The sequence below is a fragment of the Euprymna scolopes genome, chromosome 3 (genome assembly GCF_053919585.1).
Source record: "Euprymna scolopes isolate OS-2025 chromosome 3, ASM5391958v1, whole genome shotgun sequence".
Taxonomy (NCBI): Eukaryota; Metazoa; Mollusca; class Cephalopoda; order Sepiida; family Sepiolidae; genus Euprymna; species Euprymna scolopes.
The window spans coordinates 36,865,900-36,937,988 of NC_136484.1; positions in this window are offsets into that span (position 1 = coordinate 36,865,900).

Sequence of the window (72,089 nt, forward strand, 5' to 3'; positions counted from 1 at the left end):
AAATCTATCCGTTGCCCATGTGTTTCAAATATAAAACAAAAAAATATTGATAGAAACTCAGTCCATGAAAATTGTGTTTTGTTTATTTACACAGAAAATTTAAATAATCTTATTGGAAATTGTGAAAATAATACAATTTGTTGCTGTTTTTTTTTTCTTAAAAGATCGTTTATAACTATACACACAAACACATACACACGTACAACGACACACACCACACACAGGTACAAACACACACACGCAGATAAACATACAAACACACAAACACACACACACACACACACACACACACACATATATATATATATATATATATATATATATATATATATATATATATATATATATATATATATACCAACGGTTATACATTCGTTGGTGTACGAGTACGAACCATATAAAACCAGAATCACATATAATTTTCATTGAGATTTAAAAATTGGACCCTTTTTGCGCACTCAGTAAGATCTACTAGAGGATAGCTTGCTAAGGTTTATTCACGGGCTATTCTAGAGAAGTCTATTGCAAACCAAACACTGTTTCTCATTTTTATTAATCAGAGCGTTATTCAAAAGATAAAAAAATGTCTGCTGATTACAGCACTCTCTATTCTTGTGTTGCTGCTTACCTATCTCCTTTGGACCTGTAGAAATATGTAGGTGATCAAAAAGTTAACTTGCGTTCGGTTGAAGGACCCGGTTCTTTTAAGGATATAAAAACTGAGCTTCTGTGTTTTCATAATCGGTGTGTCTTTTTAATCTCTAGATTCTCAGTGATTTCCTGAGGAGAATTCGACCCTTAACGGTCTTGGCCGTTCTTCAATACCAAATCATTATTTGAGTTTATATGTTACATTTTTCTGTCTGCTTCACTTAATGCTTGCTTCCACATCACCCAAAATAATTTGCCACATTCGGGATTATTCTCTATATCTAAAAATCTACTATCATAACATGTACGGAATACTGTTCCCATAGTTTAGCTGTTAAATCTCTGTTATATTTAAATATTTCTTCATAAGAAGAGATGTACCTCTGCAATAGGTCGCACTTTTCTTTTACTCTCTAACCCCTGTTTCACAGACGGGATATGGCTAGATTCAGATTTGTAGACAGTATCAGGACATGTAACCTTCAGAATAACCTATTATATTCTCAGCTTTTTTTCCCAGCTCGTTAGGTTCCTTGTTCTAGCGGGCTCTAATATGCCGTGTTTCTACTTTATTAGTACACTTATATTGCAGTAGCTTGTTTTCAAAAACTGTAGATTTGTAGAGCTTTTTTCTGGTTAAGTGTTTTCCCTTACGTATGACATTGCTTGTTTCAAGACTAAAGACAATAGGAACATTATGACTTTAGGATTATTATATTTCCTTCTTGTTAGCTCTTCAAATTAATTTAAATCCACCCCTTTTTTGTGGCGATTACATGAAATAAAAGATGCTAAACTGAATATTCGAGATTGATGTCTCTATTATTAATCATAACATCGTAATTTGGTCGGAGGTAAAATAAGAAGAATTCACGTAATATAAGACTACGTTACATTCAGAAAATAGTGCGTAAATTGGGATTACACATCTCGGGTTTTAGTATAAGGTAGCATTTAATTTTGGCGGTAATCTCTATGACCATTATTATATTATTATATAATAAAATCAATCGAATTGTATCGCTATTTTTAAGGCAAGCGCTCGTCGTTTGAGCTCCAATCTAAGCCACCCTTCTCCATACTTTGACGAGAAACACCAGTGTAACTGAAACCAACAACCAATAATTTCCCCCACTCTTTATCTGCGCTTAAACCTAAACGTGGATTTCTTAGAACTGCACACCTGTGGAACTCTCTCTCTGGTTTGCTTCTTTGCAGCTGACTACAATTTGGTCGTCTTCAAGTCCAACGTAAACAAATTCTTGATGTACCCTCCTCTTAAGTAATCTAATTTGCAAAATGCCCACTATTAACGATAACTACGATATTGTCACTTTGATTGTAGTTCACTTATTAACCCTTATGCTTGAGTGGCCTCCGGGGCTTGATAAATGGTGACCCCTATGTAAAAAGAAAATGCTGTGGAATTTATTTTACGTCCTATTTAAATCACAGCCTTATTTAATTGTTCATTTGTAAACACGCATAATAAAAAAAACATAATTATTAACACTCATGATAATCTCCATAGAAAGCATTATCTAGTATTTTAACGTGGATCTTGTCAGCTCATCATAATTCATCATTCTTTTTTTGGGGGTAAACATCTTGTATGTTAAAGATAACTACTCTGCACCCTCATTATTATTGATTCTGTTTTGATCATTAACTTCTGTGTTAATTCTTGAAGTTTGTTAGCCTAAAATTATGGAATATCATGAGATAAAAAGAACACAAAGACAAAAATATAGGGTAGATTAGTTACAAAAATGAACAGCTAACAACTGTTACTTTGTGTATACATATGTGCTAATCAGAAGGTAAGACTTTCTTAAATTATCTTCAAGGCTATATATATTGAATGAGAGAGTTGTACGGCCGCCCACACTCACTTCTAGAATTCCCAAATGGCTATAAATCAGGTACTGGATAATCTCAACGTCGTTGTACATGAGAGTTTACAAGATCTCGTGCATCAAGAGCTTTATGCCCATATTTAAAATTTACTTTAACTTGGAACAAACAATAATCATATATATATTAAGCACATGCTTTTTCAGTCGGTGACAGACTATGGATACCAAAGAAGGGCTGCCTCCGCGTAACATTTTTGTGGCAGGATGTATGCAATCTCGAGCCACACCTCGCTTGGATCGACATTGTTTAATACCAATGGCAAGCGAAGTGTATGTACGGCACCACTGCCAACAAATGCCGGCATAAGCGGAGAACAAATACATCGCCTAGAATTGCCAAATGATCACGCATCTGTTACTAACTAGCCACAACGTTGCTTAATTTCGGTTACCTGGCGAGAACCAGTGTGTCAACGCAGTTATACCGTATATATTAACACATCTTCTACTGTACACTATATTTGCATATTGTAGATTATTATCTAGACCAGCATTTCTTAACGTTTAATACTAAGTAACCCCCGTAACCTAGTATCTCAACACTCTCGCCCCCGGCACTACAACAAAATATGTACATTTTTGTTTTATCTCAATTATTTGGTAATCCTAAAATGATAAATCAAATTGAAAATTTTGCTGAAAATGACACTTGTTATCGACCCTGTGTAACACAACCTCTTGTGTTTGGCTCCATCTTACACACATCAATGGAAATACCATTTCTAACATCTAGATCGTTTCTGGATATCATTTTAATAGTTGTCCGGTCAGCAATTCCACAATCACAAAGATATTTAGTAGTGAATGCTGTGAGCATTATAGATGCATACTTATTTAGTAAGGTTTTGCATCCTGAACAAACAAACATGTGGTGGAGAGGTCTACCCCGTTACTGAAACCATACACATTGCTTTTGAAACCTTGAACTCAACCAGCTCTTCTGTTTCACTTCCGTTAGGTTAAATATCAGTATCGAAATATTATCTGTGGTATTTAACACCCAGTGGTGCTTCTTCGAAATAAGATTTTAATTCAGCGGTGGGGATTTCCAGATGTCCTGGGAAGCAACATTGGAGGCTGAGTTCGTGACTCCCAAATGAAACGCCACTGGTTTAGACACGCTGCTGTAAATTGTGGACGTTAGGTACCAGGTTACTTTTGACTATTCCACCAATATAGCAATGTAGAGAATGATAAAGATTCGATTACAATTAAAATTATATACACTAAAAGGCACATAACAAGTAACTACGAATCCAAATGAGTAAATGCTAAACTTCTATAATATTTTTTAAATGTACCAACAAACGTAAATAATAGTCAATTGAAATACATAGAAAAGATACTGGAGAGGCAAATAATTATTAATAAATAAAATGACACCTTCAAGAAACTAACCTGTTTCAGGAAGTATCATCGGATGTCTTGGTGGCTGAAAGAAGGCTCAAAGTGTTTCTACGAATAGCGGCGATGCAAATACACTCATAAAATCAAGGCAATTGTATCCACAGTGGTGCCTCATTTACAGTCCCAGTCGTTTACGAGGTTGAACAAGGTGTAGTCTATCACTCCACAATCTCCACGCTGATCCATGGAAAAACAAACATGTCAGGAAGTTCAGCATATGTTGAATATGGTTATGTCGTCTATTTAGCAATAAATATGGGTGGAAAGAAGGGCATTGTGTAAAGGAGGTATTACTTTCTAAACATTTCTTACTTTGACTTATAATTAGGTTCTCCCACTGATTTCTGTCTATCAGTGTATGCCATAATTTAATTGGATTATGATTATTTACTGAGTTTCTGTCAGAATTGAACTCAAAACATTAACTTCGGAAATCTTCTTTGTTCCAAACACGGCAGCAGGGCGAAGCTCTCTCTCGATCGATTTTTTTGTGTTTATATTACGTGTCAAAATCTAGTCTCACCTGGCAATTTTCAAATATTTTCGGACAGAGATGGAGAAAAAGATACGTATAAAAGAGGACGGGAAAGATCCGTATAAAAGAGGACGAATCACGACTTTACTAACTATGCTAACGTGAAACTCTGTAAATAGCGGGAGCTGACGTAGAAAGGATCGAAAGAATTAAAGTAAGAGCTACAGTCCCTGAGAGAGATTCAGAAGAGGTGAGAAATGAATGAGACTAGATAGAATTAGAAAGAGACAAAGAGTACGTTTATGTGTGAAAGAAGGCTAGAGCGAAGAAGACAAAATTAGGGAGAAAGAGATACGGACAACAAATCATTATATAAAGGCAAAATGAACAAAAAAAACTTCATCAATCAAAAATCAGCGTAAGAAATAATGGGGAAAGCATAACCGGCCGGCAGTAATATCATTAAAGCAACGGGATGTGTGCCAACGTCTTAAATAGTTGAATTATGACTTGCTTGTTTCTATGAACACAGTCCGACGCTATAACAGTTTGGAAAAATTCTCTGCCGCTGATCTCTAAGTTTCTCTTGGAATAACAGATCATATTGAAAATTACTTCAAAAGAAAGCCGGACATTTTATAAATCATAATCGAAGTAAATTTTATAGAGAAGCTAATTGGGTAGTTTGAAAGTCACCATAGAGGTACGAACTTCTTCGATATCAAAACTAAAAAAATGGTGATTATTAATGATGTAATATAATAAAGATTTCACACTTCTAGTAATTTTATACACAGGTATTTCGAGCGTACTCGTGAAGGAGTCAAAAGTTGCCTTTATTATCCATTAATGAAAGTTGAAGCGCCGATCGCTCTTTCTAGCTATGTGCACACTCTTGATCCTCACATACCATTGATCTATATACGCGTGGTTTTAATCCCGTACTATTCTGAATATTACAGTGAGGCATTTTTTTTTAGCCTTGGCGTGAATTAATCCAGGATGGTTTCGCGGTTTTATCGTTCGTTGAAATAGAGCGAATCATACCTAAATGAACAGTAAAAGATATATTTAAATTTAATATATATATTAAGACACTATATTATTTATAAGACAAGATATCAAGACACTATATAATTTATAAGACACTATATTATTTACAAGACAAGATATAAAGAAACTATATCATTTATAAGAATTTTATATGAGGCATATGTTCATGTATGTTTTCCGAAAATGCTTTTACTTGGTTTCTTTATACTAAGAATGAGTCAAATCTGTACGGTTTCGAAGTGCTATCAACTTCCTGTTTTTATTTTATTTTTTTTAGTTTTCTGTTGGATATGCGCGTCTGCATTTTGAAAGGTTCACTTATCATAATGGTAAGCATGTGAACGTATTAGTTGGAAGACCGGAGTTCAAGATGTAAATAATAGTACTTAATTAGGAAAGAGAACGGCCATGTTAAGTAATAATAAGATCAAAGTAGCACCCTCTGTTACATTCTCGTGAAACTGCCAGTGAAGAGATAGAATATTCCTATAGTCGATCACATAGCTTAGCTGTTTACGTGCCTCTTAATACATTTTACATAGCTGTTGATCGTTTGGAGGTGATGTGACTCGTTTATATGTTCTTTGGGTTTATTTTCGTTTTTATTACTTTCATCTTTCAATTTGCACTTTCCTCATATCTGTGTAATCCCAGCTCTACTTGGTGCTTAGCTTTTTTATAATATATTTTTATTTTTGTGTCGTTTGTATACAGAATGCGTAACTGAAAAGACGTTACAACTATCATGCCGCCCATAAACGATAAAAAACAAAATATATCTATATTTCATCATCATTAAAGGGAAAGCAACAATCCGTTCAATAGCTATGCTGCATATACACCTCACCCTGAATACAACCAAAATTTGCTTCAACTTAAATAATAAAGGGGGGAAACCTCTAGGTTTTCCCCCTTTATTATTTATTTCACTTCATTGTTACGTACTAAAGTTTTGCAATAATGTCGATGTGGTAGATATATCGGGATGTTGAAACTGGGTTTCTAAAGTATTTAAGTAACATCCGGAGATCCAGCATATTGCTTCGGTGCTTAAAACAATAAATCTATATAGTTATACATAAAATATAATAGTATATTTTAGTCAAAAGGTTGCAAGAAAAACGTGGATTTAAAGAGAGCAAAGAGCGCAGTGGGATTAATACAAGTTTTTTCTCTCTTTCTCTCTCTCTCTCTTTCTTTCTTTCTTTCTCAAGAAATTCGTAGCAATAACATTATTGTATATATCAATTTGGGGTACAACAAATAGCAGCATTTTCGACATCTGAAGTCTACAATTAGAAATGTAACGGTGGCTAAGCCGTTGACGAAAAATGTTGATCATATGGATGTATCCAGTTGCAATCCAGTTCATTTCTCAGAAAAAAACTTTCACGTAAAAATGTTGGCAACCTTCATACTGACCCCATGTCTTACTGGAAATGATTCTAACCAGAACATATCGGGAATACGAATGACGGCAATAATAATCTGATTTATACAAAATAAAAGAAAGTAGAACAACAATGAGAAGCTACAACAAAAATGTTCATTCCGGGATTTCGCCTACGCATTCAAAGAAGTTACACGTCGTATGAAACTGAGATTCATTAGTTCGGAAACAGGTGTATTTTTTGTGTGTTTGTGTGTAATATTTGTAGTAATTAGTAAGTGTGGTTTAAAAAAATTCCAGGATATTTACTTTCGATTTCATCCAACGGGATTTTCTTATGCCCATACAGATTCATATCTGTAAACACCAATGTTTTTTGTTTTTTCGCAGAAGTGCTATGTTCAAAAAGCGATCATGATGACTCGGTTCATTAACGGATTACACACCATCACAATTTACCAGAGAATATAAAGATCATATTATTAAGAACATAACTTTGTTCCTCATAACAACGCAGAAGAAAGTGCAATTTAATTTACACACGAAATACGAACAGCGTAACTCCCTTAATTCAGAGTTGGGAGTAATGTACCATTGTACATGTTAGTTTTTAAATCGAATCTGCAGTTAAAATAAAATATTTTAATTAGGACGTGTATATAAATATTAAACATTCGGATGGGTTTCGAATATATCACGCGTTTAAAATTGCCGTGCTCGTTTATATCACAAGAAAAAATTACAAGTGCAAACAATAAACTAAATAGGACACATCTTACTAGAAGAGTCGTTTTTTTATTCTATTTGAAAATTATGTACCATTTGTCTCACTAAACAAGGTATTTTGATATAGGAACGCAAAGAGGTACTATTGGTGATGGTGTCAAACAGGGGTTTCTGATGAGTTGTGCAGCGAAATATCTGTTCACATTACTTAGAAAATTCAACACGTTAGTGCAGTCAAGAATCAGGAAGATAATTACAAAATCTATCAGTTCGAGGAAATAATTTCTTAGACTAGAAGGCTGTATCAGAAGTATTCGTCTAACGCAAAGCAGCACAACTTTTTGGTTAAAACGTCAGGCAGAGGTTCGCTAGTCACAAGTTGAATCGAGTAGAGTTCGTTGTTCACAACAGGAGATACACGTCGACGTTCTCTATTTGTATGGCTTATTCGCTTCTCCAACTCCTACCAGCGACTCGCCTTTTATAGTGTTTCGGGCACCCCAAATTTGCATATACTACACGAGACTGCTCGAGATCTCCGCTTGACCGGAGGCTTTAAAGACAACAGCAGGACTCTGGGGAAAGTGAAATAAAAACTATAAAACCCATTCATCGTCTTGGAGCGATAAATCTTCGTCAAACAGGTATCAAGTCTCCCTCCAGGATGAGAAATTCCCAGATGGTCCAACATCGAAGAAGCAGAGGTAGGTTCTGAAAATACATGTCACACACACGATTCCCTTTATGATGATCAAACACACAACCTTTATATTAGAGACAATCATACGCACACGGAATCCTTTTTATGATATGTAACAAACGTCAATTTGGCGCCCCTCTATGATAACGCTCGATGATAACCAATATATAACAGTAGGTCCTCTCTATGTCTATCACAAAGGCTTTGCAGCATCTACTTACCTTAATGTCCCTAAAATATTAAGTTATCAACGCGATAAACACATTTTAGATGTATTTTTTTAGATCTCTGACCAGCATGTGAGATTAATCAAGAAAACCATAAATCACACATGTACGAATTTTATTATTTCTTGTGGGATAATTATTCTGTATATATAAACGCAATTTTCAATTGATGCATTTTTTTACATAAATAATAACATCATACAGTAATTATAATTATGTGATGAGATGGAGTGAAAAACTCCAGTTCGATAAAATAAGATGAAAAGAAACATAGGAATACCGTAGTAATTATGAATCAGTGTTCGATGACTATGAATTTAACAAAATACGATATATATATATATTTGCTTATTTCATTGGTATTGATCGATTTTCAAGCCGTGATATTTGGATGAATTTCAATTAGATAAGATTTATATCATTCCGAATAAAAACAAAACTTCGTATAGCCAATAATAAATGTAAGCTAATTTAATACGACTAATATGCCTTCCCACAGTGAAAAAATCCATAATACATTGGTGTCTGCATTCTACTATTGGGCAGCCCGCGTAAAAATAGCCCGATCCTTCTAATCTTTCTCCAACCAAGTTCTTTTTTCAGATTAAGCGACCCATTAACACGTATCCCGATCTCTTTAATCGTTTTCTTCGCGATCAACTGGTACCACAAGACAAAATACTATTCTTTTTCAAACAAGATAGCGCTACATGCCACACATCTCACAGAATTCATGCCATGTTTACAGAAGAGAGAACAATAATCAAAGTGTTATGAGCACCACGTTCCCTGGACTTGGTATCATGTGACTTTTATTTTTGACGGACTTTAAGACAAAAAGTTCATGCACGTACTCCTCACAATCTGGAGCAAACAAAGAAGAACATTACAAATGCTATCAGGAGAATCGCCACCGATTATCTATGTGCAAACGTTGGTAAACGTGTCCAGAAATGTATAGATGTAAACGGGGAGTACTTCCAGCATCTTTTATAACACTACAGATAATTTCAAAACTGCTACAGGCAATTTACACGATAAAGAATGTTTCTGCTTTATACTATATTTTCTGGGCTATTATTAAGTTGTCCACCCTGTATAGCAGAGAAACTACTGTTGAATTCATAAAAATAATGTTAGACAATTCCTTGAGTTAAAGTTTAAAATGCAAAAGTCAACTATCATGGTGCAATTTTGTGCTAAACAGAAACATTATTTTCGATCGCGCCTTTGTCTTATCAAAGCACTTTCTGTTGATTTTATACGCAAGACAATTCCCCTCTTGTGCGGTGAGGAAACGCCTCAGATTCATGTGCGATGTAAGGATTTATAAGTTGTTAACATTGTTCCAAATCGGACTGTTCCTTCTGTAATCTTATTTTTTGATTATGAATTAACAATTTTCGATACTTATCTAGGCTATTTCGATATGAAACATTTCTAAGAACACTCACACACTCATGAAGTATATTTGTGTGACATATCAGCAATGTCTGCCTATGTTATGTTGTGACCCTTTGCCTGTGACAATATCATAATATCTGTGTTTACTGTGGTAGGCAGGGCTAAGTGTCAAATCATATAATTATTATTATTATTATTATTATTATTATTATTATTATTATTATTATTATTATTATTATTATTAATTTATTTGAGCTACGGCGTGTAGCTGGATCGATTATTATAATTACAAAAATAAACAATTAGATTGGGAAAAAGTGATTGACAGCTGAAATAATACACAACTACAAGAAGAATGTGATTTTAGAAAATATAGGAAAACAAAATTTTTGGTTTGGATAACGAAATAATAAGATTTGTGTTACGTCAGCGGTTGAGGTATTAGACGCGTAATGAAATGTATATTTGGAGAGACTCTAGAATCGTTAGCTGAATATCAGAGAGAACGAACGACTCCAGAGGAAGTTACTCTCTCCATGACGCAGGTAGCGGCGTTTTCACAGGCAGCCAATATGTGAAGACTTTGGAATATCTGAAGATGCTGACCGGAAAAAAGAAAATAAATGATCGTATATAATTCAGGTGTGTGTGTCATTTACGGCTGTTAAAAAGAACTGTTAGCCTACAACTGTTTCGATACGTCTACGCCAATCCTTCCTTGTTAGAACTGTTGCATAAATGTAAAAATATACACACTAGCAGATCAACTAAATGATACGAGTATATACATACACACATTCACACGTGCATGAATATATATGAAGATATCTCACTACTGATGCAATTCTGTATCTATATAAAAGCCAAGTACGTCCAAGGATGGAATACTGTTGCCATATCTGGGCAGGAGCTGCAAAAAAAACAGCCTATCCTTCCTTGACAGAGTACAAAATAGACTTCCTGGCTTAGTGGGTGATGCCCTTTTCTCTACCCTGCAACCTCTCTCCCACAGAAGAGACGTTGCGAGCCTATCCTTGTTTTATCGTTATTTCCATGGCAGGTGCTCGTCTGAACTCCAATCTCTGGTCCCCCCTCGCCAATCCTTCACGAAAAACACCCGTCTAGCCGAATCCACTGTGAAAAATTTCCCCCACTCTTTATTTGTGCCTAATCAAAACGTGGATTCCATGAACAAAGCTTCTTTCTTAGAACTGCACGCCTGTGGAACTCTGTTCCGTCTGCCTGCTTCCCACCGGACTACAGCTTGGATGTGTTCAAGTCTAATGTTAACAAATTCCTAATGAACCAACCCTTTAAGTAAACACTTCATCAAGTCTCCACACTAACGTAATGTACTTACAATAACCCTTATCCCTGAGTGGCTTTCGGGCCTTGATAAGTGGTGATCACTGTGTAAAATATATATATATATATATACAGATAAAATATAAACCCACTATTCAACATGTACGTCGTTTTGCAACATATTCATATACACACAATATATAACACTTAGTAGTTCCTGCAGACAATCTATCTTTTATGTATAAGTTTATGCCATTTTGTAAAATTAAATTCATATAAAGCAGGATTGCAGGGCATATTTCAGTTCTTTTTCATTGGTAGGTATAAACTTAATAAGGATCACAAGTGATTTCATCAATACCCACTTCAATGTTCACGATATGCATTGAAAAAGTGATGCAATGGATCTGAGTAGGTTCCAAGTTGACACGACCACGTGGCCAGTCAAAATTGATCGAGATCACCGAGGCACATTGAGTAAGTGTTGTGGTGGCACCCGCTCATTTACATATGTGGATAATATTACACATAAATAGCAAGACTCGGTTAGTCTGAGGGTGTGTTAACCAGAAGCCACCGAAGGCCGAGCCGAGAGCAGATATCTCCTCTAGCCAAGACTCTCTTACTTGACAACGATTATGTGAATATACTGTAAATATACTTTTTCTAATACACTTCTTATTGATCTACCTTTGTTTGTTGATTCTTCATTTGTATTGCCTTATACGTTATTTGGTTCAACTTGTAAGCATAACAGTTGGCGACGAAGATGAATGTCAAACATGACAATAAGTTTACGGACTTTTTTGTACATGCATTTATAATTGACGTAGACTCTTGAAAATTAATTGTTACTGTTTTACATCTTTTGAGATGACTGACCAGTCATATCATTTCTATCTCATTTATCTCCAGGATTTCCACTTGCAAAATGTGTTTTATAATGAGTAAAATATTTTTTATCACGAGTTAATACCGAGGAACAATAAAAAACAATCTGCTATGACGGGTACTTCAGCTAATATATTATCGCTGAAACCGAACCTTTAGCAGAATTTACCAACTACAATCAAAGAGCGGTGTGAGGTATTATTAATTGTCAAACCTGTAAAGTTATTACCTGTTTCAACTAAAAGATTGCCTATTTCTCCGGCACGTTGCCAGCGAGAAGAAAATTTCCTGCTCCACTATGGTTTCATGAAGAGGTATATTTGCACGTTAAGTCTCCTTGCGACCGTTTTCAATTTTCGCACGCATTTCTTACCCCCTCCATAGACCGCCGTCTAAGAATGAGACATTTGTTACTGAAAGTGCCTCGTCTCGTATTTTCAGGCTATTTACTTTCTGCGTATATTCTTATTCAATATTGTTGTCTTCATATAATTGAAACACGGGGACAAGCATGAACATGATCGTATCGGTATTTTCTCGTTTTCAGAACAGAATTTAGTTCCTCGTCAAGACAATTACGTCTGCCTAGGAAGTTATGTTTTATCCGTATTTGTATCTATATCATTCTTTTGTTTTTTTTTTTCTATATTTACTGTGGCATCGTAATGTATTGAAATTATTTTTTCTGATTTCTTTCCGACTGTTTATTTTTCACGTATACTCTCCGTTTATTACAATTCAGTCGTTCTTCTCCAGAACCTTCCTATGAGACGTTTTTTTTTATACCATTTGAGAATTATAAACTGCATTGTTTACATAGTTGATTCGGAAACATTTGTCTTTAAAGTGAATATTTTATATATTTAACAGAGGCGCTTGCGCTGTAAGCAGCAGCAAACTATCAAAGTTAACACATAAAAATGACCAATGATGTGACGTCACGACAGAGAGAAAAGGATACACATGGACGAAGAAGAGTGTTTGAAAAATCACGTGTTCAAGATACGTGGGTAACGTCACAATAGAGACGAACGTTCACACGCGGTCGTAGAAAGATACAAAGCTTTTGTAAAAACTAAAGCAGCGAGTTAAATGTCTTCCTTTTCCATTTCTTCTATTTCCTTGAGACAGCGTCTACATGTTAAGGACAACGGTGCATATAATTCATTTGAAAATATTTATCTAATTCAAAGTTGCGTGCAATTTTAAGCTACATGTGCGCTCACTTAAAGATAATATTTAATACGAGCTTCCTTCAATAATTTCCAGACTTTTTGGTATGACTATTTTTATTGATAGTATATACATGAAACTAGTCCCTTTCCAAATAATCTCCTCCGGCTACAATTCACTTGTACCGTTCCAACAACTTTGGAAAGTTCCCGTGGAAGTCCTCTCATCTGAGCGTGCCAATGACACTTGTTACAGCCACACTAGTCTAATAAAAACCTAGTCTAAGGTTTTCCTTGGTATAAGAAAATAACCAAGAGTCACAGGGAGCAAATTCTATAGGCAGAGTGAGGAACTTTTTTGATGCCAATCTTGATCAAATAGTCTCTAACAAGTTGTGGGGTGATGCATTCGCGCACATCTTCTGCCTCTTCAATTCGTCGCGAATGATAGTGTGTACATTTCGTACACTAGCATAAAAAGTGCACTTTTTGCCTCTGTAGATACACGATTATGCTAATAATATGAACAGAACAAGACTAAAACTATTAAAACCCAACGCAATATTGTGTTTTTGTATTCTATAAAAGAATAGAGACATATCTGACGTCAATAAACAGATATTACCATGTAGAAAAACAAGACGCCTGCGTAACATATAGAGTGCCGGGTCATTTTTAACATGAGGAAGTCTCGTCTGCTGTCTTACAATAAATGTATGATTTACTAAAATCTTTTACATTATATCGGCATCTTGTGAATGATTAAGTACTGAAACCAAATACTTGCTATTAATGATTTAGTGTAGCAAGTTATTTGCTTAACATGGTTCGCTATTTCGCGTAAAGCAAGTTATGGGTCTATATCTTCCGTCACCAATTAAATTACTGAGATTCGAATTAAGCGTGGTCTACTCTATAGTCCACATCTTGACCACATCAAGACAGTCATATCCCTTTAGAACAGGATCTTATACCTCAGCCAGTCTCTAAACACAATATATACTCACTGTAAGAGATAATACGCCTGTAATTGTGAGACATGAGTTGCGCGATTGTCAACTACACCTCTCGACACTGCTTGTGTTCAGTGTCAAGGAGGCCCATATCGACTAGAAACAATGCCAAGATATGCGGACAGCACATAAAGCATCAGGAATTCCCAAATGGTCAACCATTCTTATTCTGAACAGATTCAAACTTGCTTAACGGGAACTGGTGCGCCAACGTGATTATGCCATATATAAGATCAAGAAGATCAATCTTGTATCGATAATCGTTTATTAGTAGTATTATTTTCTGTCCTCTCCTATTTTATTTGTACATGATACTAATTAGCCAATGAAAGTGGGGAACATAATAACACAAATAACTTATATTGCGTTTAATGATACCAAATACCGTTTCCTTTTGGAATTTATACTTATCCATGAAATTCTTTATTTGGACAATCAACACCAGTGTTCTAACTTCCTCACTCGCCCATACCTATGTGAGGGTTAATAAGAGGTGGGGGTTCATTGAATCTCGTATATGTCACTCGAAAACTAAATCCTGCAAGATGGTTCAAAAGCAGTATGTAGCATTCCACAAGTTTCCAAGTTTAAAAAAGAATTTTATTGCATATCGTTTTTTTTTAAATGCCCTCCTATCTAGATTGCATATATGAAATACCCCAAATGTGAACATCAGGCTTTCATAGCTTGTTGAAACTTAAATCATGAATATAGGTCAGTTATTTCATAAGATAAAGAGCAATAATATAGAGAGTTTTCTAGAATTTGGGACAATTTTAAATACTTATAAAAAACTGTCTAGACACTTTTGGAAGGCACCTCTTAATATTGCAAATACTGTGAGAAATAATGACACCGGAGAATTTAAATTTGAATAAAATAAAAAGAATGTGCTTTTTTGAGACTAATCAACAAGAATGTGTTGTTGATAGATTAACAATAAAAAAGTTTTTAATCTATTTATAATTTTAACCATGCCTTAATCTGCCTTTAACATAGAAATTCCTAAAAAAAAAAAACATAAATTATTTTATTTAGTTTGTATGTTTTAAATTATTAATACGGAAATCAGAAATTATACCGCTTCAATTAAATAAAATAAGGAAGTATTAAAATCAAATCCCACATTTTGCTATTAAGGCAAATCTTCCGTCCGTCCCTCTTACTATTTTTATACATTCTTCGACTCTTTCCATGTAAGGGAAGTGTGAGGAGGCATACGACATTCGTTTGTTCAGTTAAACCCATAAAGCATAAAATACTTGAATATAGTTCTTTAGTTCCGATCTCCATTTATTACTTTTTTATTTGTTAATCATCACCATTTATGAAAATCAAAAATATCGAAAGCGACTCGAGGATAAACATTAAGGGTTGATAGTTGTAAGGTTCTAGTGTAATCATCACTTATGGTTTTAATTGGGAAGAATTTGATTATTTATGAAGCAGCTTAACAGGAACTTGTTTACATTGAAATTGAAGACTAACATGTTGAACTAAACCGTGAAGCAGGCTAGTGAAACAGTGTCTTAAAAGCCAGAAAATTCTAAGAAAGAATTTTTGTTCGTGGAATCTGCGTTTTTATTTAGGCACATATAGAGAGTATTGAAATTCATATATAGTGGCTGTAGGTACTTGGGTGTTTCTTTTTGTGAAAGTTATGCAAGAGGGGTACTGCGGAACTAGGACTTTAACTGATATCTAAGTTATGTGACCCATTAATAAAACATGACCTTATTTCTTGAGGATCTTCAAATTGTTGACATTGTTCTTCGATTTTTAACGGCAAAATATTGTTATGGCAATTCGAACGCATTATGGTACGTAAAACGTTTCGGATCCATATCGTTTATTATATATCCTTTGGAGGAGAAGGTATTGGTGAATAGAACTGGATAGTATTATCGTTTGTAAAAATAAGAACAATTTATTCGTCTGAAGCAACACAATGCACAAATAATCAGCTGTTAATTGTACACATTTAAAAATAATATGGACTAAACTTAAACAAAAATATAAAGCAAGTTATATCAATTAACGATCGATGTACCATTACGTATTTGATGGGAGTTTAGTTATTACCAATAGATAATATTAAACTATAGGATCAAAATCACAAGAATCTGATTGTTAATTGACTAAACTAAATAGAATGTGGTATATAAATAATGAATAACCAATAACAAATCATTTGAGAACTTAGTCTCAGGTTTTCCTGCTGAGGTTAAACACGTATGTAATTTGTGTATATTTATTGCCATAAATATATTTCCATATTATTATTATTATTATTATTATTATTATTATTATTATTATTATTATTATTATTATTAATAATTATCTCTAATAATATATTGTGCATTGCTGAATACGCACTCAAATTCTATGCACAATATATTATATAATCTGATAATAGGTATGCATATCATAAAATAATAACCTGAAATATTACTATTTTTTATTCAAAAGTATAAAAATAACGTACTAAAAAATTATTAATAATTTTTCATAATTTCTCTGAGTGCCTCAAAAGTTAAGTAATTCTCCCTTTGAAGATTTCATTTTTCCTTTCAGATTTGCAATATAATGAATTCATAATCATTCCAGGATACCAGATTTTGTGCAACAGGATAGAACCTTATTACTTTAAGCTTTTCCTGTTACGCTTAGTCTTGCGTAGAATAAATATCAATTGTTTACGTCTTTCCTGTAAACGTTCGTTTAACATCTCAGCTACCTTTTCGCGTTCCTATTCTTTTCTCCCGCTTTTTACTTGTCCATTTATTTTCCTTCGCGTGATTATGATTCGACAAAGACTAGAAAGTGTTCGTGATACATTTGAAACATACATGATTTTTATTGATTTTGCACAAAAATATCATTTAAAACTGAACAAATAAGAAAAACATAAATAAGAAGAATGATTCTGTTATTTAAAAAAAATACTGCCTAAATATACGATTTAAGAGAAGCGCTGTAAATAGAGATAAAACCTACCGAGAAAGACAGCGGGTTGAAAAGAAAAAGTGAAAACGTATATGGCTGTATATATATTTGTGGTGTGAGTGTGTGCGCATCAGGATCTTATTGCGATATCTACCATATTCTGAAAACCATATGTTACGGAAAATAAACAAAATTTAGGTTGATAATGGTCAGAAAGAAAACACATTTTCTTCGTCTCGTCTCTAAAGAATGACGATCTGTAACCACTCAGTTTGAATAGAAAAATGAAATTAAGATGAATTAGTTTTCTCATGAAATGAGCCATTAGATCTTTCTGCAATGCCTTTTCAAGATAAAATCTTTCAGGTTAAACGACGATCTCTTCGGCCGGAAGTTGAAAATGCATTGACTGGAATCCATCTTTTCATTTTACGATAGATCGACTTAAAACAACAAACAGAAGGGCTATGTTAACGAAGATTGGCAAATACCGTATCAGAAAACAGGCACACATGTATGTGTAATTGAAATAAAAGTTTGATTACATGTGTAGTGTTGTAAGTAAATGAAGATGTAAAACAAAACCTTTTTCCAAGGCTTTATTTAACAAAATTCACGGCTACTAAAGCAAGTGAGAAAGAACTCAGTCTTTTAAAGAAATAGGAACACGTGCAAAATCACGTGGCAAGAAACGGAACATCCATATATATTTGTAATAATTAGAACAATTTAAATGAGAATATTTTAAACAATAAGAACAAAACAATTTGAATGAAAATATTGCAACATGCATCTTTGAAAAGGACAGCAGATCAAAAAACAAATTAAAAAAAGCTATAAAGTTAACAGTTGAATTTCTACTTCATGTACTGGGTCTCGTAAAGAATGGAAAACAATATATATGCTGTATTAAAGAAACACATTGGTATCTAATGCTTAAGTGACGCACTAAATCTCAAGAAAATCATAACAATCATTGTTATTTGGGGTTTATCACAAGACACAGAATCCACCCTTGCCATATACCTAAAAATACACGTCATTAATGTGTCGTCTTCTTGGTATTTATATTTGAGACTCCATCCTAAATCTCAATTTCCTGATTTACCGGAACAAACATTGATAAACTCAGCTTCAGCAGAATAGTAGAGAGTTGTTTATGAAGAGTACTTGAAACAACGACTCAAAAACAAGTCAACTTTGGTTATAATCGAACTGTAGTAATAACTTGATTAAACGCCATAGTAACATTTAATTCTACAAGGACTAACATTCTTACTATTAACAATTAAAAAATGTGCACAATTACTGATTTCTAAAACCAATAGCACAATGCCCGGGAGTTAACCTTTAACATTTTGGCTTAGCATTCAGACTATATAATTTAGAAAAATATATTAACGACAATGACTAAGTAACATCCATATATCTGTTCATAATATTGCCACATTCACCAAGAAACATGATGCCGCCAAGGAAACTGCACATTCCAATATTCCAGATATACTAGTGAGAACGCTGAAACCGAAACTAGCACTCAGTCCAGTGAAGCTGTTAAATCGATGCATAAAAGTAAGATGATTCCCAACACCTTGGAAAACCGCATCAATTAATTAATTATTTAATGATTTAAGATAATATAGATCGGTCTTCTGCATCTCAGTACAGACCAAATGATCGTTTGTGTATCATGAGTAAGTTATTTGAAATAACTAAATAGAGAAATTGTAAACAACCTACGCAAAACTAACCTACTCAGTGACAAGCAATATAGTCTCAAATCGGCGAGATCTACAGCTGGCGTACTGACTGTAGAATTCACATAGAATTAGTGAAATTATTAACGGGAGTTTGCACTCAAGAGCAAAACTTCTTTACAAATCAAATGCATTGGATAGGGTTTGGCATAAAGGTCTACTTCGCAAAATTTCCAGTCATGAAATCTCTAGAATATCTTCTCAACCATCAAATTCTTTTATACAATATGTAGTCGTCTATGGGCAAAAGTCTGAATTTCAAAGCATCAATGCTGACATGCCTCAAGAATCTATCTGATGCTCAATTCCCTTCCTTGTATTTATCAATGAACTCTCAAATTACATTCTAAGTTCATTCATCGATATATACACAGATTACACTACGATCTATGACCACAGTTCTAGGGCAATCACGGCCAAAATCTATGCACCATAATATTCTAGCTTCTACTAAGCCCTAATTACTATGAATAGTTCTCGTTTCAAAGCGGCTCACATTTTTGACTAACTTCTGGTCTTGCAATTTACTCCTGTTCTGAAATAAAAGATTTATATCAAATATGTTGCCAAGGTCGCCAGAAAAAACGGCTGCGTTATTTTATCGCTGGGGTATTGTTTTTATATATTTGCGGGAGCTGCTCGGTAAACCATACAATCCTACCATGACACTGTTGAAAACCAGATTCAGCGTGTGTATGAGTTCGTTCCCTACGGACTGTAAAACAGCTGATTATAATTTCTTTTAATTTCACACAAATGTAATTCATGTGCCTGAGAGTCTTCTTTGAAAGGATTTGTATCGTAATACCATTGAAAGTATTTGTAATCGATAATCGAAAAAAAATCCCATAGAATGATCATGCGATTTTGAATAAAGATACGCGTTGTATATCCTTATATTACACGTGCATTTTAGAAGTTTAATTACCGCGCAAGTAGAAAGCCCGGCATATACTATCCACAGTAGTTTCTATATATAGAACAAATGGCTCATGATACTTGTCTTTTGTATTTTAAACTTTAATAAAAGCCATTATATAAAAATAATTTTATAAAATCAACAGTAGATTCTTTACACTGCAATGTAAACTACAATCAATTGTGGACTTGGTCACAGTGGGAGAGGCATATGAGGACTCCATTCACTGCACCGTGGCGTGTCGCCAACTTGAGCACGCAATTAATCGAATATATTAAAACATGGGTGTTGCTCTCTTTCTATATCTTCGATTCACTTAGCCAACATTATCTGTCGTATCAACAAGTGTTAGCACTACAGCCTGTTTGTTTTTAGATAGAGGGACATTTTATTAAATAATGGATTTCTCATGAGTGTACAATTTACAGCGTTTGTTTCCAATTATGTTTAAAAGATTTCGATGACTAAACTATTGGAGGGTGAAACATTCATTGATTCTCATTCAATGTCGGGTAACGCCAGGTCTACCTACCTATATATATATATATATATATATATATATATATATATATATTGTTTTTATTTCGACGGTAATGTATTCAATGTTGTATTATTTGACGTAAGTTCCTGGTTTGCTTTACTTTAGCTAACGCCATCTTTTTTATCTGCGCCATCTCCATGTCTGTGTTTACTCTCTTTTCACACAAACTGATGTCCCTCACTTATTTTGATAACGATTTTAACAAATAAAAATATAAATAGATAAATAGTATTGTGATTGGGTCATTTAAGGCAAGTCGTTCTGACTTAAGCACTTATTTCAACGCATCAATATCACCAGCCTCGTTTTCATTTCTGTCCCATCCTCCATCTTTCGTTGATATATATCGCGACCACTTCCGCCTCCGATGCCATCCTTTTTGTCGTCATTGCTGCCAAAAGACACAGCAATTAATCAGCAAACCTTTTTTTTTATTTCCATTCCTGTTATATATACTCGAAATTTAAATATATTTTGAGAATTTTTTTCTATGGTTTTATTTTTCCGGTTTTATTTCTATACATTAGTATTATTTTTTTTTCTTTTATCTACTATGGCGTTTTCAGCTTTTTATATCGTATTCTTGACTGCTTGTTTTCTCTGTAATTGCTGTTTTGATAGAACCGCCCACAGGGCACCATTGTTCCACTATTGACATTAATCTCGCTGTCTCTTCCTATCTGTCGTTGAGTCTCCGTCTGTCTTTTTTTATTCTACGTATAACTAGCTCTCTCAGAGACACACAAGTATATAATTTGATTTAGGCATCTTTCCTTCGTAAACTAGCTGAGGTAGCAATACACAGAGGGTAACAAGAAACAAATTCTAGCAGTACATAAGGCGTTTGCAAAAGAATCTTGCATGTTATATATATATATATATATATATATATATATATATATATATATATATATATATATATATAAAATATAATGGGCGGAAGTCTTTAGAGAGTTTTTTTCAGCTATCATCTCATCAGGAGAAAATCGATAGCGTAAAAATAATAATACTCGAGAGATTTCCACCCATTATATTTAAAACTTTATTTAAATTCTGTACCTCTAACCATTGATATATATATATATATATATATATATATATATATATATATATATCAGTATAAATATTAATATATATATGCGCATGTGTTAATGTGTTATATATATATATACATGTATATATTAATATAAATATATATATGAATGTATACATTAAGACATGCGCATATATATATATATATATATATATATATATATATATTTATATAAAATGGGTTAAGAAATTCCAACGAAAGAAAGATAGTCACCAACAATGTGTATTTTTTAACATTATTTTATTATTCCGTGTCTTGGTTTTTCATTGAAAATTATGTTTGGATCATTGTAATAATGTTTTTAAGTCATTGAAATCGTTTTTTACGCGCGTTTCAGACATTCTGTGAAGCGTCCGCGTCAGAAATCATTTCAGAACAGCTGTTTCCCTCCTCACACATACACATTAGTAACAACCTCGGATCACAGTCACCTTCCTAAGAAGCAAATAACCTCATAATACTATAAAACAGTATACACATTCTCAAACCAATAAAAGCAAACACACACACGCACACACACGCACACACACACACACGCGCGTACAAACACCCACCCACACACACACACACACTACCCCACCCTAAAGGAAAAGAAAAACAACACCAGCAGAAAGAGAGAGTGACTACAGCCAGGTCAGCGGCCTCGACAACCCCAATAAAAGAGTAATAAAATTGAACATGCCAATGAATAATAAACACCTCTTGGAAACACTTCAAATGAACTACGAAAATTGCCATTTTTACATCTCCAACACATTTGTAAATAATTTCTGACGAGGACGCTTCACAGAACGTCTGAAACGCGCGTAAAAACGATTTCAATGACTTAAAAACATTATTAGAATGAGTCAAACATAATTCTCAATGAAAAACCAAGACACGGAATGATAAAATAATGTAAAAAAATACACATTGTTGGTGACTACTCCCTTATTTAAATATATATATATATATGGTCTTAAAGCTCGTTATTTTTTTTGTTCATGGCCTTTTCCGTCAATGTTAAACACATAATACATGTTACATAAACTATTGTTGGGATTGAGTTATGGTTAAAAAACATATCTGTCATAATTGACCGTTTTAATACACTTTCTATCATCTGTCTCTCATACTGTGTATTTCATTGGTCTTTCCTCTGTTTATGACAAGTCGGGAATATGCAAAATTAAACTAATGAAAGTGCCCATAAAAAAATGAAATAAAATAAGCACAAAGAAATACAATCAAAGTTGTATCAAGTGAGGAACACCAAAGTTTCACCTGACGAAAAGCGGTAAGACTGTTTTACTAAAAACTGAGGAAATCAATAAACTTCTAGAGATTATTTGTAATATATTTATGGAAATATTATTAATAATAATAGCATTGTCTATGATTCTAATTATATTGAGGATAATTTAACTGACTATAATAATGATGATAACGATATCAGTAATTATAATGATTATCGTATAAATAATCTTCATTAAATTGTAATTATAACGAAATAATTACAAAAATAATAATAGTAATATTGTTATGAACACTAATGTATCATAATAATCATAGTAATACTGATCGCAATAATAATCATAGCTTACAAAACTAATTTTAATATAACGACTTATACTACTACTATTTCTACACCTACTACTAATAATAGTAATAGTTATAAACAATTTCTTTAAAATTGAAAGAATTGTAATAAATATAGTCTCAAAAATAAAAGTAATATTCATAATATTAATAATAGTTTTAACTGTCCTTAATAGTAATAATAAGTTAATGGTATTAAAATGAAGCCCATAAAACTAATACTAATGCGCCTAATGATACCATTATGAAAACTATTATACAAATAGGCATATTATTTTGAGACTTATTCTCCTAATACTGTTAACTTGAAGACGTCTGCTTTTAATACCCCATACATTATTATTATTATTATTATTATTATTAGTAGTAGTAGTAGTAGTTGTATTGTTTTTGTTGTTGTTTTATTACTAATATTGTTAGTATTATTGTTATTATTATAATTATTGTTATTAATTTTGTTATTATTTTATCACTTTTACTAATATTTTTATTTTATTACTCTCATAATTAGTTTTATTTTTAAAAATCTTATTACTATTATTCTTATTTGTGTTGTGGTTGTTTTTGTTATTGTTACTTATATTTTTATCATTAGTAGTATTATTGTTAATTTTTTAATTATTAGTATTGTTATTATTATTATCGCTTTGATTAATATTTTTATTTTATTACTTTCATTATTAGTTTTATTTTGTTAATTATTATTATTATTGTTGTTGTTGTTGTTGTTGTTGGTTCACAAAGAGCTTTCACAGAGGTAATTAAGGATCATTCGTTGAAAACAACCTGTTATATTTCTTAGAAGCTGAGTGGCAATAACCCTCCCGCGATTTTCGGTACACTCCACATCTTTCGATAACATTTGCAAATAATTATACCCACTGGATTTAAAGAGACAATGAGTCACCTCAAGGCCTCAACTTTCTTTGCACTTTTCCAACGGAGTTCTGGTCGGCGGTCTCTCCTCGGATATTTTCTCATCTTGTTGACCTTTCTGGACTATTTAACACCTTCTTCTTTAATAGAGGTGGTGATGGGGCAATAGGATGAGTTGTTGCAGGGGATAGATAACTTATAAATATGCAGCGTCAATTATCTTGGTTCCATGTTACACTTTTTCATGTTTTGCCTATGCAACAGTTTTTTTAGCCTGGGCATGTGGCTCATGTGTATTAGTCTAGGAATTTAAGTGTTTTCCTTAATATTTCAGGGTTTTTTTCATTATTCTTATTCGTTGTATCTTTGCAGCTATCCCCTTGATTCCAATTTCTCCCATTCTTTTTTCAAAGTGTTCGAGATGTTTCCTTGTATTTGTATTTACGCACAAGAGTTTCCTCATTATCCAAATCCCGTTCAGCTCTCTGGATAGCTCTGTGTATTTGCTCCGTTTCTCCTTTTATTTGATATCTATGCTTTAGTTAGCTGGAACAGCAAAGTCTGCAATGTGAAAGGGTGTTTCTTTCTTGTTAATTATTAAATCTGGTCTTCTTGCTTGAATGGACTTATCTGTTTGTATGTCCATATTACATGGGATATTTTCATTCTCGTTTTCAAGTACTTACGCCGGCTTATGTTTTTACCATTTTTCTGTGAGTTTGTGATACAGTTGTTCGCATGATTCCCAGAGTACTGCTCTCGCTACTTGGTCGTGCCTATTCTTGTATTTTTTTTGGTCCAGTTTGCTGAATCCGATTACTATATGGTTTATCGTTTCGTCTCTTTTTCCGCTGAGTCTGCATTTGCTGTATTCTTGTGTGTTATCGATATTTGCTTTGATAAGGTTGGTTATTGTTGAGTTATCTTGTGCTGCAGTTATTAGGGATTCGGTTTCTCGGTGCACGTGTCTTTTCGCATACACGTCCAAGTGTTTTCGTTATTCTCATCTTTAGTCATCTTTATGAATATTGCGTGTAGTTCTTTCTCCCCCATTTTCCCTTTATCGTCTTACCATTTTTCACTCTGTTTTCTGTTTGTTGCTTTCTTCAGTGACCATCGCTGTTATAATTATCCTTTCAGCATTTTGCATTATGTATTTTTACAGTTGATTTTTTATACCATTCACAGATTCTTCTATACACACAACTCATCTTCCGCCGTTTCCCCTTCTCACCTAGAGTCGGTCCACATTGTCCTTCGGGTGTAGTGCATTGTGCATGGTCATGAGTTTCCTGGTTGCCCGATTGAACTATCTCAGTTCTTCTTTAGTCCACCCTATGATCGGTCCAGAGTATCTTATTAGCGATACTGTCCATGTATTTATACCTTTTATTAGGTTTCTGCTACATAGTTTTGCTTCAAGGAGTTTTCTTGTTCACTTGAACTATTCGTTGTCAATTGTCTCTTTCATTTCTATTGTTTTGATGGCGTCTGTTTCCAGAACTCCACATTATTTATAGGCGTATTTTCCCCCTAGTGTTCTTCGTTTATTCCGGTATTTCAATGTTTTCTGTCGTCTCCAGCTTTCCCTTTCTCATACTTAGTAGTGCGCACTTTTCAATACCAAATTCCATTTGAATATCCTGGCTTCGGATCTTGGTATTGTTTGTAGTGTTTCTAGTCCTTTTTCTGTTCTTGCAAAAAGTTTAAGATCCCTCAAATACATTGGATGGTTCATTTCTTCCTCTGTATTAGAGAACTATATAAGGCTTGACATTTCTTAGTATATTGTTCAGAGGCATCATGGCTATGATGAACAGTAATGGCGATAGCGAATCTCCTTGGAAGATGCCCTTTTGTGTATTACTTTCTGCTATGTGCTGTCCATTAGCTGTCAATTCCAGTCTCCATGTTCGCATTGCATTTCAACCACGTTGATGACCTACTTGGTATTTTATACTTTTTGTAAGCATTCTATTATCCATGCTTGGCGACCCTGTTGTACGCTTTTTTTTTTGTAATCTACCCATGCCATGACTAAATTCTTTCCCCTTCCTTTTATTTATTTTAAGATCTTTTTTTATCTATGCATAGCAGATCATGTTCCTCTTTTTCCTTTTCGGCATTCTTTCTGTTCCTCGGGTAGAAGTCCACGATTATTCAGGGAGTGGGATATTCGTTCCCTCGGCTCTGCTGTTAGTATTTTCCAAATAGTGTGTAAGCATGTGATAGGCCTATAGTTGCTGTGGGAGATTTCTCTTTCTACGTCCTTCTGTATCAGTGTGGTTCTACATTTTGCACTCCAATCTGGCACATTTGTTTCCTGCATACATTTTGCGCAAGCAGCTCGTCTAATATTGTTAATTTTTGTAAAGAAGTAGGCATGTATCCGATCGCGCTATGGTGCTCGCAAATTTACCATTTTTTCCACAATGTTTTCTTATAGTATCCCTTGCTGATTTAGTTCACTATTTTTTCTTGGATTTGTTGTAAGTCTTCTTTAATGCCTTTCAGCCATTCTGTATTTCTATTTCGAATGGCATATCTTATTCCAGTAGAGTTTTGTTTCTGTCGTGTTTGGTCGTCATGTTTTTCTTTGTCCTCCATTCACATAGTAGAATACACTTTCGATGTTTTCAAATGTCCTGTTTCATTTGCACTGTTCAGATTTGCATGTATATCACCCCAGTCCCCCTTCTTTTGCTGCTATTTTTTTATTTCGGATCTTCGGGTTTAATTATTAGCCTCTTCCTGCTAGTCACATTTCCAATGTTATATATTCTCTATGTCGCCTTCTTTCTGTTTATCGTTTTTACTTAATTTTTATGGTTGTCCATTGTGGTTTCTAGCCTCATTTAACGTTTATCGAAGTTTGTCGGCTGTTTTTTTTTATTTGAACTTCATACTCACCATCTTGGCACCTGCGTAAATTAATTTGTATAAGTCTGTGATTCTGATGACATTCTTTATGATAAAAATCTTTATCTTCTTTCTAATAAAATGATTGCAGAACTTCCCCTCTGAACAAAGTGCCATAGGTTTACAACAACATATGCCACATACAAATTGTAAGCAAGTAGCTAATATCTTATGTAACTTTCGAACCCCATTTTAGACACATTGAATCAGGTAAAAAAACTACATTGCATCATAATCGCAACATTTATAGAGATAGGAATTCCTATTTTTGTCTCTATATAGTTATTCCCCCTACACTGCAACCATTTCTCACCGGGATTAAGTCTACATTTTCCACAGCATATGGGAATGCATCAATCGTTACTAACGTATAGATACTTTCGCAAGCATAATCTTTCTAATTTTCGTTTCATAAACACTAACGGCTCTCTTTTCAAAGTCCATCCATTCTGATTGTTTGACATCTGATTATTCTCATATTCTAGAATAAATTCTTCTCTTTAAAAGCGAACGTTTACACACATAAAATATGGCGTCACTAAGAGACATATTATTTTCCCCACCGGCACCCGTAAGTTACGAGGGAAGAGTTAAACACAAGGCCAAAATACGTAAGTTTATTTGTTAATTTTTTATCACGACGACGACGACTACAATGATGATTTCTACATCAAAAGATAAAGAAACTTACTTTGTTCGAGTTTTCTGTCTATTAAACACACTGCGTGTACATTAATGTTACTATTTACTTGCCTTCTAACGAGGGCAGAGTTAGACACAATTTAGTTATTAATGTGGGGAACAAAAGCAAATTAAACACACTACATATACATTGGTAATTTTCCAAACAGTCGCAGTGCATATATATTTATATATTTACATGTGAGGCTCCCAAATATTTCCGACTTCATCGCAAAAAAAAAACAAGCAAGAACAATACATGATTGTGCTTTTTTTATTATTTTATCACGACGACAATAACGACGACGACGAAACGGCGACCATGACGTCAGAATATAATCTAACTTACAGTGTAACTCGTCACTTCGTGACTAAATTGAAAGGTTCGCTCCAGAATAGTTGCGTTTGCTTTTAATTATTATGCCCAAAAAGAAAAAAAATACAGACGTTTATTGAACGAAATAAAACGAACTTGTTAACAATAAACCTACTCTAGCTCGCTTGGCAGTAAATGTAATGTGTCCAACTCATCCGGCCACGCGTAGTCTGGCAAATTAAATATATTTTTCTTATCCTACTGTTTTTTTTTTCAATTGAAAATCTCAGTTTTGTAATGAGGAGATAAACAACACACAAATTTATGGACCATCTGTCAAATCCCATACGCACAAATGCACAAATGTCGTTCTTTCTCCTTTACGCTAAAAAATCTCAATCATTGGCATTAGTTAAGTATCACGCAAGCTTTCTCTCTCTTGCTCACACATCCATGCAAATATATATATATATATATATATATATATATATATATATATATATATATATATATAATTCATAAATTAGTTGAGAATGTTAGTACAAATACTTTGGTCTAGTAACTTTATTTTTAAAATTCAAAAACGTGATAGGAAACATATTAAAGGTGTTTGCAGCTTCTCTTCCAATTTTCGGATTTTAGTCATGTCAAATGACACTCTATTTCCTTTTGACTGAGTGAGTGTTGCTATTTCTTTTGATGACTTTAGGGCATATTAGATTCACTGATTTCTATAATCATTACGTGATTGAATTTGCGCTACGGAACAGATACTATCAAGAATTGCAAATGCAACGGAATTAACGAAATAAATTATAAGATGGTCAACGTCATGAATATTGGAATATACTTTTTATCATTTATTCTCTATAGTGCTCTGTAATTATATTGAGCTTTTTTATAAGGATTGATATATAATATAAGAAAATATATTGCTACATATATATGTATATATATATATATATATATATATATATATATATATATATATATATATATATATATATATATATATATATATAAAGATATTTGCGCAGTGTAATATATCATATTTAATCTAATTCTGTAATAAGCTAGTGAATATATTATTTGAAACGTATTTCCAGTGTAAACTCAATTAGGCAGCTATTCTATCATCTAATATCTTATCAGATAAGGCGGTCGAATCTCATTGATATGTCGATGCTAATCCACTTGCCCGATGTTGTTAATCTCAAGATAAGTAATAGACACGATCCGCCAGCCTCAGACTACTAGTTTGTAACACTGTCGCCCTGGAGCCCCTTAGCATCGAATAGTTGATGCGCGCCATTCGTTCTATTATATCGATTTGTCCGCGTTAAAAATTGGCATTGTGACAGGTATTCATTTGCATATGAGGAAACACGTAATATGTTATTCCTTACTCTAGTTGGCGCGTGGTTTGCGTCTGAAATCGTCTATGATGAGTTAACATATTTTTCAACTTATCTGATCATATTCCCGTTCTCAGGCGGTTTGGTTCCCCTCACAGTACTAAGTGTGATTCGTAGCCAGGATGTAAAAAACAAATTTCTCGATATAAGTTATAGGGGACTATTTTCTTTGTTTGTTCTACAAAAATTGTCTGGTTTAGTTGTGAGATATTGTTAAGGATCCGACGGGGACACGGAAGTATCATTGACTATAGTCTTTTGGACGTTAGCTAACGTCTATGAAGCATATGAAATTAATCAATGTAAGTATTTGATATCTCTACCCGTTTTGCTGCATCTGGTTTAAAATCTGAAAGCACAATGCCAACCAGGTGATGTAGGTTGTATATTTTTTATGGGCATCAGTAACTCAATAATCAGGAGATAGATGTTTTTAAACACTATGCTGAATTTGTTTGTATGTATTAATCGTTTCCAAACAAGACCTACGTACTCCTCAGACGGATAGAAAATATGTAAACTTGAATTTCACTGCCATGTGACCTCCTATTAGAGTAGCTAAACTTCTAGAAGACCTTGTCGAATTAGTTTAATTTCAATTAAGTGTTATTAATATGTTTCTTAAGTGGGATGCTGCAATTCAAATTCGAATTTTCTTTTATATATCTTTACAATATTCGTGTGTCCTTTATTGTAACGAAAGATAATCACGCTAACACACTATTTCCCACTAAATCAGTAAATTAAGAACAATTAGTATCAGATGGATGCCCGTCTAAGAAATTTGAGTGTTGTATGTAGTAAGACGTCGTCACTTTGTAGCAGGACTACAAAGATCTTACATCATTAGTTTTCTTGATTGAATATACAAGCGATTGGGAACCATATGGAAATTTGATATTTGCAAGAATATATGAACATTCATCCTTCAAAAAAGTCGGTTGAACCTATTTAAGGTAAATTTCACGTTCGACTTAGAGAGCCTTCTCTTTGCAAGCAAAGAGAATGCCTCCTGGGCTTGAACGTTATTAATCTCTAGGGTAGTCGACCATACCGTTGTTTTATTTGAATCGTTTTCCTACTTTTTTTCTCTCCCCGTAAATTGAATAAAACGCAATTTTAATCGCTTTTTCATTTTTTGTTTAAAAAAAAATCCCTCGATACAGCTTTGAGAAGCGAGTGTTGAAACCGGTCAACTGGCTCCCCATTTCTCTTTCTTTCCTCTCCTGTTTCCCCTTTTTCCCCCGTTTTTGGAGTAAAGATTAAAGGAACATATATACATATATATATATATATATATATATATATATATATATATGTATATATATATAAATATATATACAAATTTACTTTTAATCATGAATTATAAAAGTCTTCCCTTCCTAATTGCAATATTTAAGTTTTGTATCCCTAAACACATTATGAAATATATATATATATATATATATATATATATATATATAAAGAGAATATATATATATATATATATATATATATATATATATATATATATATATATATATAAGTAGATTTTTGGTACAGCAAAATGGAAGGAGAAATTTCAGAGGAAACATAATGTATATATATGTACATATATGTATATATGTATATATATGCATATATATATATATATATATATATATATATATATATATATATATAAGTAGATTTTTGGTACAGCAAAATGGAAGGAGAAATTTCAGAGGAAACATAATTTAATTAAATACCAAAAAAACACAAGAAATGGGCAGGTGAAATTATTAAAATATCCTTAAGGCCTTATCGTCTGACCCTCTAAGAGGAAACGTCAGAATGATAAATTAAAAACTAAGAAACGAATGAGGGAAGAAGGGAATTTTTGGTTTCAGTTGGAAGAACAGTGAAAAAAAATCTCACTGTTCAGGTGGTTTTAAATCAATGAATATCTCCAACTGATGTTTCAGAATCTTTTGTCTACACAGGCTAGGTCGAGAGTTGTTAATAACTAACGCCTCAATAATATTGAGATGATAGTTCGACCTCGCACTGTATAAAACAGAAAACCGCCCATCGGAATATTGCTCAGAACACCTATTTATACTCAACAGGTGATTCCCAATGGCGGACTCATGAGCTTGGGAGTGCCCGGATGTTCTCGAAACCTGGTGTAGTCGAATATCCCGAGGGATATGTTGGGATATTCTCATTTCTAATCTTTGGGATGTTTTGCCAACGTAGTCAGCTCCACACTGACAAACAAATTTATAAACAACAGAATTCTTTTGAATGGTTGGCAAAACATCTTTACGAAAAGAAGAGAAAAAGGTTCGAGTTGTGTAACTACTCTAAGCATAGTAGCTGGAAAACAACGTTGAGTAGCAGAAGAAATCCTTTTAACAATATGAAGGCCAGCAGGACCCAACCATGGTAATTTTAAATAAATGGGACAACGTGATGGACCGATATGTTTAACATTATTAACTGTAGTAATTTTACGTTCAATAGTAGATTTTATTATATTAATGGGATATCCATTACTAAGAAAAATATTAGTGATTTCCCCAAGTTCCGTATCGAGACGGTTTGGTGAACAAATCATAAGTGCACGATGCGTAAGAGCGCTAATGAGGTTTATTTTTCTAGACTGAGGGGCAAAAGAAAACCAATTAAGATAGAGCCCTGTAAATGTAGGTTTTCTATATACGGAGGTCTCAAACGTAGTACCAACTTTAGAAACACGAACGTCGAGGAATGGGAGAGAGCCACAGTCCTCAACCTCCATAGTAAATTGTAACGATGGATGCAGGTTGCAAAGAAGACGAAGAAACTGTTCAGCTTCACTCCGTGAGGGAAAGCATGCAAAAGTATCATCGACGTAGCGTGTGTAGAATGCTGGCTTAGTAATTTTGGAAAATAATTCGTTTTCCAAAAATCCAACGAAAATGTTGGCTAGCGAAGGACCAAGAGGGCTACCCATAGATATCCCGTCAATTTGCCGGTACATAATGTTGTTGAAACTAAAGGAGACTGATTTAGTAGCAAGTTCCATCAGTTCAACGAAAATTCGTTCAGGAAATTGTGGAGATTTTGAGGGGCCACGGTATAGATAGTCAGCACAAATACCAATGGTTTCATCCAAAGGTATATTAGTAAAGAGACTATTAATGTCAAAGGGAGCCAAGAACTCGGTATTTTTAGAAAAAGATAATTTTTGTATCTGAGATACGAATTGAAAAGAATCAGAGATACAATGGACCGAATAAAAAGAAAGCACAGGTTTATGAAGATCAACCAGCCATTTACCAAGTTCATGTTGTGCAGAACCCAACATAGATAAAATGGGTCGTAAAGGAATGTTGGGTTTATGGACCTTGGGTAAACCGTACATTCTAGGCTTTTGAGAGCCGATGGGTCGGATTCTATCATAAATCTCCTTAGAAATAAATCCGCTTTTATGAAGTTGAAGAAATCTTTTCTGGATTTTTATTTCCATACGAAAAGTATTATCATGGCTTAAATCACCCAAACGGAGAAATTTACTTTTATCGTCCAAGATTTGTAACATTTTGGAGATATAATCCGTTTTGTTAAGTATAACAACGCCTGATCCTTTATCAGGGCGAGAAAGATAAATGTCGGGATTAGACCTAATTAATTTTGCCGCTTCAAAATGATTTTTCTGCCAAACAAAATCACTAGATTTAGTATTTGTGGCAGAAAACCTCCGACCTAATTCGCCCAACTGAATTTTAACACTAGTTAATTCATCAGTAGAGATAGGCGAATGGTGTTTTAATTGAGTATATAATAATTCAATTTCACTAAATATTGAAATTTTATCAACAAAAGGGGGAGGAATGCAAAATTGTAAGCCAGCAGATAAAACAAATTCTTCTATATTGGACAAAACATGAGAAGAATAATTAAATATATGTTTATCCAAATTTGTTATAATCCCAAACTTCTTAGTAATTAGATTTTGTAAATATTTATCATAAGAAGAAGTACATTTATTACGGGTAAAATTATCGCCAATGGATAAACACCTGGAAAAACGGAGTTTATCAAAGAAAGACAGTTCTTTCCAAACCCTGGCCCAAAGTAAAAGGTGTTTACTACGTATTCTTCCCTCATTCGTTTCTTAGTTTTTAATTTATCATTCTGACGTTTCCTCTTAGAGGGTCAGACGATAAGGCCTTAAGGATATTTTAATAATTTCACCTGCCCATTTCTGGTGTTTTTTTGGTATTTAATTAAATATATATATATATATATATATATATATATATATATATATATATATATATATATATATATATATATATATATAAAGGGAAGGGTCGCCTTTTCCACCAATATTTTCGAAAGTCATCGCCTTTTTTCGATTGTTTAGTCTTAATTTAAACTTACGTCAGTTCCGGTGTAATTATGGGTGCAAAACCTAACGCGTCACGAATTTTGGACACTTTTCAGCCACCTTTGTGGTATGGGTTCGAGCCTGCCTACCTACTAAGAATTTTTCGCGCTCACAAGTTTCACTTTTTTTTGCTCAACCAAAACCCTGATACACACATCCACCCCCTCATTGCGACACAGACACACACAAACACACACACGCATGTCTATCTATCTATCTCTCTAGCTATCTATATAAAACAAAATATGTTTATATTTATTATAATTATGTAAATAAAATTGCATACCTGTAGAGAAATTAAAACATTTAAAAAGAATTAGAAATATATGGACATGATTTATGCTTCTCTGTATTGAAAACATGTGTAACGAACTATATCCTAAATGCAATACAAATATTTCACGTATGTTATTTTTCTTCTCATTAAATTAATATTTTCCTGAATTCAATCCAAAACGAATCAACCGGTCATAATGAGCTTTCGAAAAGTGATGTTTGCATTACGGTTATTAATATTGGCTATGTTTAGTTTAAATAAATTTAAAAATAGGACCAAGCTGGTAAAAGATATGCTAAATACCAGATGCTTTGATTTTTGTGAAAGTTAAAGACTACTTACTACATATAAAAGAGTCCTCAACAGCAAATATTAAGTCGAATAATATGCAACAACGTAAAAATTCAGATATCTATGTATATAGAATAGACACATCCATGAAACAATATTACATGGATTCCACTTATTTTGATATATAACGTTTTGATGTTTAGCAATTTTCTATAAGCAAATACAGAAAATAAAATTTGATTCATAAATGATATATTTATACTAATATATAAACGTTTGACTGGTTATTGAATATGTTTGTAACATTGTTTAGTGACATATATATTTTACAAATTATATATTTTTGTAAAAATATTAACATTAGATTGAATTTTGAATATAAATGAAATATTGAATATAAAAGTTTATACTCATTTATATTTATATAAATATATCAGCATTAAATTAATATTGCATTTTACTGGAATATTCTTATTGATATAAAATGTCATCAATTTTATATTTGAATTAATATAATCACATTATAATGTTTAAATATGAATGAAATGTTGATTATCTATATGAAAATAATTATTCCTATATATAATAAAAGAGGCGTAGAAATTCCCGTATGAACCAATATACTGTAGGTTTACAACAGCATATGGCACATACACATTTATTATGTTTATTCTATTAGCGATTATTTTACTTAACTATAGAATGGCATTTAAAACAGATTAATTCGTAATATTAAACCAATACATCTAGTCCTAAAAGTGTAATCATCACGATCGCACAGATTTACAATAGGAATAGCTGTTGTTTTTTCATCTAAAAAAGGTCCTACTTCTACTGCTATTCAACACCAGGAAATTTTCTGCATTAAGGTCATATATTGGGTTTCGCTCTAATTTGTTGGCTCATATTCGTATGTACACACAATAATATTTTATTTTGTCTAACCCCAAAAATAATTATTACTCTCTCCTCACAATTCAGACTCTCTCATTGGCTGACCAGGTTCTATTCTGTCATTGTGAAATAAACGAAGACAAATTTAAAAGAAAAGAACGCTATAGAGATTACAACAAACATGGCTTCCCGGACACTCGAAAAAACTGAAACACACTTTATTTTTATGAATGCCAAAAAAGATGTACTTATTTAGATATTACTATAGTAAGAACAGATTACTATTTCCTTACCTTATTACTAAAATACCATTGCCAATTATTACAATTTTACATCCGCACCTCCTAATTATTTAAACTCTTTTTACTATATAAACATACAATGTTTCGTGCATCACAAACTTATGTATGTTCTTACACAGACTTATAAATAAATGGGTTGTTTTTCCAGTTCCTTTTGTTTTATTAGAATTATATTTTTCACGCAGCATTTAATGGCTGTTTTTACAATTACATATTTATATTTTGGTATAAAATAAATGTTTCCGTTTACAAATACATTCCGTTCGAAAAAACGTGTCTTATTAATTATTTGTCGTGTTATTTTACAAAAAAGAAATCAGTTTTCTTCTTTTCTTTTGTTTTTTTTTATATTTCGTTATATATTTACTTCAGTGACAGTGAAAAACACCCATTAAAAAGAATTCATAATTATATTTTATTTTTGTCAGAATATGATGATATAGTCATTCGTGTTTATTAAAATATTATTACGGAGGCTGGAGATAAAACAATTATTTACTTTTGTTTTTGGTATTTTTTATAAAGTTTTTCGAACTTTAAAGGAGTAAACTTTAATCACGCTATTATTGCGCATGTGATTATTTGATTTTTTTGTGTTTGTGAGTGTATGGAAATTTATTTTGGTAGTTTCTTTCGAACTGCCACAGCGTAGTATAAACACGCCTAACCTCCCCATGTTAAGAACGACTTTCGGAATAATCATCCCAGCCTTCCCATGTTAAGAACAGATTTCGATGTTGTGGGTGTATATACCGAAAGCCGTTTTTAACATGGGGATTTTGGGGGTGTTTAGATTGCGTTAGCACGTGTTTGTTAAAAACTCTTTGTATTTAAAGACTCTTTGTATTTATTGTTGTATGAGGAGCATTTTAAATGTGTTTTTTTTTATTACTAATGTCATCACCCTGTGTCCTTTACTCTTGCATGATAACATTAGACTAATGTTTCATAAATTAATGTGCATGGATATATAACGAGAAATATATACGAATACGCGTCGATAATAATATGTTCATCATATGGCCTCGTTATATATAAAAGTAATATATCGCTGAACATGAAATTCGGCAAGAAGAAACCATATTGTTATTAACGAATTGAATCAGCATATGCGATATGGGCAGTACTTGTCATAGACTGTGAAGGCGACATACACATTATTAAACTATTTTAATTGCATCGCCGATTCCGTCGTAGAAATTAGAATAAAAGCATACGAACAATTGATGATCACATATACTGTCAAAATATTGCAATTAAATAAACAATGAGGTGAAATCCGTCTTTTCTTAATAATTGTTTGTCACAGCAAATTTACACCCACGGACTTTCACAATATGGTCAAAATTGGAGTTGAAAACCCGCACAAAAGTTATTGCAAGTGAAGACCATGTGTTAAAAATGTAATAATCAAATAAGATTGCAAGTAAAGTTAATCAATAAACAAAACATTTGATGCCTAAACTTTGACTGCTGATTTTTAAGTCTTGGTTGATTTTCGATAGCTTACACTTAGAATTGTCTACTAGGATGACTTTTATTTTAACTTTGCGATAATTTCCAAACTGATGTTATATTCATTTCCAAATATTGATTAAAAATATCTAAATTTTGTTGAGCTAAAACGCCTGAAAACAACACTACGAATTGCCAACATGTTTTGTTTTTAAGTCTACAATTATAATCGTTTACCCAAACTATCATACTGAACAATCCCCATAGAAAATTGTGATTAGATCATATGTTCAAATTCTAAGCTATCACATGCAATGTCAATTTACGATCAACCCAAACAGATTTTTTTTTGTTTTCTAGAACAAATGCCAATTAAGCTGGACTGATTGATCAGCATCATTTGTATCTCTACAATTGCGTTTAATGTCAGAATACAAAAACTTACAAATTATTCCCCCACTTACCATGTTATTGCGTTATGTAAACAGCTTTTTTCATTCCGGGAGAAAAGAATGCTTAATACACACGCAAATAAGATTATTTCGTCGTTTTGAAAACTTGCATAAATAATTCAATTTAAATGAGCATGAGTTTTAAAGAATTAATAAAATTAGCATTGCTTTCTAACACCGTTTTATAGTGTAATCAGCTTATGAACACATTTGGATTCATTTCCAATGGTGACAACTATATTTTAGGCTCATGCCACAGGAAGATGTATTAGAGCATATAAAATATTAAAATATTTCCAGGTTATTCTTTTTTCTTTAAACAGGTAAGACGTAAACAATTAAGAAGCATTCATAACTTCATAAGTTTGCTACTAGTTGCGTGCTATTTTATAAAATTAAAATTTCACCATATTAAAAAATAATAATTTTAGAGATTTGCGAAAATAATTGTTATAGATTAATACGTGGTGTCATTTAACGTATTGTAATATTACATGGAATCCCATGTAAAATCAACTTTGAAATTTTATAAGTTGGAAACAAATATAAATAGTTAAACTACAACTAAATTAGTGTAGATTAGGTGTATGCATTTCAAGGTCGTAACATGCTAAATAAAGTTTATTCTTGAAAACTGATTGAATATCCGTTGTTTTAAATAATATATTATTTAAAATGAAAATAAGAAAAAATTGTATAATGATCTGCTCATCACACGTCTATCAAGTAATTATATCGTTATTTCGTTGTTGATTCTGTAAAATAACGAAACCAGTGTTTGAATGAATATTTGTTATAATACCTTCAAATGTCGTGCCGATATCGACGAAGCTATGTCATTTCCGGTCGTCGATATTCTCTCTTTTTTCTGGGAATTCTCTAATAGAAATTATGTGTTTGATTGCTGTCCCAAATAGAGGAGAGAGATCGTTTGCTGCTGTTGGCCGCACCGAGACGAATTCTATGGAAATCTACCTCTCTTGTCATATTCTACATTTTCTATTGTTCCCAAACAAAATATATATTGCAATATGGATTTCTTAAATTGGGATATTTTGAATCCGCTCTAAAAGGGAGAATCTAGTAATAGATTTCTAAGCCAAATGCGTCGAAACATCTACATAAATGAGCTCTGTAAAGCTACCTTGGTACTATAATGAGAATATAATTTGTCCACTGAAATTATATTTTACTATTAATGTTTTTGTTATATGAAAAAAAAAACATTTAAAAAATCATATCTTCAACCTTTTGTTTTTTTGTAAAGTAACATGAAAGCACCTTAATAGATTAAATCGAAAAGACAAAGTTGAAGTTTAGAATTGCAATGGATTAATTCATTCACTCGAAAAGATAGGAATAAGAAGGGAATTTCAGTTAAAGTTTCTCAATCAAATTTCACCTTGGTTTCAGTGATATTAAAAGGTAAGTGATAATAATGGTTGAAATATAGCAGCAGTATTCTTTCTTTCTTTTTTTTCTCTGGTTAAAGATTAAGAAAAACGATAAAATTCTTGTTACATATATATTTTATACAAACGCTGGCATTTCTTCTGCTATCGGGATTCAAACAGCATCATGTCCCTGAAGCCTGTTTTCGTCACAATAGGTCAATAGTAATATTGTGACCGAATTATGATATTCCTGACGAGTCATATACTCTGCATATATATATATATATATATATATATATATATATATATATATATATATATATATATTAGGCACTACCAAAAATGGCCGAAAAATCAAGTTGTTGTTGTTGTTTTTAAAACGAAATTACATTTATTAGAATCCATTATTTCTGAGTAACTTTTTTTTTCCAGAAAAATAAAACCCTGAATTGTATCATATAGGAAGCAGAATAATGTAAAACTCTTTCTACTATTTTTAATTACATTTGAAATGTTAAATTTTCCCGAAAAGTTAACAATTGGCCTTTTTTTGTTTTGCACAAAAACCGTATATAAATAGTTAAAAAAAAAGGTTTTTGAAAGAATTAATTTATTTATTTCTTGTCTAACTAAGATTTAGGGTGATTTTCTATGAGAATATGCATATACGTACCTGGATTTCAAACAATTCCACTCATTCATATAGGCAACCAGTTACTTCGAGTCGATTTGATTACTTTGTTTACAAACTTTACATTTGTTCTTGATAAAAAAAAAAACTTATTTTTCAGTGACGAAATTTCAATGTATAATTAACGCTGAGGCTGGCCAGTACCAGATGGGTGACCATTTGTATGAGTTTGGTGTTTAATGTGTATGTGTGTGGGGGTCAGGCACTCCCAAATGGAGAGGGGGCAATTTAAAGCAAAATAAAAAAAATATGATTTCAGCGCGTTTGGTCCATCATAGTCGAAAGGCGGCAAACGTTTCCAAACTGGATCGAAAAAATGATGATATTTTTAACACAATGGGCACAATATTTATCGATTTTTTTTGTATCGATTCTTCAAAGCATGCCCTGTTTAACAATGGGCATGAATTATTTGGCTCGCTAAAAAGAAATTGTTAATTTATTTATCAAAGATTTTAAAATGGCTTTTTTCGTATAAATATTAAAAACATTTTTTTTGTTTTGTTTAACGTAAATTAATTATTTTACTTAACATATTCACCGAATTTCACACTTAAAAACTCAAAAGCGGGATAATTAAACACAATCGACGTTCTGATATTCAGACATCAAAATAAGGTATGCAAACAATTTTTTTTAATCTATAATTCTGTCCCTTACCAGAACACAATATATTTCAGATGATTATTTTAAGCATATTTGGAACCCCCTCAAAACAAAGGGGGGTGTAAGCAAATATATATATATATATATTGTTTATGAAAAATAAGTATACTGTTATAAAGTTCATTTTTCTCTTAATAATCGCTGAAAATTTCGTATTGATTGGATAATTACCTGATTTTTAGTAGGCTCGACCAAAAATCAGTGGATAAAGCTGAACGTAGCAAAAATGTTGAAACGCTAAATGTTTTTTTTAAATTATATATACAAAAATGTGAGTTAGTAATTGATATTTGAGTGATGGGGGAGGGTTACTATACACAGATTCGAAAAAGTTGTCAAAAACAAATAAATGAAAGGTAAGGTAAGTTATGTTTCTACCTAACTGGATAATTGTTTAGTGTTTTTATGTAATGTAAGATGTTTAATCGGCTCGAAAAACAGAAATGGTTGCAGACTTTGTTGAATACGTTAAGTTTGAGAAAGTAAGTGTAAAACTAAAAACTATACAATACAGTGTAAAAAACGCACCGAATATATGTTACCATGATATAGGCTGACATAATCGGTGGGTTTGTGACAGCATTTTGTATAATTTTTTTTTAGTTTAAACTCACTTTCTCAAACTTAATGTAATCAACAGTGCCCGCTACCATTTGTATCTTTCAAATACACCGATAAACAGTTTTTCGAGCTGACTAAATGTTACATTAAATGAAAAGGGTTTGTATTACTAAACACAGATACAAAGAAGTTGTCAAAAAATAAATATATAACAAATAAATGTTATCAAAGGCAAGAAAAGGAAATGTTCTACTAACTGGATAAGATTGTAGTGTTTTTCTGTAATGTATAATGTTTAATCGGTTCAAAAACATGCAGTGTTTATCGGTATATTTGAAAAATGCAAATGGCGGCAGACTGTATCAGACACATTAAGTATGGGGAAATTTTGGGAAAATGAGTTTAAACTAAAAACTATACAAAATACTGTTAGGAACTAACTCAATATATGTTACTGTGACGTAGGCTGACATATAATCAGTGGTTTTAAACTTTTGCTCGATACAGGTGAAGACTTTTAAGAGTCCCTTTTAGTGATTACCTGGTTTGAGGATATTTGTAGAACTAAATGACAAATCTGCTCCAAAAATCCGGTATTATTTTACTTTAAGGCCCGTCTCATGTTCGTATATAACGAAATATTTTATTGTAGATTTCGGTGTACTAAAAACGAATCTGCAAACCGTTTCCGTCGCAAAAAGAAAGTTTTCATGATAGGAAGAAATTACTTTTTCGAAAAATGGGTGATCACTTTTCAATGTAAATTTAACTTAGAATGAGCTCCCACTTTCTGACCACCTGGGAAAGGGGCATTTTTCTGTGTGTGTGTTTCTTGGCTATAAAGGTTTTTGTTTGATTTCTTTTGCATGGTAATAACCCCTGAACTCTGGGACTATTTTCCATTTCACAGCCGTAGCCTCCGTTTATACTACGCGCGAGCATAAGCGAAAGCTGTTTAGCCAATAAACATGGGAAAAGTCCCACCCTCTCTCAGCTGGCTGGAAAGTGGGTGCTTATTTATAGTTAAATTTACATGGAAAAGTGATCGCCTACTTTTCGAAAAAGTAATTTCTTCATATCATAAAAACTATTTTTTTACGACGGAAACGGTTTGCAGATTCGTTTTTAGCACACCGAAATCTACAAAATTTTTTTTTTGTTATATACGAAATGGAATATTTTATCAAAAATCCGAGAGAAAAGCGTTTTCAATAAAAACAGCAAATGAATTCGATAGAAAAAAATGGATGCTATTTTTTTAAATTTTTCTGTGTTTCTTGGCAAAAAAAGTTTTTTGTTTGATTTCTTTTGCATTTTGTAATTTAAACAGGTAATTTTAAAGGATTTTCCAAGGTTATAAAGAAAGTTCCCCCCCAAAAAAAACATGGCCACAAAGTGGGTGATCATTTTTCGGTAAATTATTATGGAAAAGTAATCCTCCACTTTTTTAAACTAACATTTCTTCATATCTTTGAACTACTCGTTTGCCTTAATTATAAACGTTATTTTCGTTTTCAGCGACCCCGAAAAACTATAAGAGTGGTAATTTTAAAGGAATTTTGGAGGGTGGAGTAATTCTTCATATTAACCTCCCCCTCAATAAAATAAGGAATTAAGAATTAGACAAATTTATTTAAGGTAGGCTTCGCAAGGAAAGCTTTTAAAAATAAAAAAAAAATAAGATAACCAAATAATTCTAAGTAGGTGCTTATTTTAAGTTAAATTAACATGGAAAAGTGATCGCCTACTTTTCGAAAAAGTAATTTCTTCATATAATAAAAACTATATTTTGCGACGGAAACAGTTTGCAGATTCGTTTTCAGCACACCGAAATATACAAAAACTTTTTTTGTTATATACGAACGTGAGAGGCACGCATGGAAAATTTTATCAAACATCCGGGAGAAAATTGTTTACAACAAAAACTGCAAATGAATTCGATAGAAACAAATGGATGCTATTTTAAGATAAACAAATAATGCTAGTGCACTTACCGGACCGCGCTATTTTTTAAAGTTTTATATGCTTTTTTTTTATTCAATTGTAAAATTAAATTACAATATAAATATATATATATATATATATATATATATATATATACATATATATATAATTTAAAAAATAGGGATTTTTTTTTACCCATCTATTAATTAGAAAGTTAAATTTAATTCGAAAGTCGTCCACGTGTGGTGCACGTGAAAGGCTAATTTCTACCGGAAATGGAGAATAGTCCCGCAGTTACGAAAAATATTTTTATTATATTAAATATATTTTTTATAATTTGCGATCTTAATGATCTTAATTTATTTTAATAACATGCAAACATTCCTTTACTATACAGATAAATATATGGAAAAACAAAAAAAAAACTCAAAACGCAAGCGACAAACTTTTTTTGCTTTATATCATAAAGAAAAATGTGTAAATTAAATAATTTGGAAGATAAACAAATGAATTATGTTTTTTTTTTTACTTATCGAGTAAACAGAAAATGAAAACTACTTCGTTTCGTTAATTCGTGGCTGTGAAATGAATCGAACCGAAAGTTCAGTTTTATCAACAAAGCAGATTCGCACTCACGGTTACAAAAATATACTTATTTATTTAATATTTAAATAATTAGCGAGGTAAATTTATTTGATAACATGAAAACATCCCTCGACTCCAAAGATGGGTTGTCTGAAAATTTCAAATAAATTGGTAACGTAGAATATGTTTTTTTCACTTTTAACGAATCAAATTTACATTTATATATATATATATATATATATATATATATATATATATATATATATATATATATATATATATATATGTGTGTGTGTGTGTGTGTGTGTGTGTGTGTTACATGATAAGGGCTGTCCCCTTTTCATGTAAGTATAAAAATAGAGAGATTTAGTTAAAATGAAAATGAAATAGAATATACGAAATTCGAACCTCGTAATTTAGGTTTAGAAATAGATTACGAGAGAGAATCAGCAAATTGAATGTAAAAAAACAAACCATTGTTTTGCTTAGAGATAAAATAGTGTTAAGAAAAGAATGTGCATTGACAAGTCTGTTATGAAAAATAATTGAGGAATGCAACTATAAGATAATTTAATACACATGTTTTTAACATATTGGAAATATAGGTTTCTGGGAATATAGGTTAAAATTCCATTTGTAAACAAACGAAAAAGTTTTGAACACGCATTTCCAGAACACGTGGAAGAATACAGCTGTTTTAACATATGTATGACATCATGGAAATGGGAAGTTCTCGATATAGTTATAAACTTTAGAGTAAAACAGGAGAGTCTGAGAGAGAGTCAGAGGGAGTTTGATGACGACATACGATAGTCTGGAGTTGGGAGTCGAACGTCTAGAAGCGAGACGGTGGCGTTTGAGACGTAGAATGTGAAACTTTGAATTCCTGAAAGCAAAGCCACCGGCCGGTCCATGAAAATAAACCCATCATGTGTTTTTATAAACGTCGTCTTTGTGTTGTAATTCTACCAAAAAGGTAAAGTGGAAATTGTCATTATATGTCTTCTATATCATGTGGTTTAAAATGTCTTTACATACACAATGTGAACACTAAGACTGTCTCGACACTACGTCCTCACTAACACTTCTAAGTATGAACATTTTATACATATAAATCTTGTCATAACACGAACACAGAACGCAACATCTCTCTTAATAAGACTGCATTTAATAAGACTCTCTACGAATGTATTCTTAATAAGACTTCCTAATGGCAAAAGAACAATAACGACGAATAATAAGAACAATACTCCTAACAATAAAATATAACAAATACAATTTGGAGCCGAAAGCGACCAGACCACCCAGCAAGGGTGGTTTAAAAAACGGACTTCGGTTACCACGAAAAAAAAGAAACACAACGTTTTAAAAAGGTCCAAGATAATTTATAAAATAAATAAATACATAATACCACGAAAGAAAAAAATATCACACGATCACAGAAATGCGAACAAAAAAAAAAAATTGAACACACACGCACACAGAAACCAAAGTTTACAAGAAAATATAAAAAAAAAGAAAAAAAAGTCCTATATGCCGCAATGAATGATAAAAGAGATACAGTCAGTTAAAAAAAACAACCCACGAATATTTCATTCATAAAAGCAAGAGAAAATTGTTGTATTCGGATAATATGTTTTGAAATATACGGCCACACACAAATAGAAAATAGGGCAGTGTGTCATTCATAAGAATGTGTGTTAATGTCTGAATTGTTTCGAGTTAAAACTGTCAATCATAATAAATAACAGTTTAGTGTCAAAAGTCGAAAGTACATTTAAAATTCTCGAGTATTAAAAGGAAGCATAAATAAATAAATAAAATGAAATACACTCAAAAAGAAGGATGCAGGAATGAAAATCAAATTTATTGTGAATATTTTCGGCTTTATAGGAGTTTTAATTGTTCTGGTCTTTGAAAAAAAGGGATAATTTATTTTGTGTTTACGGACTTGGAAATGTATAATGTGACGTATTTTTTAAAAATGTTTTTATATTGTAAAATGTCTTAAATGTATGTAAATATAATTTTTTGCGACAGGAATTCAAAGTCATTACTAGATATATACTTTAGAATTAAAATAATCTAGTAGAAAATAACATTAAGACGAAGTGGTGGGTTAGAAATCAGTTAGACTTTTAAGAGTGGGACAAAATAAATTACGTAAAATGGTATGTAGAGAGTTTTTAGATGTGATAAGCCGTAGAAAAGATGTTTTTTTTAGAATTTGTTTTTTTTTTTAGTGATCCTATAATTTTTTTCCAAGAAAAGTGACTTGGAAGGGATTGATAAGCACAAGATGTGCCCCTATTCGAAAAATCTGTGAACCTGTGTTAATTAAGTGCTTAAAATAAGCTGGTTGCACGTAACGACTCCAAGCAAGTGGTAAGACATGGCTTAATTAATAAACAGGCGTTGGAAAGAATACGAAAATTCTTAAGGGGACCAGTAAACCGATGATAGGTAGTGCCGAGGCAATCACATATGGCTTAATGAAGTAAGAGAGGCAAAAATATGCCGTAGATTACGTAAGAAATATATAACCTTGTATTTTTTACATACACCTGAATGTGGGATATATCTGCTAGATCTTGGAAGCTCTGGTGAGAGAAAAGAAAAATCACAAAAAATCGGGCAATTAGATAGAATTTAGTGCGCAATTAAGGTGTTGTGGCGCAAAACGTGTTAGTTAGTTAGGGGGATATTTCACAACCCTTGTCGAAGTTTCAAGAATCCAAGCAAGGAAATCCGAGTGAATCCGTATGATAGAAAAAAGGTATATCTTGATAGTTATAGCCTACCAAGAAGATTAGTTATGAGCTTTGGTAGGTCCCGTATAAGATAGTTATAGAATAAAAAATAAAGCCATACTTGATAAGACTAACCATGCGGAAAGAGACGATGAGGACACTTTTGGGACGAAGGGAGTTGTCCATTTCGAGGGAGGTGGAAACCTCTAGTCTGCGGCATATGGGTGGCTGGAAAGTAGCTGATGTGTATCATAGGTAAAGACCCTACACCCAAAAAGTAAATGCTAAGAAGATCAGAAAGGTTTTGATCTTATAAAAATATAATAATTGTAAAGTCGGCCGAGGAGGGCTGACTGAAAGAGATTTTTTTAGCCCGATCTTTCCTAGCCCTGTGGTTTTGTAGATGTAGAAAAAATGTACTAAACTTAAAAATGCATACATTATTTGTGTGAAATAGGGAAGGGAGGGATGTTACATGAAAAGGGCTGCCACTTTCATGTAAGTATAAAAATAGAGAGATTTAGTTAAAATTAAAATGAACTAGAATAGACGCAATTCGAACCTCGTAATTTAGATTTAGAAATAGATTACAAGAGAGAATTAGCAAATGGAATGTAAAAAACAATCCATTGTTTAGCTTAGAGATGAAATAGTTTTAAGAAAATAATGTGCATTGACAATTCTGTTATGAAAAATAATTGAGGAATGCAACTATAAGATAATTTAATAAACATGTTTTTAACATATTGGAAATATAGGTTACTGGGAATATAGGTTAAAATTCCATTTGTAAACAAACGAAAAAGTTTTGAACACGCATTTCCAGAACACATGGAAGAAGACATGTTTTAACATGTGTGTGAGGTCATGGAAAATGGGAAGTTCTCGATATAGTTATAAACTTTAGAGTAAAACAGGAGAGTCTGAGAGAGAGTCGGAAGGAGTTCGAGGACGGCATACGATAGTCTGGAGTTGGACATCGGACGTCTAAAAGCGTGACGGTCATCTTCGAAACATAGAATGTGAAACTTTGAATTCTGAAAGCAAAGCTACCGGCCGGTCTATGAAAATAAAACCATCATGTGTTTTTATAAACGTCGTCTTTGTGTTGTAATTCTACCAAAAAAATAAAGTGGAAATTGTCATTATATGTCTTCTATATCATGTGGTTTAAAACGTCTTTACATACACAATGTGAACACTAAGACTGTCTCAACACTAGCTCCTCACTAAGACTTCTAAGTATGAACATTTTATGCATATAAAGCTCGTCATAACACGAACACAGAACGCAATATCTCTCTTAATAAGACTGCATTTAATAAGACTCTCTAAGAATGTACTCTTAATAAGACTTCCTAATAACAAAAAAACAATAACAACGAATAATAAGAACAATAATCCTAACAATAAAATATAACATATGTATATATATATATATATATACATATATATATATACTTGTTTATTGTTATATAAACATGCTCACATCCCGCTGCTACAAACAGCCACTTGTTTCAATCAAACAACAGATATCATCAGGCAGCGACTTGACTATTCAAAAGTTCAATGAATAATGGATTTTTATTTTAGGTAGGAACTCTTTAGAAGTTGGAGTTAAAAAACTTAAAACACAGGACTTTAATTAAATAAAAAATTAAAAAGGGAGAGGCAATTTAAATAAAGTTAAAAGATTACAATGGGGAGAGAGTGATTGAGAAGAAAAAAAGGAATAGAGACAGAAATAGAGAAAGAAAATATAGAGAAAACAAAATAGAGAGAAAAAGAAGAGAGAAAACATATACATATATATATACATATACACATACACACACATATACACACATATACATACATATATACATATATATATATATATATATATATATACATACACATATATATACATACTTTACTTCCATATATATATATATACATACATACACACATACATACTTAACCCCTCCCCTCCCCCCCCTCCACATCACATATATATATATATATATATATATATATATATATGATATGGAGAAGAAAAGAAAAAAGAAACAAAGGGTTATAATAAAGAGAATAAGAACTAGAAGGAAAAGGAAAGAATAATGATATCTAGTTAAATAGAGAAAGAGAGAAAGTAAGAATTTGACAGTATATAGAAAAAGAAAAAGAAAAAGAAAAAGAAAAAATCTGCGTGTCAACACATTTATGAACAATTATACAATTCAGTAATGAAGCATATTATTACAAATACAAACAGAAGATACAATCCAAGCGTCAGAGATGAACGTGTCAAAAAAGGCAGGGAATGCATTCTGCTAGCATATTTATCCTCTTACATACGTCCACGAGTAAAATCAACGCAATTCAAACATACGTCTACCATTAATTAGGCCCTTTATGCTAAATGATATAAGTTTAAAGTTTTCGCGTTTTTATTAGATAAATATATGAATAAAAGAAAAAAATAATGATAAAACAATATTAAAATTATTATTAATAACAATAAACATAATAGTAATGATAATAATAATAATAATAATAATAATAATAATAATAATAATAATAATAATAATAATAAAAACAGAATAAAATTAATATTTATTATCTTTTTAATATAACATATTTAGCCATAAGAGGGGATTAAATAAATTAAATAGGTCCAATAATTATAAATAAAAAACTACTAATATTTATGTATATAAAAAGAATATAATACAAATATATATATATATATAGATATATAACCACACACACACATATATATACCCAAATATACACACACATAAACACACATATATATATATACATATATATACATATATACATATACATGCACATAAGTAAAGGTGTAACTATACTATTAAGTTGGAAGTTTAAGCTATTTAAGTATAGATATAAAGTCATATTAAATCACAAAATAATACATTCAATACCAGATTACTAATAACACAGATACAAGTACACTTACCTATAAATATATTCAGGCAAAAGAAGTAATTAAATCAACGAAATACTCAAAAATAGCGACGCACAGGTAGATAGTACCCTAATTAAAAATAATAAGATACATATGTATATACTCACAGAGAACCAACCGACATACTAATAAGCATATATATATATATATATATATATATATATATATATATATATATATATATATACATATACATAATCTTATGTATACACATACATACAAAAAATACACAAATATATGCACACAATCATATACTAATACACAACAACGCACACACACATATATATACTCACACATAAATATGTATAATTTACATAAATTATATATATAGAAATACATAAGAATACAAATAATTTGGCAAGGGTACAGATAGATGCATACACACATAGAAACATACAAATGGATTGAATAAACATGGGAGGGTATACCAAATAATATAGAAATATATAGATCTAAGTACACACGGTCATAAAATAAATACATAGACACATACATATACACATAGACACACATGTATATAAGATAGGAGAAGTAAAGAATGAAATCAGGAGAGGAGAAAGTATATTAATAGAATATTAATAAATTATAGAAATCAGTGACAATTTTTAATTTATTTAAATTTTATATCTAAACTAAATTACTTAAAAGATGGGTTTTATAATGTTTGCAATTAATTGAATTTTCGTGCTTCTTATTTAATAATTTATCTCTTTCTCTAAAAGTAAGTATAAATAATTTCTCATAAAGACATAGGTAGCAAGGCGAGTTTAAAGATGAACAGGTTTTCGCTTTCTTTAAAATTTTCCAATTTACTATTGGGGAGTAACCTTGCTCTACTAGTTCATTGTAATATTTAGACAAGGAAGTTCTATTTTTGTACTCATTATTTTCAAAAGAGCACTTGTGACCGGTAAATCTTTCTTTAAAATTGTTATTTGTCATTCCTATGTAATATTTTTTTTCATTCGGATTTTCCTTAGTAGAAATAGTTGCTTGGTACACTACAGAAGTAATTTGACAATTTCCTTTAAGAGGGCATTTTGATTTAATTCTACAGTTACAACTTTCGGTAGCAATGGGTGTGCTATTTTTGTTTAATATTTTGTTATTATGTTTTTTAATTATTTTTTCAAGGTTTTCATTACAACTATAACTAAGTTTTATTGTATTTTTATTGAAAATTTTATGTAGTATGTTATTAATAGGGAAGTGCTTTTTAATTAGGTTTAAGAATTTCATTCCTAGATTTGTTTTAAGTTTCAGATTAAAAGGGGGATTGTACCACAGGATTTTTCTCTTACGGTTTCTATTTGTATTTGTGTTTGGGTGTGTTGGTTCTATGAACTCAATTTGGGTGTTTTTGTATCCACTATCCTTAAGGGCCCTGTTATAGAAATATTTATGTTTATTAAATGTTTCAAGATTGGAAGAATTGTCACTGATTCTTTTACTAATGGATTTGGGGATATGCCTAATGATAGATTTTGGGTGATTTGATAGGGGGTGTACATAAATTGGGTTTGAGTTTTCCTTCCTATATGGTTGGTAGATGCCTTTCCTTAAATCAAAGTTCACATCCAAAAAATTTACAGTTTTAACATCTGATATAATATCCACTTTTAATTTAATTCTACGGAATTCATTTAAGATAATCTTTTTGGTTCTTTCACATTTAGGGCCGTTGGATTCCTTGATGATCATCAGTCCATCATCACGATACAAGCCTATATCCATGACATTGATGTCTTTGGTTAAGTTGTATAGTATGAATAGACCTACTAAGTCTGTCATTTCAGCCGAATCCAAAGACCCCATGGAAATGTCAAACAGGTCATTTTGATCTTTTTTCAACCACTGATCATTTCCACTAATTAATGTAGTATTTCTACATGTCCGTATAATTTCAATTTCAGTGTCTTTTATATCAGACAGGAGTTTAGCAAACTCCATCACCTCTTCGAATAGTTCCTTAGATATGGAGGGATAGTAATTCACAATATCGAATTGTAAGAAAGTACAATTCTTTTTATTATGTATATTGGAAAACCATTTAATGGTATCCGCTGTGTTAATCCATAGATTTAGCTTATATGTTGATTTAATTTGATAGTTAACTCTTTCTAGTATATTTTTACTTAATTTACCTATTTCGGGTTTCGTAGGATTAATTAACCTAGTTGTAGGTTTATTTTCAAAATTTATCTTATGGTCTTTAAGCAAAATATATGACTGTTTTTTTTGTAAAATTCCCACTCTATTACTAATTTTAAGTTTGTCAGTTATTTCTTTACTATCCTTGTCAATTTTTTTGCAAATATCTATATTTGATTTTTTGTAATTTTTTGTAATATTTTCTTTAATAAGCTTGTTATATTCATGTGTAGTTAGTTTGTAGAAATTTTGCGTCTTATCTGCTTTAACGTAAAGGTAATCCGAGGTGTTGATTTTCTTAATGGTAAAATCCAACTGTTTTTGAAAATGATTCTTTTTCCCATGGAAAGACAAGCCTCTAATAAGGTCCATAATGTCTGCTTCAAAAGCATCCAATTGGTCGATATGTGGTGCCGAATCTCGATTTTTGAAACCATGGTAATCCTTATTCTTGTTGTCATTTGAATTTCTCAGGAAGAAAAAAGCTTTCCACTTCATTCTCCTAAGTAGCTCCTCAGTTTTTAGAAGGAGGGTCATCTGGTAATTCCGATTGGTGGTGGTAGGAATATTTTTCAGGGATGTTTGGAAGTTAATTTTCTCCATGTTTAGGTAAAAACAAATCCAGCGTATAATAGTGCTCAACAGTAATGGAGCGACGATACTCGGGGTTTTTTTATATTCAAAAGTAATGGACTAATGAATTCAACGAGGTTGTTAGATAGTGCTCAATAAAAAGAGCTGATAATACTTGTTTATTGTTATATAAACATGCTCACATCCCGCTGCTACAAACAGCCACTTGTTTCAATCAAACAACAGATATCATCAGGCAGCGACTTGACTATTCAAAAGTTCAATGAATAATGGATTTTTATTTTAGGTAGGAACTCTTTAGAAGTTGGAGTTAAAAAACTTAAAACACAGGACTTTAATTAAATAAAAAAGTAAAAAGGGAGAGGCAATTTAAATAAAGTTAAAAGATTACAATGGGGAGAGAGTGATTGAGAAGAAAAAAAGGAATAGAGACAGAAATAGAGAAAGAAAATATAGAGAAAACAAAATAGAGAGAAAAAGAAGAGAGAAAACATATACATATATATATACATATACACATACACACACATATACACACATATACATATATATATACATATATATATATATATATATATATACATACACATATATATACATACTTTACTTCCATATATATATATATATACATACATACACACATACATACTTAACCCCTCCCCTCCCCCCCCCTCCACATCACATATATATATATATATATATATATATATATATATATATATATATATATATATGATATGGAGAAGAAAAGAAAAAAGAAACAAAGGGTTATAATAAAGAGAATAAGAACTAGAAGGAAAAGGAAAGAATAATGATATCTAGTTAAATAGAGAAAGAGAGAAAGTAAGAATTTGACAGTATATAGAAAAAGAAAAAGAAAAAGAAAAAGAAAAAATCTGCGTGTCAACACATTTATGAACAATTATACAATTCAGTAATGAAGCATATTATTACAAATACAAACAGAAGATACAATCCAAGCGTCAGAGATGAACGTGTCAAAAAAGGCAGGGAATGCATTCTGCTAGCATATTTATCCTCTTACATACGTCCACGAGTAAAATCAACGCAATTCAAACATACGTCTACCATTAATTAGGCCCTTTATGCTAAATGATATAAGTTTAAAGTTTTCGCGTTTTTATTAGATAAATATATGAATAAAAGAAAAAAATAATGATAAAACAATATTAAAATTATTATTAATAACAATAAACATAATAGTAATGATAATAATAATAATAATAATAATAATAATAATAATAATAATAATAAAAACAGAATAAAATTAATATTTATTATCTTTTTAATATAACATATTTAGCCATAAGAGGGGATTAAATAAATTAAATAGGTCCAATAATTATAAATAAAAAACTACTAATATTTATGTATATAAAAAGAATATAATACAAATATATATATATATATAGATATATAACCACACACACACATATATATACCCAAATATACACACACATAAACACACATATATATATATACATATATATACATATATACATATACATGCACATAAGTAAAGGTGTAACTATACTATTAAGTTGGAAGTTTAAGCTATTTAAGTATAGATATAAAGTCATATTAAATCACAAAATAATACATTCAATACCAGATTACTAATAACACAGATACAAGTACACTTACCTATAAATATATTCAGGCAAAAGAAGTAATTAAATCAACGAAATACTCAAAAATAGCGACGCACAGGTAGATAGTACCCTAATTAAAAATAATAAGATACATATGTATATACTCACAGAGAACCAACCGACATACTAATAAGCATATATATATATATATATATATATATATATATATATATATATATATATATATATACATATACATAATCTTATGTATACACATACATACAAAAAATACACAAATATATGCACACAATCATATACTAATACACAACAACGCACACACACATATATATACTCACACATAAATATGTATAATTTACATAAATTATATATATAGAAATACATAAGAATACAAATAATTTGGCAAGGGTACAGATAGATGCATACACACATAGAAACATACAAATGGATTGAATAAACATGGGAGGGTATACCAAATAATATAGAAATATATAGATCTAAGTACACACGGTCATAAAATAAATACATAGACACATACATATACACATAGACACACATGTATATAAGATAGGAGAAGTAAAGAATGAAATCAGGAGAGGAGAAAGTATATTAATAGAATATTAATAAATTATAGAAATCAGTGACAATTTTTAATTTATTTAAATTTTATATCTAAACTAAATTACTTAAAAGATGGGTTTTATAATGTTTGCAATTAATTGAATTTTCGTGCTTCTTATTTAATAATTTATCTCTTTCTCTAAAAGTAAGTATAAATAATTTCTCATAAAGACATAGGTAGCAAGGCGAGTTTAAAGATGAACAGGTTTTCGCTTTCTTTAAAATTTTCCAATTTACTATTGGGGAGTAACCTTGCTCTACTAGTTCATTGTAATATTTAGACAAGGAAGTTCTATTTTTGTACTCATTATTTTCAAAAGAGCACTTGTGACCGGTAAATCTTTCTTTAAAATTGTTATTTGTCATTCCTATGTAATATTTTTTTTCATTCGGATTTTCCTTAGTAGAAATAGTTGCTTGGTACACTACAGAAGTAATTTGACAATTTCCTTTAAGAGGGCATTTTGATTTAATTCTACAGTTACAACTTTCGGTAGCAATGGGTGTGCTATTTTTGTTTAATATTTTGTTATTATGTTTTTTAATTATTTTTTCAAGGTTTTCATTACAACTATAACTAAGTTTTATTGTATTTTTATTGAAAATTTTATGTAGTATGTTATTAATAGGGAAGTGCTTTTTAATTAGGTTTAAGAATTTCATTCCTAGATTTGTTTTAAGTTTCAGATTAAAAGGGGGATTGTACCACAGGATTTTTCTCTTACGGTTTCTATTTGTATTTGTGTTTGGGTGTGTTGGTTCTATGAACTCAATTTGGGTGTTTTTGTATCCACTATCCTTAAGGGCCCTGTTATAGAAATATTTATGTTTATTAAATGTTTCAAGATTGGAAGAATTGTCACTGATTCTTTTACTAATGGATTTGGGGATATGCCTAATGATAGATTTTGGGTGATTTGATAGGGGGTGTACATAAATTGGGTTTGAGTTTTCCTTCCTATATGGTTGGTAGATGCCTTTCCTTAAATCAAAGTTCACATCCAAAAAATTTACAGTTTTAACATCTGATATAATATCCACTTTTAATTTAATTCTACGGAATTCATTTAAGATAATCTTTTTGGTTCTTTCACATTTAGGGCCGTTGGATTCCTTGATGATCATCAGTCCATCATCACGATACAAGCCTATATCCATGACATTGATGTCTTTGGTTAAGTTGTATAGTATGAATAGACCTACTAAGTCTGTCATTTCAGCCGAATCCAAAGACCCCATGGAAATGTCAAACAGGTCATTTTGATCTTTTTTCAACCACTGATCATTTCCACTAATTAATGTAGTATTTCTACATGTCCGTATAATTTCAATTTCAGTGTCTTTTATATCAGACAGGAGTTTAGCAAACTCCATCACCTCTTCGAATAGTTCCTTAGATATGGAGGGATAGTAATTCACAATATCGAATTGTAAGAAAGTACAATTCTTTTTATTATGTATATTGGAAAACCATTTAATGGTATCCGCTGTGTTAATCCATAGATTTAGCTTATATGTTGATTTAATTTGATAGTTAACTCTTTCTAGTATATTTTTACTTAATTTACCTATTTCGGGTTTCGTAGGATTAATTAACCTAGTTGTAGGTTTATTTTCAAAATTTATCTTATGGTCTTTAAGCAAAATATATGACTGTTTTTTTTGTAAAATTCCCACTCTATTACTAATTTTAAGTTTGTCAGTTATTTCTTTACTATCCTTGTCAATTTTTTTGCAAATATCTATATTTGATTTTTTGTAATTTTTTGTAATATTTTCTTTAATAAGCTTGTTATATTCATGTGTAGTTAGTTTGTAGAAATTTTGCGTCTTATCTGCTTTAACGTAAAGGTAATCCGAGGTGTTGATTTTCTTAATGGTAAAATCCAACTGTTTTTGAAAATGATTCTTTTTCCCATGGAAAGACAAGCCTCTAATAAGGTCCATAATGTCTGCTTCAAAAGCATCCAATTGGTCGATATGTGGTGCCGAATCTCGATTTTTGAAACCATGGTAATCCTTATTCTTGTTGTCATTTGAATTTCTCAGGAAGAAAAAAGCTTTCCACTTCATTCTCCTAAGTAGCTCCTCAGTTTTTAGAAGGAGGGTCATCTGGTAATTCCGATTGGTGGTGGTAGGAATATTTTTCAGGGATGTTTGGAAGTTAATTTTCTCCATGTTTAGGTAAAAACAAATCCAGCGTATAATAGTGCTCAACAGTAATGGAGCGACGATACTCGGGGTTTTTTTATATTCAAAAGTAATGGACTAATGAATTCAACGAGGTTGTTAGATAGTGCTCAATAAAAAGAGCTGATAATACTTGTTTATTGTTATATAAACATGCTCACATCCCGCTGCTACAAACAGCCACTTGTTTCAATCAAACAACAGATATCATCAGGCAGCGACTTGACTATTCAAAAGTTCAATGAATAATGGATTTTTATTTTAGGTAGGAACTCTTTAGAAGTTGGAGTTAAAAAACTTAAAACACAGGACTTTAATTAAATAAAAAAGTAAAAAGGGAGAGGCAATTTAAATAAAGTTAAAAGATTACAATGGGGAGAGAGTGATTGAGAAGAAAAAAAGGAATAGAGACAGAAATAGAGAAAGAAAATATAGAGAAAACAAAATAGAGAGAAAAAGAAGAGAGAAAACATATACATATATATATACATATACACATACACACACATATACACACATATACATATATATATACATATATATATATATATATATATATATACATACACATATATATACATACTTTACTTCCATATATATATATATATACATACATACACACATACATACTTAACCCCTCCCCTCCCCCCCCCTCCACATCACATATATATATATATATATATATATATATATATATATATATATATATGATATGGAGAAGAAAAGAAAAAAGAAACAAAGGGTTATAATAAAGAGAATAAGAACTAGAAGGAAAAGGAAAGAATAATGATATCTAGTTAAATAGAGAAAGAGAGAAAGTAAGAATTTGACAGTATATAGAAAAAGAAAAAGAAAAAGAAAAAGAAAAAATCTGCGTGTCAACACATTTATGAACAATTATACAATTCAGTAATGAAGCATATTATTACAAATACAAACAGAAGATACAATCCAAGCGTCAGAGATGAACGTGTCAAAAAAGGCAGGGAATGCATTCTGCTAGCATATTTATCCTCTTACATACGTCCACGAGTAAAATCAACGCAATTCAAACATACGTCTACCATTAATTAGGCCCTTTATGCTAAATGATATAAGTTTAAAGTTTTCGCGTTTTTATTAGATAAATATATGAATAAAAGAAAAAAATAATGATAAAACAATATTAAAATTATTATTAATAACAATAAACATAATAGTAATGATAATAATAATAATAATAATAATAATAATAATAATAATAATAATAAAAACAGAATAAAATTAATATTTATTATCTTTTTAATATAACATATTTAGCCATAAGAGGGGATTAAATAAATTAAATAGGTCCAATAATTATAAATAAAAAACTACTAATATTTATGTATATAAAAAGAATATAATACAAATATATATATATATATAGATATATAACCACACACACACATATATATACCCAAATATACACACACATAAACACACATATATATATATACATATATATACATATATACATATACATGCACATAAGTAAAGGTGTAACTATACTATTAAGTTGGAAGTTTAAGCTATTTAAGTATAGATATAAAGTCATATTAAATCACAAAATAATACATTCAATACCAGATTACTAATAACACAGATACAAGTACACTTACCTATAAATATATTCAGGCAAAAGAAGTAATTAAATCAACGAAATACTCAAAAATAGCGACGCACAGGTAGATAGTACCCTAATTAAAAATAATAAGATACATATGTATATACTCACAGAGAACCAACCGACATACTAATAAGCATATATATATATATATATATATATATATATATATATATATATATATATATATATACATATACATAATCTTATGTATACACATACATACAAAAAATACACAAATATATGCACACAATCATATACTAATACACAACAACGCACACACACATATATATACTCACACATAAATATGTATAATTTACATAAATTATATATATAGAAATACATAAGAATACAAATAATTTGGCAAGGGTACAGATAGATGCATACACACATAGAAACATACAAATGGATTGAATAAACATGGGAGGGTATACCAAATAATATAGAAATATATAGATCTAAGTACACACGGTCATAAAATAAATACATAGACACATACATATACACATAGACACACATGTATATAAGATAGGAGAAGTAAAGAATGAAATCAGGAGAGGAGAAAGTATATTAATAGAATATTAATAAATTATAGAAATCAGTGACAATTTTTAATTTATTTAAATTTTATATCTAAACTAAATTACTTAAAAGATGGGTTTTATAATGTTTGCAATTAATTGAATTTTCGTGCTTCTTATTTAATAATTTATCTCTTTCTCTAAAAGTAAGTATAAATAATTTCTCATAAAGACATAGGTAGCAAGGCGAGTTTAAAGATGAACAGGTTTTCGCTTTCTTTAAAATTTTCCAATTTACTATTGGGGAGTAACCTTGCTCTACTAGTTCATTGTAATATTTAGACAAGGAAGTTCTATTTTTGTACTCATTATTTTCAAAAGAGCACTTGTGACCGGTAAATCTTTCTTTAAAATTGTTATTTGTCATTCCTATGTAATATTTTTTTTCATTCGGATTTTCCTTAGTAGAAATAGTTGCTTGGTACACTACAGAAGTAATTTGACAATTTCCTTTAAGAGGGCATTTTGATTTAATTCTACAGTTACAACTTTCGGTAGCAATGGGTGTGCTATTTTTGTTTAATATTTTGTTATTATGTTTTTTAATTATTTTTTCAAGGTTTTCATTACAACTATAACTAAGTTTTATTGTATTTTTATTGAAAATTTTATGTAGTATGTTATTAATAGGGAAGTGCTTTTTAATTAGGTTTAAGAATTTCATTCCTAGATTTGTTTTAAGTTTCAGATTAAAAGGGGGATTGTACCACAGGATTTTTCTCTTACGGTTTCTATTTGTATTTGTGTTTGGGTGTGTTGGTTCTATGAACTCAATTTGGGTGTTTTTGTATCCACTATCCTTAAGGGCCCTGTTATAGAAATATTTATGTTTATTAAATGTTTCAAGATTGGAAGAATTGTCACTGATTCTTTTACTAATGGATTTGGGGATATGCCTAATGATAGATTTTGGGTGATTTGATAGGGGGTGTACATAAATTGGGTTTGAGTTTTCCTTCAATATATATATATATATATATATATATATATATATATATATATATATATATATATATCAGTGCTTTTTAATCTTTTTGCTGAAGCGGAACCCAATGGAAACATTACGCCGGCTCATGGAACCCCTGTTTAATTATTTAGTTGACTTATATAAAAAAAAGAAAAAAAAACATTTAAAAAATTAAAATGAAATTAAAATACTCTTACGATTTTAGTACGATTCTTTTGCGTTGACTGTATAATAAGAATGTATAAAAGCAAACTTAAATCTAGCGATTTTAATAGTGTAAAACTTAGCATATTTAAACAATTTTTTAAAATACATTAAATAGTATAGATTTTCAAGATTGAATTTAACGTTGTTGATTTGTTCTAAGTTATAAATAGTGGAACCCCTGGACAGAACTGCCGGAACTCTAGTTGAAAAACACTGATATATATTTATATATATATATATATATATATATTATATATATATATGTATATATATGTATATATATATATACATATATATATAACAGTCGACATGGATTACATTGCACAAATATATATTATTCTTAATACATTCTTTGAAAATTAAAAAAATCCAGCAAAGTCTTTACAGATCTGTTTCGTTAGGCAGAAACATTAGCTTCATTATTATGCCAATATTGACTTATTTCATGCCTATATTGTCCACAAAAGATAGCCAATATCAGCTTAAAACGAAAAGCTACTCTTAGAAAAATTGAATCGCATAGATGATTTAGCATTGCGTGTTTACCTTGGCCGTCACTTTGGAACTAAGTTCAATCTTGTTCTTAGCGTTTGAATTAACATTGCTCTAAAAAGGTGGCAGCGTAGAAAGAGATTATTTATTTTCCAATATTACTTTCTTTAAAAAATATTTTTTGCAATACGTTCACTAGAGTTATATAGTAAATGAAAATTATGTACCTGACAGTATTCTTAGATAGGTTTTGTATCAGAATTTCTTTGATAAGTATTGATAATAGGAAATCAAATAGATTCGATAGAAAAAAAAGAAGATTTTGACCAAAGTTAAAACCACTCACAGCCTAACATCACAAGTACATTAAAAAAAGTTTTATTAGAACAGATACCTAAAGGTCAGAAAGATTTTTGGATATCGCAGGGGCGCGTTCGAAATAAATGCATCCATTTAAAATACAATTGCACCATGGTACTTGACATTTTTATATTTTAAACTTAAATTCTAACTTTTATCACCCACAGGCAGTAAGGGCAGCCATGACAAATCAACAGTGGATTTTCTGATATTGCAAATGATTGTTACGGTTCAGCGCACAATTAAAGGATGATACTTGACTTTTTCATTTAAATTTTAATTAAAATCATTATATAGAAAACAATTTAACAATCACCAGTCGGCCCGGTTCATTGTAATGTAGAATTGTGGAATAATTCACGGTTGGGATGCATGTTAAACATCATCCCGGCGCACACAATGTCTTCCCAACTAGAGCAGGCAACCAATCTATTTTATTTAAATACAAGCGAGTTCGCCGATTTCGATGGCAATAAAAATATAGAAGTGTGAAACATTCCTTGACTTATAAAATAGCAATAACCCCCCCCCTTGAAAAATCAGCTTTTAATAAATGAATCTGACTCTTATCAACTTAATTAAAAGTCTATTTCAAATGTTAACATCTTAGTTGTCTTTCTCCTCTATATTTACTCAACAAATATTATCAAATCTATTTCGCATTCCTTTTTTTTTTCTTATCACACATTTTCATCAATTAATGAGACATAATTTCCCTCATCTTTTTCTTTACTTCTCACTCGTTTTGCAGCTTCCCCAGCAGTTAATATTTGCTGATCAGCTTCACATATTCTCCTAATCCTCTTTATCTATCCCCTACGTCTCCCTCCGCTCACCATCTCTTTTATATCCGTTACTTTCATTTATTTCTTTTGTTTCTAGTTTCGTTTGAAATCACTTCACCGTCTCACACGTTCGCATTTGATCTATCAGATTCTGCCGTGATCAGCGATCATATCTTTGCCATAGCGTTATAACACGTAATAGAGCGATATTGAACACTGTAGGCGCGGTCGGCTGACAGCAACTGATTCGAAGCCATCACGCCCTGCCTACGTTTCGCTTTTGATAGCCTCACCATTTGCAAGATTAGACCATTAAACTGTATTATTTTCACTCTCATCAGAGAACGATGTGTGACGGAACTAACCGAACACAATGTGTAGAGGGACAGTCTGCTGGTCCCTGTAGGAAATGGAAAAAGAGTGAATAGTAGAGTATACAGAGGTAAAGCATTTGAAAATTGATCAGAAAGAAGATTAGATCAATAAAGAAATGCCGTGGGAGAAAATCACATGAAATTATCTTGACTCTACCATGGTAGTGATATATGTTTGACACGGCAATAATCAATGTCCATCATAGTTTATATCATGAAAAAATCAGAAACAATGTAATTAATTTCACTATTATTTCAAGCTTTTAACAATAAGTTATTTATTCATTAAAGATTTAAATTTAAGAACATTCTTAGACATCGAGGGATAACCTAATAATTGATATGATGTGACCGATCATGATAGCTAGGGAGATGCACGGATATATTCCTTCTTGGTTATAACTATTTTGATACAAATTTTGTTAGTTGTTTCCAGTTTACGATTCTTATATTTAAAATGTGACAACTATCTCAGAAGTTGTAATGTCATACTCGTAACGAGACCACTGATAAGAATTAGTGAAATATCTCGCCTACATATGTGGTTACTGCGTAAGAGGAATTGTTTGTTTTTGTTTATGTGGTCTTATCAAGATAAAACAAGCTTGTATGAACAGGGCACAAGTCGTCTCAATTTGCAAAATTGCAAAGAATTATGCTAGTATCCTGCCCCCTCCCATGAAATCATCAGAGATTACACCATTTCTGTAATGACCTAATCCCTTTTGATGACAGTGTAATATAAGTGCTGTGTAGTTGTACTGGCCCCACCTTTCCAGCCTTAGCTTTTCTCCTTTGATAAACGGTTAGCTTATAGCTAATAACTTGAGGCGATTTGACCGCGGAATTCTTACGAGGTTGTCTATTCACATTCTGCTGATCTGAATACATCACCTAAGGGACGCTAACTATCAAACCTTGGTGTCAGATTTGTAGCAGAATGTGTGAAATAAATACCTTCATAACAGGATACGATTGTATTAGATAAATATAAGACGGTAACAGATTTTTACATATGAAGTTTTATATAATATCTCCATATATAATATTTTGATGGCAGAAATTTAATTCTGGACCAAATACCGCAAGTTTGCAACAACAGATGCAACATACAAATTCAATAATCTACCCTAATATCCACTATCTTATGTAGCTTACAACCACCATTTCTACCACATTCACTCGTGATAATAAAATTCTACATTACATGTGATGAGCAACACCATTACAATCGCCACAACTGCAGAGGCAGAAGTTCCTATTTTTCTCTCTTAATATTTATTGCTCCCACCGCACCAGTTGTTGATATCAGGGCAAATACTACATTTTTCAACGATATAGTGCTTGAACCACTATTAATTGGGTTTACATACATACACATAACGTACTCTTTCAATTTTACGATGGACAAATAATAAAGTCTCCCCTGCATGGTTCCGTCGATTGTGATTTGCTGAGCTCTGACCATCCTTTTATTCGGGATTAACGAAATTCGCTTCAATAAACGAACACTAAAGTAGCATTCAAATATGGTGTCGCAATGGTACCGATTTTCCCCCACTGACTAAAGTGCTGCGCTCTTTTTTTTAGGTTATGCCGACAAAACACAGTGGACATATAATACGTAAATAATAAAATACATTGTTTTTTATTTTTTCGTTTTTACGTGATTTTCCGCCCTGGAACACTATGACTACTCGGCGAAATTTCGGTAGAGAACAAACACACGAACACACAGACAAATAACCACGTCGGCTTCAGGAAAGGAGATATGGTTATCGTGAACGAGTATTTATAAATATAATCATGATTTTCGCAATCAACGTACTCGAAAACCTATAAAAGCCGTAGATTTAAAGAAATTTGAGGATGAACTAGTGCAAAAATACCTTAAAATTAAAAAAAACATAAAAAATAGTAGGAAAAATGTAACTAATCAAAAATAGTAAAAAAATATTCATTCATTACGGTACCTTTTGTACTTTAGGTCGTTTTGTAATGAGGTCCGTTCGCTCGGTATAGGCAAACGGTTTTCATCGAACATATAGTAAAATTTATTAATTAATTAGGGGACGTTGTTTTCTAGGTAATTTTGTTTAATGACTTTATAGGATCGGTATAATCCGACGCCTTTCGTTGTTCGCTGAGAGTCGCCGAGTTTCGCCGAACGTCCCCGAGTGTTGCCGAGAGTCGTTGTGTGAGACTCACGGAGAAACGGGATGTAAACTGCAAAAAAATATATATGTACATATACCCCCTCACACACACACACACACACACACACACACACACACACACACACACACATATATATATATATATATATATATATATATATAGAGAGAGAGAGAGAGAGAGAGAGGGCAGACAGACAGACGGACAAAGAGACAGAGGGCATATTTTTTTATAATGAAAAAAAAACATTTTGATATATTGTCAACGAGATTTTGTCAACGAGATTTTGTCGACGAGAGTGAACAAGTATTAGTCAGTTTTGTAATAAATGAAGTCAAAATAGCATATATTCAAGCACAATTTCAGTAGTGTTGCCATGACCAAACACCTTAATTTCATCGACTATTTTGATATGTTTGTCTGCTGCGCCGACAGATATATAGATCGAGAGTGGAATGCGATGCATCTTGCATAAAGTCGAGCCCTTTTGCTTATAACTTCAAATGAACATATAATTATGAATTCATTAGTTTTATATAGACTTCTTTCCTTATCTCGCCATTCGTTCCCCGCCTTTTTTCTCTGTTTTTTTTCTACTATTGCAAAATAGTAAGCCTGACTTTAGTTTATAAACCAACGTTAAAGAACACAGGAATATGTTGAATATATTCATGAAGATAACACAAATAGGCCACTATGACAAACCCCATATTTATTTCCAATATATTGAATTGGTGTCTGGGTGGGAATTAAAACAATCTACCCCGCAGAACAACAAGGAACAACTGAACATGCAAATAAAAATACAAACATAACGAAAGCGGAAAACGAAAAATAAAAAGTCTATAATCGAAACAAACGAACACTAACTGACAACAATTATGTAGATGGACGTCATTAATGCCGGCCAACCAGAAATGTCTCTTTGGGGGTTAATGACAAGCAGCCTCGCATTTTGTAGATGCGAAGTTAAAATAAATAGAATACAGTTACGTGTCGTGCCAGCAAATATCGCCGATTACAAATGTATGCTTGTGAGTCGATTGGACTTGTCATCGTAGAGATAAGCGTTTAATATAAAAACACTGTTCGATTTTACGGTCGGGAAAGCGTTTTTATAGACAGTTTGGAGTTTAGCTTATTCGTTTATGTTGTTTGTATGTCGCTGTTTTTTTTTACATTTTGCGTTTGTGTATTGATTTTGGCCTCCATTTTCTTGTAATGATAGTAGTTGTTCGGACAACAATGAAACTGATGACACATTATTTTTTTTAACGTGTATTAATAACTTATAATAACATAAAATTGAAATGAAATGAAATTCTAATGTCGCAGCAAATCTATATATTATATTATAGGAATGCGCGATCTGATTCAAATACACACGTGAAAAGCAAATACGATATTGTCAAATCAAGCGTGGCATACTAACAAACATCTTAACACTTAGATAAAGGATTAACTTAGAATAAGATAGACTCTTAAATCTATGTATCTATTGAAAAACATGCTATTCCCAGAGATGACAGAAAAACAGACCGAAGAGCGCACAGAAAAATCAGTTTATGAAGGTCGGTTTAAGATGCTGTGTTAGATTTAACCTTTTCAACGCCTGAAATTTTATTTTAAAACATTTTCAGGAAGACAACTTGGTTACGATCAAGGTGAAGTAACATTTCTTCATCATTTCTATCTTCGGTAAGAAAAAGAGAAAATCTTTCTAGAAGAAGTAAATATTAATAATGCAGAACCCCTGGATACGGTTGCCCTAGGAAACGCTTTATTTCAGGTTACGATGTGGAAGCTGATGCTTTTCGGGTCCCTGGTTACTTAATACTCCCGGTATTATTTATAATACATTTTTATTATATATATGGGTTTTACACAATGTACAGTATTTTGTTACTAACTATTAATGCCGCATCGCGGGGTTCTATTTTATTTCCCCAAAATCCGAAATATTCTTTTCCGAAAATCTTTATGTGCCTAGATTAAAAGAAAAAAGTTGTGTCTATTGCTATCCATATAAAGAAACAAACGAATCCGAGCAAATAAAAAATTAAAGATGGATATATAATTTCATCGTGAAGACGATGTCTTACCACGAAAGACGAAGGGTTTTAGAAATTAGTCTACCAATTTCAACATACTATCGTAGACGCAACTGCAACACGCACGGAAAACCCCTTTTCAACAGCTAAAACAGGATATACCATTCAATCGATTATTTAACATTAAATATACAATTTCCTATCGACAATAGACATACAGACAGAATTTCCTATCGAGATATGAAATCACATTAAAAAACAAAAACAAATGATTATTCATTAGATTACAGTTTTTTTTCTCATTATTTTTGCTAGAAAAATTCCCCGGCATAATGCGTATGTTAAATAACGAAAACAATTTCACTGCTCATTGTTTTCTTTTTTTTTTACATAAGATATATGCATTTACTGTCTAATATATTAGTAATTGGATCTACGATTTTCAAAAACTCATATGATGAAAACCTCTTTTGGGAATCGGACCTGATATTTCCTTTAAAATATACTCGCTCAAGAATAACCGCACATTATAAACCTATTTAGAAGATATAGTTTAAAATTAACCACACATGACGTTGTTTATAAGTTAAATGACATTATTTTCCCGTGATAAAAACACTAAGTACTAACTTTTGAACTGTTAATGTAAAGCCAATTTATTAACTAATAATCAGGTATCTTCAGAAAAAATGTGCGTTTAACAATTTCCATTGATTGTATGTCTAAAAAAACAAACTTCACAACCAATTCAGAGTAATATAATAGCATGATATAATAATAAAATTATATTGATGTTAACTTTGAATACCTAACAGTTTACGTTTGTTTGGGTTGGATTTCGAAAATGAAAATTATAAAAATGCCTATTGGATTTTATATATAATAGCAGAAAAAATATTAATAAGACATTTATAATAGACAAGTTCTGTAAATAAACAGGTTTTACTAATGTTCGAAGAGACGTATTCCCAACAATAAATTGCACCAAAATAAGTAACACCGATAAAAATAATTTTAGAAGTTAACGCGGAAAACAAACCAATATAATTCTCTGTGTATTATAATGGACATTTTCTGTCTGAATTTTTAAATGGTTACACTCAATATTTTTAAGTTCTAGCATGCCTTTCGGCTTTCCCCGATCGTAAAATACACCTAGTTGCGATATTTTAATTCATGCTAATTTCTTATTAATTGTTATAGAACCAATTTCCTATTTGTTTTTATATTGTGCCTATATATATATATATATTAGTGATTTAAAAAGTTTTTAAAAAATGACTTGAATTCCATCAGCTCAAATCATAACTGAAATATTTAGCGCTGAAGTCTTAGTCGTTAGATTTTGCGATGTCGCCAGGCGGATGAAAATAGTTAAAAATGCGTATAATATCAGTTTAAGTCAATTTAAGCCTGCTATTTTCAATCTTGACTATTTAGCAGTTATATTTATCTTTTTTTATTATTTATTTAAAAAAAAACAAGGAAATTAAACTATTTCACCTTCTTTCCAACGCTCTTCGACCTTGACCTTTTCATTTGAAAGAAATGCGATTTGAAAAAATGAAAACAAATAGATATACACATTGACATAGGGAGTATTATGTATTTACAGATTTCTAATGGCAAATTAAATTTTCGCATGGCAACTCTGAATAACGCAAGTAAAATATTTAAGTTTATGTTTCTTCATCTTTCAATTCACCATCATGAACATCAGGTTCATCATCAGTATGCTCATCATCACCATCATGTTCATCAGCATAAAAATCAGTGCGATCATCCGCATCGTCTTCTTTATTTCTCTGTGGTGCTCAGGGTTGTTAATTAATTCAACTTTTTTATGTTAAATGTCCTTAGCTTTTTCTTGAGATTTGCTTTCTTTGGATGTTTTTCCTTCTCTGGTCACTTTTTCCTTTTATTTTCTGTCCTTTTCTTTGCTCCTCAGTAATAATCTTTCGATTCTTCTTTTTTTTTCTGAATGCTTCAATTTGATACATATTTCTTTCTCTTTCATCTTCAACTGCATATGTATCTCGAAATCGTTCATCGATATAATAAAGTCATAATATGTAACCTTCTGCGTATCTTTCAGCGTCATCATTAGAAATTTTCTGATGGTTTTAATTGTTTACTGAATAATCATGTTTTAATAGCACCTGACATTTTTTTTATTTTCATCGTCTTCGTCTTTCCAATATTTCCTCTTCTCATTTCTCTTTAATTATTGATATTTGCTTTTCCTCATGACTTTAGAATTTTCTATTTTTATAACTTTCATTGATTATCACGTTTCCATATTTTTTTCTTCTTTTTCTTCTTTTTATCTCATACATTTTTCGTTATTTTGTGAAAACATTAATAATAATAATAACAATACTAAGAAGAAGAAAAAGAAGAAGAAGAAGAATCTACCCTCATTGTCATATCACTGGCCCCCAAAAAAGAGCGAGACCAAATAACCAAGTAGATTCAAGGAGGAAGGAAAGACCGATGAAATGACTAAACCAGAAGTACGAAGAGAAGTAGGACCTTATTGCCACTCAAATCGAAGCAAATATCAATATCTGAGACGAGAAATCAATGTCAAACAGATGTTGCAATACTGCAAGTCTATTTGCAGATGTTATCGAATGAGGTGGAGAATACTGGAAATCTGCGGAGACGTGTTGTCACTCAGTGTCCAGAGAATACAATAGGTTGTTGTCAGGGAAAGATCTCTGAAAACGTGTGTGAAAGCGTCTTGTAAACCGCCAATAATAATAATAAGATTAAAATAATAATAATAAGATTAAAATAATAATAATAATAATAATAATAATAATAACAATAACAATAACAATAACAATAACAATAATAATAATAATAATAACATTAATAATAATAATAACAATAATAATAATAATAATAACAATAATAATAATAATAATAACATTAATAATAATAATAATAACATTAATAATAATAATAATAACATACATAATAATAATAATAATATTAATAATAATAATAATAATAATAACAATAATAATAATAATAATAATAATAACATTAATAATAATAATAATAATAATTATAATAATAATAATAATAATAATAATAATAACAATAATAATAATAATAATAATAATAATAGTAATAATAATAATAATAATAATAATAATAATAATAATAATAATAATAATAACAACAACCTGATTTACGCAGGCGCCAAAATGGTAAGTATGAAACTCAAATCAGAAAAAAAAACCGGCGACAAGCGGACTGACAAAACCTGGATGGGAAATAAGACTAGAAACACAAACACACCAACATAAAAAAGAAACCAAAATGATCACCAGGAAGAAAGCAATGTGAAGAAAACGGAATATTGGAAATGTAACTGAGAGGGAGAGACTAAACAAGAAACATGAAGAACAGGACCAAAAAATAAAAGCAAAAGAAGCGAGATTGAGACGATATAGATATAAATCTGAACAATGCAAACAAAACAGAACATTTGAAACTGATGAAAGCCAATTCTACCAAAATGTAAACGGAGGAAAAACAAAAACAGAACAACCAAATCTGACAGAAGCAAAACTCTACTGGAGTAAAATATGGGAGGAGTGCCGAGATCACAATAGAAATGCCGAATAACAGAAAGCCATGAGAAAAGAGTTACAACAAATAGAAGCAGGAAAAGTGAATGGAATCAGCAAAGAAACCCTAAAGAAAACCATAGGAAAAATGGCAAACTGGAGAGCGCCCAGGCACGACGGTATACAGGCATACTGGTTCAAAAAATTCACAACTTACACGAAAGGCTAGCGCAAAACCTGAGAAGATGTATACAGGAAGTAATCGTATCATACTGGATGACAAAAGGTAGAACTACACTGCTACGGAAGGGCACGGAGAAAGGAACCGTACTTAGCAATTATAGGCCAATCACGTGCTTACCAACTATGTGGAAGATACTGACAAAACAACTGAGGGAACAAATCTACCACTCTTTGAATAACCGTGGACTCATCCCCGAGGAGCAGAAAGAATGCCAAAAAGGAAAAGGAGGAACACATGACCTGTTATATATATATAGATTAAAAGATCCTAAAGGAGGTAAAAAGGAGGGGAAAGAATTTAGCATTGGCATGGATCGACTACAAAAAAAGCGTACGACAGGATCCCCCAAGCCTGGATAATAGAATGCCTAAAAATGTATAAAATACCAAGCAGGATCACCAATGTAATAGAAAATGCAATGAAAACATGGAGACTGGAATTGACAGCTGATGGACAACACATAACAGAAAATAACATACAAAGAGGCATCTTCCAAGGAGACTCACTCTCACCACTACTGTTCATCATAGCCATGATGCCCTTGAACAGTATTCTGAGAAAGTGCCAAGCCGGATCCAAGTTCTCCAATACAGAGGAAAAAATGAACCACCTGATGTACATGGACGATCTGAAACTTTGTGCAAGAACCGAGGAGGAGCTAGAGACACTAATTAACAGTACCAGGATCTTCATCCAAGATATCCAAATGGAATTTGGAATTGAAAAGTGCGCACAACTAGTTATAAGAAAGGGAAAACTGGAAACGACAGAAGGCATGGAACTACCCAACCAAACAGACAGGAGGGCACTAGGGGAACAAGACGACTATACATACTTGGGAATTCTGGAAGCGGGCACCATCACAGATATGAAAAAAAATGGAAAAGAATACATCAGGAGAACAAGAAAACTCCTGGAAACGAAATTATATAGCAGAAACCTAATAAAAGGTATAAATACATGGGCAGTATCACTAGTAATATACTCTGGACCGTTTATAGGGTGGACAAAACAAGAACTGAGACAACCCGACCAGAAAACCAGGAAACTCATGACTATGTATAATGCACTACACCCCAAATGATGATATTGACAGGCTCTACGTGAAAAGGAAGACGGTGGGAGAGGACTGATCTGTATAGAAGACTGTGTGATGGACAGGAAAATAGAGTAAAATAATAGATAATGCAAAACACTGAAACCATAATTATAGCAGCGTGAGACACTGAAAAAAACAACAAAACAAAAAACAGGGAGACAAATGACAAAACGAGAAAAGAGGAGTAGGAAGGGAAACAACTCCGCGGAAGATTAATTAGAATCACAAAAGATGAGAATAACGAAAACACCTGGACATGGATGAGAAAAGGACATATACACTGAGAAACTGAATCTCTAATAACTGCAGCACAAGATAACTCGATAAGAACCAACCATATCAAAGCAAGAATCGATAAAACACAAGAAAACAGCAAATGCAGACTCTGTGGACAAAGAGACGAAACGATAAACCATATAGTAAGTGAATGCATCAAACTGGCCCAAAAGGAATACAAAAACAGGCATGACCAAGTGGGGAGGGTTTTACACTGGGAATTGTGTAACCGACTGCATTTTGAGCGTACAGACAAATGGTACAAGCATAAACCCGCAACAGCACTCGAAAACGAAAACCACAAAATCCTATGGGACATGGACATACATATGGCCAACCCCATCTATGCAAGAAGACCAGATATCGTAATAATTAACAAGAAAGAAAAATCCTGTCAAATCGTAGACTTTGTTGTCCCAGCTGACCGCAGGGTGAGTATGAAAGAAAAGGAGAAACGAAGCAAATACACAGAGCTATCCAGAGAGTTAAAAGGGAGTTGGATGATGAAGAAAATCAAAATAGTACCGATAATAGTAGGAGCACTAGGAACAATTCCGAAAAACTTCGAAAAAAGAATGTAAGAAATTGGAATCAGAGGAATAACTGCAAAAGTACAACGACTAACGATAATGAAAACGGCTGAAATATTAAGGAAAATTTTTGAATGCGGAGAATAATACAAGACAATATAACGAATAAGCGTTACAGGGAATGAAGAACACCGAAACTGCATATCTACACCCCCCAACATGCATTCCCCCAATTATTTCATCACCGTTACCCCCCAATAAAAAAAGGGATACCAAAGAGCTGAGAAGGGTCAATAAGGACTGAAAGACCGAGGAGCGAGCGCCAACCAGACCTCGGCTGGACAAGCGCAAAGAGAACTGGGACCTTGGGAGGCTGAGTGCCACTCTAATTCCAGTATAAACCAATGACAACTACCAGCGAGAAATCAATGGTAAGCCGCTGTCGCGATGATGCAAATTCATTTGCAAATGCTATTGAAGGCGGTGGAGAGAGCTGGACGTCCGGGGAGACTTGTTGTCACTCAGCTTCCAG